The sequence below is a fragment of the Ictidomys tridecemlineatus genome, chromosome 1, assembly GCF_052094955.1.
Source record: "Ictidomys tridecemlineatus isolate mIctTri1 chromosome 1, mIctTri1.hap1, whole genome shotgun sequence".
In the NCBI taxonomy this organism is placed as follows: Eukaryota; Metazoa; Chordata; class Mammalia; order Rodentia; family Sciuridae; genus Ictidomys; species Ictidomys tridecemlineatus.
This window is the reverse complement of record NC_135477.1, coordinates 188540597-188603396: the sequence shown is the minus strand read 5'-3', so window position 1 is coordinate 188603396 and position 62800 is coordinate 188540597. Positions and strand designations below refer to the sequence as shown.

At 43.4% G+C, this 62800-nt stretch overlaps 1 protein-coding gene and 1 pseudogene across 2 annotated transcripts; one reads left to right on the top strand and one right to left on the bottom strand.

Annotated features, from left to right (window-relative positions):
* Positions 1 to 9853: 9853 nt before the first annotated feature.
* Positions 9854 to 12322, bottom strand: LOC144367302 (olfactory receptor 11L1-like). Its single transcript, XM_078023084.1, has 3 exons — positions 12061 to 12322; positions 11209 to 11372; positions 9854 to 10828 (listed from the first exon to the last, which is right to left on the bottom strand). Exons 1-3 carry the CDS (start codon positions 12320 to 12322, stop codon positions 9854 to 9856), a joined length of 1401 nt encoding a protein of 466 aa, XP_077879210.1.
* A 12166-nt stretch (positions 12323 to 24488) lies between these two features.
* On the top strand, positions 24489 to 39441 carry LOC144366683 (E3 ubiquitin-protein ligase TRIM58-like; annotated as a pseudogene). Its single transcript, XR_013425787.1, has 6 exons — positions 24489 to 25061; positions 27276 to 27371; positions 30507 to 30737; positions 32716 to 32738; positions 32832 to 32932; positions 38591 to 39441. The product of XR_013425787.1 is annotated as an E3 ubiquitin-protein ligase TRIM58-like (transcript).
* Positions 39442 to 62800: the final 23359 nt, after the last annotated feature.

The following is a 62800-nucleotide window of genomic DNA, read 5'->3' as shown; positions in this document are numbered from 1 at the left end:
TATGCTTTCATTTTACAGTAGCTATATGTGTATGGCTTTTGTTGAAAGCAACAATGTTTCTGTGGTGACCCAGAGTCTTGCCATCTTACGGACACAGTTGAACATGACATCTCTTCTTGCTCTCAAGTGCATTGCCTAGCCAGTGAACAATCCTGAGGAAAAACACTGTGTATAAAATCAGAGGCCTATTAAATCCTGACTCAAACCAAAGTTAGTAAGCATTACTATCTGTTTTATTCATCTTGAATTTAATAACTGCGTTACTCTTAATTCATTGCAAATTGATCATTCTATGGTTTTAATAAAGTTTCCCAATTACTTACATTGTGCAAAGAAAAAAAGCAGAAATTTTGTATGAGACTGTGGTAGGGGGTAAATAAACCTAGAGTTGGGCTGGGGATATAGCTCAGTTGGTAGAGTGCTTGCCTTGCATGCACAAGGCCCTGAGTTCTAATTCCCAGCACCACACACACACAAACCAACCTAGAGTCAACAAACTCACAGTGGCATTTCTCATTGTGGCATTTCTGTTTGATATAATTATGAGTTAGGTGAAATGAATTTCACAAAGCTCCAAATTAACTGTGAACTCATAGACTTGGTTTAATATAAACTAATAGTAACCCTGACTGAAAGATCACATTTTAAGAGAGCCCATAATTATAGATTCCCATGTTTCATCTTAAATTCAATAGAATTAAATGTTTAGCTAATTCTAAATGAAAAATCCCAAGAGCATGGATTCACCTATTTCTCAGTGATTCACTCTGCTCATTAGTTTTCTGGTTTCACATAAGAAACACAAAATACATCCATTTAATACTTGCATGATAATTTATGTTAAAAAAAAACTTTGCAAAACTATCTGAATTTGACTAATTTTGCACTTTATCCTGCAAAGACTTAATTAGTTCACTCTTCAGTTTTGATTAGACCAGACCCTGAAACTACATGAAAAGTAAACCTTAGATTGGTTACTGATGAGTGTGTGAAAATTGAAACAATTTTGCAAATCAATCTGCTCCTGGAAAACAGACAAGAAGTGGGTAGAGGGAAAGGTGTGTTTATGGGAGGGTGGCACAGGGAGAAGTCAGTTCCCTGAGTGACTTCAGGTTCAAGGATGCTCTCAGTGCTCCCAGAATCTTAATGAGATCACAGCAGAAGGTGCTTCTTGATTTTGACTCATCATTCCCAACACATAAACGAAAATGACTTTTTAGGGGTCTAAATGGGATACCTGCAACTTTAAACAGAATCAATTTGACCAGTTGAGATGAGCTGAATAATCAAGTAAATTTGTTTATTTATTAATTACATTAAGAAAGTTAAAAGCCCATTAAATTTTTTTCTCTCTAGCAGACAAAGAGGACAGATATACATATATTGTGTGTGTGTGTGTGTGTGTGTGTGTGTCTGTAAAATATATGGTCTTAATCAGTTCTTTGTTGTGGGTTCTAATCAAGTAAGAATTTGATATGTCTTAATACTTAGAAGCAAAGAAGAAAGAAGTCTCTGACAGCATTGCACTACAAATTAGAAGTAATCATCTTCTTCCCAAAGAGTAACTATGTTTATTCACAAGAAATCGTGTATCTCTTCCTTCCTTTTATTTTCAATAAAATATTTTTGTTTTTAATAAAATGTTTCAGAATTCATCTTTCCCCAGCTTGAATATCACACTTGACAAGTGAAATTGTAGAAATTTACTGTACACAACTTGATGCTTTTATATATGAACATACTGTGAAATGATTAAACCTGTGTTTAAACCTTGAAAATTCTCTTTTATTTATATATGTGAGAATGTTGAGCCCAAAACTAAGAAATTTCTTCCCTATTATGATCTTATTAAGGTTTCTGGAAAGCTAGATGTGGTAGTGCACACCTGTAATCCCAGCAGCTCAGGAGGGTAAGGAAGGAGGATCACAAGTTCAAAGCCAGCCAGAAGCAATGGCAAGGCACTAAGCAACTCCAGTGAGACACTATCTCTAAAAATAAAATACAAAATAGGGCTGGTATGTGGCTCAGTGGTAGAGTGCCCCTGAGTTCAACACCCGGTATTTAAAAAAAAAAAAGATTTCTGGGAAAACCATGTAATCATTAATTAATGCAGAAAGTTTCCCATATATGGTACTTAAAGAAGCTGGCTTCCCTCCATATCTTCCCACAATTATACTTTTTTGGCCTTGTTTAAATTTGCTGTGGTTCCAGGAACAGAGTTATTTGAAAAATTACTTGCATTTTCCACATCCACATATTGTCCATGGCCAGTCTGACATTCAGTTTTGGTTTTTGTTTTGGAAGAGGTTGTGGGAGGAGAGTGGGTATAAAGAATTGAGCTCAGTGGCACTCGACTACTGAGACCCATCCCAAGCCCTATTTTGAATTTCATTTAGAGACAGTGTCTCACTGAGTTGCTTAGCACCTCACTTTTGCTGAGGCTGGCTTTGAACTTGCAATCCTCCTGCCTCAGCCTTCCAAGGACATTCAGTTTCAGTGTGATTTTATTCAGGCCTCTGGTTCCACACCCAGGTTTCCACACCCTTAAAACTGCCACAGTCATCCCTTGGATGTGGGCTTTCCTTAAGTGGTGACATTAGGTCCTTGGGGTTTCATACTTACCTAGAATGGATAGAACCTCTACATTATTATATGCACAGTGCCTGGTCTAGAAAGAAGAATTTTAATTCCATGGAAGCATCAATTTCAACAATGATACATGCAGCAGTCAGACAAATTGTCCTTTTAGCACCATTTCCTTGGGGCTTCCCTTGGCTGAAGCATGGCCCACAAGAGCAGGACATGATGTCATGATGTCAGTGTGCACTTGCATATGTAACATGGTGTCATTTACGATCAACAAGGTGGTAGCACAGCTCTCAACAGATGTCCAGATGCAGCCACTGCAAAAGGAACCCACTAGATTGGAATTTGGGCCCAGCATTCATGTTCATGTTTCTGCAGCACTGAGATACCTGCTGCAGGAGGCATCATAAAGTAGACATACAACCTGTTTTCTTTGTTCTCTGGCGACATCACATGTGAAAATCCAATGAAGCTCCTAACTGAAGAATAAATCCAGATGTTTGGAGTGATTCAACATTGAATTTCTTTGGAAGAAACCAGAGGTCTTTCACTGGAGAAGCAGCTGGAGGGCCCTGGATCCAGGTAACACTAAGATAGCTGTAGATGTCATATTCCCGGGGCTTCTCGTGTACCTAAAATATGGATGGAACCCCAAATTATTCTCAGTGTACTACCTGGCCTAGAAAGAGGAGTTTCAATTGCCAAGAGTGGTAATAAAAGTCTGAAAAGTTGTCTACTTGGTTAAATTGCATATTTCTCTTCTTTTATGAGCTTACAAAATTCAGCACAGAACACTTCCTTTGCACTTAGTAACAGATGAAAATGATGGTATCGAGTGTGCTCCGGGTCCTCACTCTGCTCTAGCTATCTTGTTTGTGTTTACTCGAGCAGTGTCCTGAAGGCTGCATCACCTGGTCCATCCAGTATGAAAGTGATACAGCGTGTTTTTTTTATGAAAGATGGAAAAACCCAGTTGCTGATTTTGGAATTATCTCTGAAGTCTGCCTCCAATTTCAGCAATGTCAGAATAATTGGCATCTGGCTCCTTGAAACATCAAAATTGCAAATGTTGTAACTAATATATCTTCCTAAAAAGTAAGTATATAAAACTTCTATAAGTATTTAGGCATCTAAACTATTTCACATATGGAGCTAATGAATATGTAATTGAGAAGAGTCTCTTTCAATTTTAAGTTGAATCACATTCTTTTTCCCTCACAGGTAGCATTTTTCTTAAATGGACAATAAAACAAAAATGAGAATGCCTACACATCTTTTAAATTTTTTTATTAATTACTTCAAAAGATATTTTCCTCTAGTAAGATTTAAGGGTATATGTATTTCATAAGTTGGACGACTTTTTTTCTTTTTTACTTTTAACCTTGGTATTCACAGAGGATTGACTTTTGCCTCAAAGACACCAAAATTTACTGATTCTCAAGTCCTTTACCAAAAAAAAAAAAGTATAGCATTTGCATATAACTTACACATATCCTGCAGACACTGCACACGTCAAGTCTAGATTATTTATAATACTTAATACAATGTAAATTCTACCTTAGTTTAGGGAATAATAAGAGAAAAGTCTACATGTATTCATTACAAATGCAATCTCTAAAATATATTAAATGTAAAGTTAGTTGAAGCCATGATCCAGAAACAATCCAGAGTGAAATTGCTGGATCATAGGGTGTATTTTAAATTTTCATTTTTCTCAGCAACCCCTAAACTGTTTTCCATAAGGGCTTCAAAATTTTACATTCTACAAGTAGTACACAGGTTTCTAATTTCTCTCATTTTCAACTAAACTTATTATTTTATGAAATAATAGCCAAAAAAAGATACATAGTAAAAAGGACTGGGGTATAGCTCAGTGGTGAAGCACCCCTGGAATCTATCCCCAGTACAACAACAACATCATCATCATCATCATCATCATCATCATCATCATCATCATACTTTGGACATATAAAAGTGGATATATTTCTGTTTTGTTGCTTTGTCTTTATGCTAGTCCTTTACCAGCTTCTCCATTCCAATGGAAAACAACATGGAGTTTCCTCAAAAATTAAAGAGAAAATAGAACTACAATATTATCCAGATTACCCTCTTCTTAGAATGGAGGAAAAAAATTATAGTATTAAAATGGAATTGTGTACACTAGTGAAAAAGAAATTAGTTTCACTTCTACACATGAGTAACTATCAAAAACAGAACTGTAATTAAAAAAGTAAGAAAATGTAAATTTATTTATAAGACTTTCTAAAGTGGGGAATTCTATATGTATATAATATATTCTGCTTAGGCATACATAGATATGAAATCAGCAAAATTAAGCAAAGGGAAGGTTATTCCAAAATTCAGAATAATAATTATCTCATAGAGGAAAGAAGCCATATTCTTCTTTAATCTAAAGTCTTGACTACAAAACCAATGAGAATGCAAAAGTTTTTAAGCCAGGGTGATTGCTGCACAGTTGGTGTGAACTGAGATCATGGAATGACTGCACTTTGGCTCAGAGCCCAGAACAGAGCTGGGCAGCTGTGGAGGGCACTGGACCCATGGCATTCTGACCAGATGTTTTGGGTTGTGCCAGACCACAGAAACCACTACACCCTGGACCCTCACTTGCTCTTTCTGCATCTGCAGCGGCTGAGCAGTGATGACTAGTGAACTAGTGGGCTGTGAAGTGGCCATTCCCTGAGAACGTGAGTCAGTCCTAGAGTGTCACTGAGTTTGATTCCTGGGAAAGAGAGGAGAGAGAGAGAGAGAGAGAGAGAGAGAGAGAGAGAGAGAGAGAGAGAGAGAGAGAGAGAGAGAGAGATACAGATTTGGAGCTATTCCTTGAGGCTTTTTGGTTAAAACAACAGCAAACATGTGAAGAGGATAAAAGATTACAAACCCAGGAAAGAATGTGGATTCACATGCCATTTAGACTCTAAGATCAGGCAGTCATTTTCCTCTATTTTGATCATAAACTCTTTTTCACTGTTGAACCACTCCACAAAGAAAAGACCACTGATTCCAATTTTATATCAAATTAAGCAAGCTTATATTGTGTACACAAAGAAAGCTGGCCAGGACTGCTTTTCCCAACTCTGGGCTAGAGATCAGCACCCCAGATCTCCAGAAAAGTTTTATAGCACAAAAAGTTGCAAAGAGAAGTGTCTTGAGAACTTATAGCTAACAGGATTTTGACAAGCATAATACAATGATCTGCATGGCTTAACATTTCAAGGTAGGGAATAAATTCAGATTTCAAATCAGAATTTATGAGGTGCTGCTGAGATTTCAGAGAGGGTTGTTATCTGGTCAGGGGGAGCCAGGATTTATGAGGCACCACTAAGGTTTTAGAGAGGGTGGTTCTCTGGTCAGGGAGCCCCAGGCATGGATGAGTTCAAAGCATGGGCAGGCATTCCAAACAAGTTGAGAAATCTCATGAATTTATAGTAAAACAGAAATGAACTTTTCATGAATTTGTGAGGAGATGGCTCCCAATCTTAAAATGGAATCAGGCTGGGTTTATCAGTCACTTGGTGGTTAAGAAGTAAATGGGAAATAGAGGTGATTTTCATGAAAATGGAATAGTTTCTCTATTCATCAGGAAATTGAATGTCATTTTTTCTTTTCTACACCATCATTAAATAGTTGGTCATGTTGACACCTTAACCAAAATAATGGTATTTATATAATAAATGCATTCTTTCCATTCTATGTGCACAATAGGTAATGTACCCACGTGATTCAGTTTGTTACATCACAGAGAACTGAAGCATCCTTTAGGCATTAGTAAGGCTCACAGCCACAGGAATTTTTTTCAGCACGGGGTGAGCTTTATTCTACCTCCTGTTTATGTTGTACCTATGACAAAAACACTTCAGGTATCTGAAATGACCCCTTAAAAAGTTGATACATTTATTTATCAACAACTGAGAATCAAAATAAATAATAATTTTAAAACACATATTATTACTCATATAACACTGTACAATGGTCCAGTGATCTTTGGAAGAGTAACTGAGGAATAAATTGCGCTGAACTTCAGTTCCATTAAACCATCTCCCACCAAAGACCCGACTCTGTGAGCCGGCACTTGCACAAGCCACTGAAGCGGGAGCGAGGTGTGGGGTGGAGTGACAGCTGCTGTGGGCGCTCCAGGCAAGGCCACTGCTGGGCAGAGGGCACGGCTGCATGCCTGACCCCATCGCACCCACCCCGTCCAATAGAAAGCTGAACTCTAGGTCTCCTTCTTTCTCAAGAGTGGCTGAGGAGCCTGAGGAAGTCCTTGCTCTACCCTGCTTAGTCCCGGGTGTCCTCCCACACTCCCTTTTGAAAACCTCTTCCTTGGAGAATCTTGCTCCTAAATACAAGAAGCTGTCTTTCCAGATTAAGATCACCCCTGTGCCCCAGGCTGCTCCCTCTCATTTGCAAATGACTCTAAAGTCCTGCAGGTCTTCTCACAGCCAGGAGCCCTGCAGGGACTGACCCCTCCCCACTTCACTATGCCCAGCTCCTCACTGTTCCAGCGGCCACACCTTTGGCTCTGCTTTCACTCCAAGCCAGACAATGCCTTAAGTTACTTGAAGACACCAGACCCCTAAGTATCACTTCCTGTCAATCCAGGTAGCTCGGGTAACCTGGTTAGACCTGCCTTTAGTTTTTGCTTTGGATTTCTATCCTTGGCTTCCCTTACTAACTGACTCTTCATTTCTCTTCTTGGTCATCACCGACTTGAAGTCCTTCTCTTTCTTGTTCCGTCTCCAACTGTGCCCACAAGCTCAGCCTCAACCCAGGATGAACCCTGACTTTCACCATAATCCTAAGGTGCTGAACCCACAGGCAGTGCCACATGAACAAATGATACCAACCTCACTGGGCAAAGTGGGTCTGGGGCACCTGTAGCCCTCCCTTCAAGCCCAAGGGTGGCTGCTGTCTGTGGCACATAGGTGCCACCGACCTTGTCATAAACATAAGCAGGATAGGGCTGGGGATACAGCTCAGTTGGTAGAGTGCTTGCCTTGAATGCACAAGGCCCTCGGTTCAATCCCCAGCACCACATACACACACACACACACACACACACACACACACACACACACACCACACACACACACACAAATGGCAAATCTTACTGTATGTTAATTGTATGTTAAATCTGTTAATTGTACCTCAATAAAATTGACACAAAAATATAAAAAAAAAACCAAAACAAAACATAAGCAGGCGAGCCCTCAGGTGAAAGTGCCCAATCCCATCTCCATTTCTAAGACCTCATCCAAGGAAGACCTCTGCCTTCTGCCCCTGAGGCTGAACCAAGTTCTCTCCCTCTGAGCACTGCTACTTCACACTTGTCCTGGACCCTGTCCTGCCCAATCCCAGGCTTTCAGGTGCTGCTTATACTAGAGACCTCTCAGGCTTTTGCACACTAATGGCCTTCCCCACCTGCGTTGGAATCCACCCAGGGGCTAACATCTTACAATTTATAAAAACACAACTACACCTCCCTTGAGATATTTGGCTCTCACCCCTTCAACACCACCCTTCAGGAAAACTGTTTGCGAACACAGCTGCTCCCTTCCCTCCGGAGCATTCTCTTGGGCACTGCCCCCTGTGGTATCACCCTCTGCATGACAAAGACACTACCCTCTAGGGACAGCAGTGCTCTGGGTCAGGCAAAGTGCAACCCTCTGGCTCCAGCTTCCCTGTTGTCCCTTCCTCCTGCCAGCTCCGCCCCTGAGCCACCAGCTCCCAGCTAGCTCAGCCTCCGGCTTCTTCTACTACTTGGAGTTCCTCCTCCCACCTTTTTGTATTTTCCATTCCTTTGCTCTGCTCTGTCTTTGCTCTCTTGATTTTTTGGTTGCACTCTCCTGAAGGGACTTGCTTATATGGATTTCATTAACAAATCTAAAATCAAACCAACTTCCTCTACCCCATGAGCTGCTGCATTAACCCAACAGTTCTTTCTCTGTCTTTTCTTTAAATAGTCTTTAAATAGTTGTAAATGCAAACTTCATCTTCAGTTCTATATTTAGTACCCTCCAATAATCAATCATTTCTCTTAGTGTAAATTCAAAACCTCTACAGAGTTACTAATGATCCACAGGAACAAGGCTCTACCCCTCCCCAGGCTGACCTCTGTCCACCTCCCCAGTCACTCTGCCTCCCTCTTCTGTCCTGCATGCCACCATCTCAGCCTGGACTTCTCTGTCCACTTCTGCTCTCCTCCTCCCAGCAGTGAAGGTTGAGCACTAGGTGGGCAGAGCTTCCCTAACCCCCTGCTGATGCAGGTCTTGCTGGTCTGCCTTCATGCCCAGCCTACTCTCTGTTCCACAGTGTTTACAGAAACAGAAGCACATCCTTATTCTCTATAGGGCTCAAGCCCTCTTGCCTTCTGGAATTAGGCTTCATTGAGGCCAATCTTCCTCGCCTTTTCTATATCTTGTATCTCCAGGCACTGCAGACTGCAGCAGGAGACCTCCTACTTCAGGGGATTAAAAGTATTTGTGGAATTAAGGAATGGAATCTGTCAGGGTGTGTGTGGGGGGCGGGGGCGGGAGTGGCAGAGATCTAAATCCTGGGTGAGCAAAGGAACTTGTGAAAGAAATTTGTATTATGCTACAGGGCCTGACTCCAGTCTTCCAATCCCTCTACCCCCTTCCTTCCTTCCCTGGAATTTCATTATACAGAAAATATTAGAAGTGTAGCTTATCCAAGACAAATGCTTAGCACTTTAAAAATCCTTATTTGTTTTCTTATCACTAGTAGATAATGGAGGACAAAACACAATTCCAAAGCCTTGGCTTGCTTTTTCATTCATTCTTGCCACAGCTGTCATACATCAGGATTGAGGTGTGCAAGGCCAGTTTCCCAACAGTGCGTAAGAGGTTAGAACTGCCTGTCCCTGTGCTGTGCAAATGCAAGGGAATCCCTCAGGGACCAGTGGCCTTGTTGCCTTCTCAGGGCTTTTCTAACAGCCTCCTTGAAGTCTTTGTTCCTCGAGCTGAAGACACTGGGTTCAGGCCACGAGTGCCTTCACCAGGTGCTGAGAGTGCAGATTCCCAGCAGAAGAGAAAACATGCCTGAGGACAGAAGGTCCCCACACAGAAGCCCATCTTCTGACATCTCATCTCGTGGGCGGGGGATCTCAAGTCACTGATTCCTTACAGCCACAGGACCCTCTGCACACTAGCGGGGATGCTCAGCCTGGGCTCCGAAGCCAGAGTCCTGGTCCTGCCTGGCCCCAGGAGCTGCTGCCTGCAGACTCTGCCTACCTAATGAAGACCTGTCCTCTCACTCCGACTCCATAGCGGCCACGCTGCCTTCTGATAGCTTTTCTAACAGCCTCCTTGAAGTCTTTGTTCCTCAAGCTGTAGATGACTGGGTTCATCAGTGGTGTGACCACGGTGTAGAAGACAGAGATGATCTTGTTGATTTCGGGTGACAGGTGGGCACTGGGGTGCACATACATGGAGATCATGGTCCCATAGTAGATGGTGACAACAGCCAGGTGGGACCCACAGGTGGAGAAGGTCTTCTTCCGTCCAGAAGCTGAAGGGATCCTCAATATGGAGGACACAATGAAGACATAGGACACAAGGGTCAGGAGAAAACAGACGCACAGCACTGCGACCGACAGGACAAAGATGGCCATCTCGGTGACGTGAGCACTGGAGCAGGAGAGTTGCATGAGCGGCGGGAGGTCACAGAAGAAGTGGTTGATCTGGTTGGGCCCACAGAAGTCCAGCTGGGAAATCATCATGGATGGCAGAAAACCTGTGCCCACCCCTGTCAACCAGCAGAGGGCCACCAGGTGCCTGCAGGTGTCAGGGCTCATGAGGAAGGGGTAGCGCAGAGGACTGCAGATGGCCAGGTACTGGTCGTAGGCCATCATGGCCAGGAGGAAACACTCAGTAGCCCCAAAGAACACGAAGAAGTAGAGCTGCGCCATACAGGCAGAGAAGGAGATGGCCCGGCCCCAGGAGGCCAGGTTGGCCAGGAGAAGGGGCACGATGGTGGACACGTACCAGATCTCCAGAAAAGAGAGGTGCTGGAGGAACGTGTACATGGGGGAGTGCAGGCGCCGGTCCTGGCTCACCACTGTGATGATGACGATGTTCCCAGTGAGGGTCAGGAGGTAGATGAGTAGGAAAATGGTGAAGAGCAGGGTCTGCCACTCCTGAAGGCTCCGGAATCCAAGCAGCTGAAACTCAGTGACTGCAGACACATTTGGGGCTTGCGTCGTCTGGGGGCAGGGACTGCAGAAAACATGTATGATAAGCACAGGGTGTGAGGACAAGAATATTATGACCGTTGGTGTTTGGACCTTCAGGGCTTTTTTGTTTTGTTTTAGGTTTGCATGTGCTGCTCTTGGGAGGTTCAAATGCACAATCCCATGCTCCTTTTATTTGACCACATTTGGATCTGAATATCAATGGCTCCAGGCTTCCTGACCCAGTCACTCCTCCTGACCCAGTCACTCCTCCTTCTCCTCAGTGAGGATTGCAAATGTGTCCTATTTTCAAACCTCAGCATGGCCTTGTCTCTTGACCAGAAGCCTGGGGTCCCCATGGGAGCACGTGCAAGCTTAGGCCACTAACACCCCCACCTACCGTTCATCTGTACCCCGAAAGAGTGGTGTGCATGGGTCTCAGCTAGTCCCTCACTTGGGCTGTGTCCTCCCCCACACTGGAAGGTGCTGCAGGTTTCCAGCTCACCCTCTCCTGGCCAGCAGTGGCCACCTCTCTGCTGGAGTTGTTCTAGTTTGCCAAAAGCCTGGTTTTTACTCTCTGTAAATGAGAGGTGAAGCACACATCAAAGGTCCAGCTGTGCTGCCTCCATGGGCTGCCCACCCCCATGGACTCCTTCCCTGGTGGAGACCATTCCTTTCTTCAGTGGCCCTTAGTCCTCTGCTTCGTTTATGAGTTGGTTTGTGCATTTGCTTGTTGTAGTCGGGGTTGAACCCGGGCCTCACTGGTGCAAGGCAAGTGCTCTACCACTGAGCTCCACCCCAGCCCTTTGGATTTTAGACAGGGTCTCGCCAGTTGCCCAGGCTGGCCTTGCACTTGCCACCCTCCTGCCTCTGCCTCCGAGAAGCTGGGATCACAGGTGTGACCACCACCACCCCCAGCTCCTCTGCTTGCTTTGTCCAGGGCTCTCAGGACCCCTCCCTCTTCCTGATCAGCTCATCACTTAATATCCATGACCTTCCTCTGGATTCCACCGTAGCTGGCTCTTCACGTTTGCAAACTCTCAGGGTTTACAGCAGCTCAACATGCAGCTCTTGACTTTACTCATTCATTCATTCATGGTGCTGGGGTTACACCGGGCCTCCTGCTAGCCTGACTCTAGGTTCAGTCTCTCAGCTCTTAATGCTCAATTTCACGTGTCAGTCTTGAATATTAGGGTGCAAACAGCTGTCCTATCTGATATGCACCACAGATGTCCACTCAGCTCCTGAGACTTATGTGACCTCACCTCCACCCAGCCTCCCAGAGCTGCCCACCAGACCCTTGGTGCAGCTGTCCACCCCCATAAGGGGGTACTCTTCACCACTGCTCAACCAGAAACCTTGACTTTGACCCAATATTAGACTGTTCTGCAAAATCAGCTGGCTCCACCTGCAACTATTTCCAGGTCCAGGGGGATCATTGTTATCTGCCCACTTTGCTTGCTGCCTGGAATAGGTGCCACCATCTCTCACCCTGATGGCTGCAGTGCTTTCCCTGCGGCCCTCCATGACCACTGTGCCCTACTCAGTAACTCAGTCTCTGTGAGGAAGTGAAAGTGCATCTTACACAGGGGCACAGAGGAGCTGCGGATCGTCCCTGGTTGGTGAACAGAACACTGGCCAGTCCACCCACTCCCCTGAGGACCCTCTCTTCTGCTGATTTGCCACTTTGCTCATCATCTCCAAGACTGCAGTTCTGTTTTTTGCTGTGTTCTGTTTTCTCCTCTTGTGCCTGGGCAAAAGCATCAGGAAGGCTATGTCCATTGAACATGGAACCTTTACATGGACTGAAGACGACATTGTAAGCTCTATGAAGCTGCCTTCAGGAGCCCAGCACAGAACAGGAAGCCTCACGCACACACTGGATCTCTTAAATCCAGCTCAAGACGAGGCCATAGTGACCCAGGGCATTCTTGGTTGGCTGGGCCCTGCTGGGTCTCCCTGCCTCTCACACCTGGGTCTGCTCTTCTCCTTGCCTATTTGGTTCCCGACTCTCATCTCCTCTGGGTTCTTCTAGCCACCCAGATCTTGCCTTTCTGTCCCCTTCACAGGTCCCTGGACATATATGCGGGCTCATTTCCCACATCCTTTTGCCCCCTTAGAGACCACTTCCTTCCTGAAGTCTGGAGGAGCTGGTCACCTGTGTGACCAGCAGGTGACACCATCCAAGGCAAGTGCTGCCCCTTGGCCTGAAGAGCATATCCCAGCAGTTCTGCCTCTGACCTTCGCATGAACAACCAGGGGATGCTGGGTGCTGGAATTTAACCTCATAGAAGGATTTGCTTCAAGACTGGGCGATACTTAGAAGCTGTCTGGGCACACAGCCATGATAGAGCTATGCCCCCAGATCTTGTAGTAATTAACTATGCCATCTTGGAACATGGTCTTTTCCTGCCTTGGCTTTCTCACTTTTTGTGTGTGACATTATCATGTAATTAAGTAAATCTATTTACTGTTCCTTTTAAATGTAATATCCTGCTTATCTCGCTCACTTTTTCAGACCCTTATATACACCTAATATCATACTTTTATTACCATTTACTTGATCATGAATAAATTAAAATAAATCATTTAGCCATGGGGAAGTATGATATGCAGGTTTGTGAGAGCCCAATAAAAGCAAACAAGCACAGCATCCCACTAGACTAAGTTTACAGGGTTTTGGGCTAAGTTTCCCAGTTAAAGTTCCTTTTTGGGGGGCAGGGTACTGGGGAATGAACTCAGGGGCACTCAAACACTGAACCACATCCCCAGCCCTATTTTGTATTTTATTTAGAGACAGGATCTCACTGACTTGTTTAACACCTCAACGTTGCTGAGGCTCGCTTTGAACTCCAAATCCTCCTGTCTCAGCCTCCTGAGCCTCTGGGTTTACAGAAGTGCACCACAGCTTCTGGCTAAACTTTCTCTTATAAGTTCAAATGCAACAAGAAACTGAACTTGTTTAATCACCATTCATGGCTTAAATACTTTCAATAATAAACTCACTACAATTACTTAAATATTATTTCCAACTTTTAAAATTAACTTCATGAGCCGGGTGCGGTGGTGCATGCCTGTAATCCCAGTGGCTCTGGAGGCTGAGACAGGAGGATTGCGAGTTTAGATCCAGCCTCAGCAAAAGCAAGGTACTAAGCAACTCAGTGAGACCCTGTCTCTAAATAAAATACAAGGTAAGGCTGGGAATGTGGTTCAGTGGTTGAGTGCCCCTGAGTTCAATGACTGATAAAAAAAAAATTAGCTTCATTACATTAGCTGAAAATAATAAAGATTGCTGCCTCTCAGAATGCTGCCTGCTTCAGTACTGGAGCAACCAGCATAAACTCAGGTCTAATTCTGTGGTTTTTCTTTTCAAATTATATGAGAATAAACATAATCAAGAATATTATCGTTCTTTTTTGATGTTTTTTAGATGTCAATGGACCTTATTTATTTATTTATATGCAGTGCTGAGAATTGAACCCAGTGCCTCACACATGCTAGATAAGTGCTCTACCACTGAGCCACTTACCCCAGCCCCTTTATTGTTCTTACATGCCATGTGCCTACAGTACATTAAATGGCTTTGAGGTCTCAGGAAGCCTTTTTAAGTTTTTGTTGTTGTTGTCATTACATTTTTATATCCCAGCACATTTAGGCAAGACCATCCCTTTCCACATAGGCAGAGCAAGTTGCCCTGACAAGGAGGAATCCACAACCATAGCCAGGAAACTGTGCCCTTGGATATGAAACACATACCATGCTGATTTTCTCCTTAAAAAGCTGCCTCATCTGCACGCGCCTCCCCTGCTGTCCCTCTGGCCATCACACGGAGACCCAACGGCTGCTGCTCTGAAAGCTGCCTTGCCCTCCTCTGACCCAAAGTCCACCTGCATTTTCATTGTGAGAGCTGGAACTTGTCTCTCCTGCTGGTGTCTGGCTCTGGGTGGAGCAGGCTTCTCCTTTCAGAAACCCTGGGTATCTTGGGGACCTGGTCCTACCAAGAATCTTTTTCCCCAATGTGTTCTATAATTTGCCAATCAAGTCTGTAAACAATGAAAGCTAACTTCTGATATTCCTCTGTGTCCACTGAGGCTTGAGTGGAGATAGAACATTGAGATAGAAGCAATTTGCACATTCTTTTTAAAATGGATTTAATTTTTTCTTAACTTAGAATGGGTCCTACCTTTGCTATAATATATGTATATATATGTGTGTGTATATATGTATATGTGTACATATCTATATGTATGTGACAGCAATAGTAGGACCATATACATATACACATATATGTATATACATATGTCTAATATATATCTCCATGTTCAAACTAACTCATTCAATTAAAGAAATATTGCAAAAATCCACAGGCCAGAGGGGCCCTGGGATGAAGCAATGCACAGAGCCACCACCAGAATCTATCAGCTGCAAAGTCAGTCCAGCTGCCCAGTGAGAGCTGGTCATGGCGGGCAGGGGCATCAGGAGGCTACTGTCCAATGTTCCTCTATGTCATGACAGGGTGGGCTTCCCTATCCTGCAGCAAGGAGACACTAGCAGGAGACACATTGTCTCTAGAAGGAAGGGAATATTGACATGGCTTGAAATGTATAAAGTGCAGGGCACAGTGTGCATTTGTATGTTCCCACAGGATTAAAGACATCAACCTGTGTGCACCCACAGGCTACAGGAACTTAGTTTTGGAAGGCCCTGCTCTGTGCTCCTCTCCCACTCAGTCATTGCTATGGTGTGGCTATTACTTGTCCCTCAAGGGTTCATCTGCTGGGAGTGTGGATGAGCCCCAGAGAGATGGTGATACAGCCAACAGGGCCAGCCAGAGCCTGTGCCATGCTGTTTGGACTTTCAGCCACCAAAAGTATCAGCTAAATTGTTCCTTTCCTTATAAAGTCAACCCATCTCACATATTGTGTTAAAGTAATGCAAAATGAACTCATGCATTCATCTTCCCCTCTTCCTCCCAGCCCAAGTCACATGGTCATTCCTTCCAAGAACCTTTTCTTCCTGTGTGCACCATGATTTCTGATAGTGACTTAAGAAAGTAATATGTCCTAAGAAATGCTCATTTGTAGTCATTAACTGCATAGTGGATCAAGCATCCTATTACTGGCTTCTCATTTTGAACGTGGCACACTTATTTTTGAATTGCTTATTAATTAAGAATTATGTTGTGAAATTGGGTTTGGTGTGGTCTATCTGTAATCCCAGCAACTTGGAAAACTGAGGCAGGTTTAACAACTTTGCAAGACCCCATCTCAAAACAAGAATTTAAAAACCGGCTGGGGAAGTAATCCAATGGTAGAACACTCCTGAGTTGAATCCTCAGTAACACACGTACACACACAAGGTTACACTGTTGAACTAAAAATAAGTATCCATTTGTGCATAACACAAAATTAATACATTTACTAATGTGTAAATATTTAAATTTTATCTTGGATTAATATTTTAATTTTTTAATATTTTCCAGTAAATTTTAAAATTTTTTCTTCATAGGTACATAGTTAATTTATTGTTGCACAGAGAAGTTTGAAATTCTGAAATGAGTTAGCACCATGATATTGGTGATATTATGAGTAGCCTGGCTATGTTGTGGTAACTGCTGTAGATATTTTGGTTCAATAAAAGGAAGCATGTTCTAAAACTCAGGCTGAAGTTGTGTGGAAGACTATCCCTTGCTTAGGTATTACAGAAGGAAAGATGATTTGATAGATAGGATAGACAGTCAAGTGTTTTCTAAAATTTAATTCTATAATTTCATAGACAAAATGATCGTGAACTAAGGTGGGGACACAGTTTGTTGACAAACCTAAACTCAACTTTGTCAGTATAGGAATTGCCTCAGCACAGGGTCGCAGGGGAGAGTTTTCCCAGGAGTGCCAATCAAGGCTTTACTGCCCCAAAGCCCCAGCCCCTCATCCTAACACTGCACCATTGCTAACCTGCAGAGAGGGCTTGATGTGCAATGGGTACATTAGATGTCCAAGTCCTGCAACCTAAGTTATTGGAAGAATTATTGTCACATATATTATTTTTATTTCTTTTTTTTAATAAAGGACTGGGATTATCTTAATAGTCTATGTCATTTCTTGCTGCATTGTCTGTGTACCTATTTGATCCCCTGAGCTATTATGAATAATGCTTTGCATTCTTCCCAGCAGGGTGACAGATGACATTGTATTTTATCAATATGTTAATGTCCCAGGAAAAATTGTGCCAAATGACTTCTTTTAAAAATTAGAACCATTCTCTGGAATCAAGTAATTGAGTTAAACTAGTGAATTAGCTGAAGCAACCAGCCACAGAGGATAAATGAACAGGCCCAAAACCACCAGTCACTCTTTCCAGGACAGCCACATCCTGAAACTGGCAGCCCACTTGCTGTTATCCCTGTCACCACCCAACTCATAACTAGAGAGGGAGCCTCACAGAGGAACAGCTCTGTTTGGAACACACCCTGGAGATAAGGAAACTCAGAATAATTAGCCTCTACAGACAACAGTGTCCCCAGAGACCTGCACTTCCTCTTCTTTCTCCCTTGGTGTTCTGTGGCTGGGGAGCATCTGCTGAGTCACATCAGAGCCACATGCTCCACTCTTAGTTTCCACCACGCCTTATTTAGAAGCCATGTCACCACAGGACACAGGCAGAGAAGTCCGTGTGAGCACCAGGGTCACTGCAAGGGCAGGTGGGAACATGGGGTATGCAAGTCGCCTCAGCTTCAAAGTGCTCTTGGGACAGTCACAGGATTGCAGGTGCTACATCAATAGAATGAAGCTCCAAGGGACACCAAGGGACGAGAACTAGTGATGGTTACACAAGCCATTCAAGGTCCCATCCCACCAGGCAGCTCAGGAGCTGGTAAGGGAGGCCCAAGGGGAAGAGACCAAAGCAGGCACAGCAGGGGGTAAACCTGCTGGGTGAAGGGTAGACAGAGAGCATCCACCAGGGCTGGGACAGCTTCCGGCTTCCGGATGTAACTGCCAGGACAGGGCTGTCACCACCACATCCACCTAGGAAGATCAGCTCTTCAGAGTAATTTTACTTGTAAAGTTAAATTTTGGATGAATATTGCTTTTGAAGGGCCTAGTTAGGGTCACCTACCTTTACTTACACACTTTGAAAATATGTCCATTTCCAAAAAAAGTTTATGCCAGAATCTCCAATCTTTGGGATTTTTTTTTTTGTTCTTTGATTTTTGTTTCTTTGTTTAAGTGCTTTGCCTCCTGTTTCCATTTTTGGGAAACCACTTTCAAACACCATGATGAGTTTTTTCCTGATTTCCCTCCCACCTTGCCTCAAATTAATCCAATAACTATGTCCTTTATCTTCCTTTAAATGTCATAGAAGGCAGAAGAAAATTGTTTTGCCTCTGGCTCATGATTTTTCCTTCTTGTCCTGCAGTGGAATTTGTGGGAGACCCATACATTCAGACCCTCTTAGCGTGGACCTGCAGCAGGAGTGCTCAGGGCCAAGGTATGTTCTGTATTAAACTGTCATCCACAACTGCACGGTGTAAAGCCTGGACCTGATCTAGGCGGCCCCTGAAGAAGTGTGCAAGTCCGTGGCCTGGAGAAGTGCCCCCGCCTTTCTCCTGCGTTTCACACAGACTGGAGACTGGATCCACAAGAAGGGCTGGGGCGGCCTCTAAGCTCCCTGAAGAGCTTCCCTGACGCCTACCCAGTGGAGGCCAGGGAGGCCTGGCATATGTGTCTTCCATTTGTCAGATGGATAATGGGCCCTGTGCAGCTGCAGCCCGGGTGGGGCTGCCTCTAATAGCCGGCAGAACACCCCACGACTTTACTGTGCCATTCCACCCCAGCTGCCCTGGGACGTCCCTGAGGATATATAAAGCCTCTAGTCCACACTGACCCAAGGGCTTCCACACTGACTGCCTCATCTGCAGTGTAGACATACTGCGTTCGATGACTTTGGGATCCACTTCTTACCAACAAAAATCACACTTTCTGGAATATCACGCACAACTAGCCCTATCCAGTCTCCCTGGATGGCCAACTAGGAAGGAGACACATCAAATTCCTGAGGACCCAGCACACCAGAAAGACAGTCCTGCATCTTCAGCCGCTCTCTGCACACTGCTTCCTCTGAGTAGAATCCTCTGGAATGACAGGGCAGGCTGTATCTGCCAAGCCTCTGGAGCACCAACTTCAGACACAAGCTCCTTTGTGAGTTTTCAGGTCCATCCCCGGGCTCACATGCTACCTGTGTTCTGCTGCCCCTCCCCCCAGTACTTGGATCTGGCAATGTCACACCTCTGTGTCACTATTTTGTCCATGTGCCAGTTTCCCCTGAAGCAGGACATGCACTCTGGTGCGTGGCAGCTGAAATCATCTATTAAATCAGTAAGTGGTGGCCTGTGGCCAGCCTGAGAAGCACAGGACAGCACCACCGTCCAGTCCAGCCCTGTCCACAGCCAGTACTGCTCCTTACATGTGCTCAAGTGGAGACTCTCTCCCATCTAAAACACAGAGCAGGTGTAAGAGAGATGATGAGACTCTCTTGGGCTATCACATTTATTAAATTCCTGCAGGAGCTTGACTCGACTTTACTCTGTCCTGGCTCAGAGGAAAGGGACTTGGGAATAAAAATGTGAACAGAATGCATTATTGTCCCTGAATCAGGCAAATTGCATAAAATGATAATAAAAACCGCTCTTTAAATGTAGCATTATCACGTAGATACAGTTTGTTGAAATGCAGTTGCGCTGCCTGGAGCTCTGGGCATGGAGAGTGCTGGGGAGGGCATCTGCCTCCTCCGCATCTACCTCTGGTAGGCCCTTGGTCCACTTTCACCACCACTGGACTCTGGGAGTGGTCAGAGCTTGGCCCTTCTCCCTGAATTCCTTCCATGGCAGCACTAAGGTGCATTGGGTGCCAGCATCCCTCTCTGGGCAGGGAAGGTTGGTGCTGTGCCTACAGGGAGTAAGAGACCACCTGGGTGGGCCAGGCTTCAGTGGGGCTTCTGGGGAGAAAACGCAGGGCTAGGAGCTCACACTCATTAGGTCAGTGCAACAGAAAGCAGGAAACAGGGCTGGAGACACGGTCGCAGTGGAGTGTTTGTCCAGAATGTGCAAGGCCCTGGATGTGACCCCAGCATGAGCACTGAAAAAGGAAAACCATGAAAAATAAGAGCAGAAAATGGCAAGAGTGGGGAGCTTGTAAAGAAAGTGGAAACTTTGGCACTGTTGGAGAAGCTAGAACTACCTTATGATGTGGAATCCCACCTCCAGGTACAGACCCACCAGAATAAACCAGGGTCTGGAAAGATTGCATGTGTATTTGTGCTCTTAGAGGCATTCCGCACACGGCTGAAATTCAGAAGCAGCCCATGAGTTCCTGACAGAGGAGTTAATAGTCAACTGTGAGGTGTGTGTGTGTGTGTGTGTGTGTGTAAAATGAAACATTATTACGGTTACACATGAAGAAATCTGCAACATGTTATGATGAGGATGATTGTTGCAGAAGTGACACTGAGTCAAGTAAGTTGACAGTATTAGAGGACGCACCTGGGTAAGTCACCTAGAGTGGGCAGGATGAGAGAGACAGAGAGCAGAAAGGTGTCGCCAGCCATGGGGCAGAGCAAGCGGGAAGTTATTATTTAACAGAGTGACAGCTGTGTACGGTGAAATGTTTAGGAGATTATCATTGTTTTCAACACTATTGATGTATTTAATATCACCGACTCTGTGCTTAAAAATAGGATTGTAAATTTAAAAAAAAATTTTTTAGTTGTAGATGGACAGAATGAATACCTTTATTTATTTATTTTATGGGGTGCAGAGACATGAACCCAGTGCCTCACACATGCTAGGCAAGCACTCTGCCACTGAGCTACAGCCCCAGCCCCCAGGATAGTCAATTTTTTGTTAAGTGTATGTCACTCCATTAAAAAAAAATGTCAGGGGGCTGGATTTATGGCTCAGTGGTAGAGTGCTCGACTAGCATGCATGAGGCACTGGGTTTGATCTTCAGCACCACATAAAAATAAAATAAAGAGAAGTAAATGAAGGTAAAATAAGATGTTTGAAAAAAATGTCAGGGTTACAAATGCAGGGTGCAATTGCTTAAGTGGAAACAAACAGAGACATTTTAACATCCCCAAGCTGGAGGGAAATGCTGAGTCAGACCTGGTGCTCTTGAGGTCTCAGCTCAGGCTGTGGGGCTGGGAGATTGTGGATCCCTCAAGCAGAGAGGAGGGTGGGACCCGGGAAAGATGAGGGCCTTGGCCAATAGGGCTCCTCTTAAACAGGAGGCTGTGCAGAGACCAGGAGCCCAAACTTTGTTTATGTGGTGCTGAAGATAAAACCCAGTGCCTCATGCATGCTAGGTGAGCACTCTACCACTGAGCCATAAATTCAGCCCCCTGCCAATAGGGAGTAAGCTAAGGCTAGCAGCAGAGGAGAACGTGGTTTCTGTATTCCAGCCAGCTGATGGCTTCAGAGGAGGCTGGCCAGGGAGGCCAGAGGAGGTGTGGAGGATGGGCAGGGCTCCCGGGCGGGGGGGGGGGATACTAAACTTTGCACCCTGAGTCTATCAGGGTTAGGGTCAGGAATGGAGAGGCTGAGCATCAGAACCACAACAAGGAGCATTGGCACAAAGATTGTTTACCCTGAAAGAGAGACCATGAGAAACAGGAATTCAAGTTAAATAATCAGATGCCCCCGGGAGGAGCTTCCTGCAGAGCTATTACCATCCACCCCACTACTGGCCCACTCCTAAGGGAAGTTTGTTTTTAAGAACAATGTTATAGACCTCATTAGCCTCCCAGTATCAGAAAACAAGCAATTTTAGGCCTGGCCTTGTGGTGTAAGATGTAATTACAGGTAATTACTGGGGCTTGGGAGGCTGAAATGGGAGGATTGGGAGTTGAAAGTGAGCCTTATCAACTTAGTGAGGCCCTAAGCAACTCAGCAAGACCTTGTCTCCAAATAAAATATTTTTAAAAAGCTGGGGATGTGGCTCAGTGGTTAATCACCCCTGGGCTCAAGCCCTGGTGCCAAAAAAAAAAAAAGAAAAAGAAAAAAAAGAAAACACTTTGAGCTTTGAGCTTAACAGCTCTAAAACAATAAGTGACCTCCCCTATCTCACCCCAACCTCCGAAAAACCACCATGACCCCACCAGTAATGATGATCTTTCCTTAGCCTGCCATGGTATAGGGGTGTCTGGGTTCAAATTACCCTAATTATCAACTTATCCATGCATGGGAGCCAATAGGTTGCTTTATTGTATTTCAAGTTTTGTGAATTAGATATTCCAGCCTCTGCCAGAGCCATGGGGACAGAACAAGATGATAAGAAAGATACAGATGTCATGCTGGATGCATAATGGTCACCTTTGAATTCTCTCCTACCTTCTTTCCCCACCCCCGCTTGCTAGTATTTGCTGAGTGTTATATGTGCCACTCACTCTATGAAGTCCCGAGGACATGGCAGTGAAAACAGGAGCCGGCCCCGACCCAAAGCAGCTCATCTTCTGACTCATTATCCTTGCTCCACTCATTTTGTCATCTCTTTTTCTGTCTTTAGTTAAATATATCCAGCTTATGCCAGGACCTCTCTTTGGCATGTGGGTGCCTCTTAGCTCATGTGACCCTCTGCACAGCCTCGTAAGAGGCCGCAGCACTGACCTGCAGTGTGAGATGAAACGCAGCAGGGAAAGTGACCCAGCTTGTCCCAGCCTCTTAGCAAGTGGCACAGCCTGCAACCTGGAACCAGGTCGGCTTCTCCAATTCCAGGCCCGTTGCCCTTTCCCTTTCTTTTCAAACCTCACATCTTCAGTGTCCTGCTCGAACCTGAAGTGCCGATCCATTTCATCTCTCCACCTTACCTTTGGGCAGGCAACCTCAGGGTCCTTTACACCCCAGTGACTACCAAAGCCCAGGTCAGGATTTGGGCTCATAGGCATGAACCTTGGAGGAAGGCCAGGGCCTGAGTCATCTGGCCCAGCCACTCCCTGCAAACATATCTTGCTGCCACTCCTCAGGCCCAGCATGAGCCTGGCTGGCCGCCTCTGGCCACCTGGTGCCCCAGCTGCCTTCCTCCACAGCCGCTGTGTGCACTGGTGGGGGATCTACCTGCACCTTCACTCGCTCCCACACATCAGCAGACCTGGCAGGGTCTGTCTTGACCCTGCAGGCCACTGTAGAGTCCTCTGCTATATTCCTGCAGGACCAGTGGGTGATATTTCTCCCAGGTAATAACTTGTAATGACACACTGGCCTGACTCTGTGCTCATCTCTCTCAGTTGACCTCAAGGCTGCTTTAGAGATGAGGTCCTGGCTCTGTTCCTCATCCTCATGCCTCAGGCCCAGGGTTCCGTGGCTACCAATAAACATAAACATGCACAGACAGACTGATTTGCCAGAAGCACAACCCACTGTCATCTTAAAACTCCTCCATAGTGAAATTACACTTTGTTCAGATGACAGACATTCCCACCGACCTGCCAGCCTTCTAGATGACATTAAAGACCTCGCTGTACTCCTACAACTCTGCCTCCCCTTGGGGGAAGCAGGTCTTTGGTTAATCCCCTACCTGCTCCTGTCTCAGTCTCCCCCCTCCCATAGATGCACTGATGGTGGTGGGAAATGTGCCTTCCAACTAATACCTTGGATTACCTCTTTCTTACTTCCAGTGTATGCGTTGCCCCAATTATAACACACCAGTCCATACTGGCTGTCAGCAAATGGGTGCCACATTTTTTAAAATATTTATTTTTTATGTGATGCTGAGGGTGGAACCCAGTGCCTCCCACGTGCTAGGCATGCGCTCTACCATTGTACAACCTCAGTCCCAATGCCATATTTGTTAAACCTTCAGAATTGTTGCTGGGCTGTAGACCTATCATCATTATGTGCATCTATTCAGGTATCTCCTCTTCAATGGTTTCATTTCTTTATCATTAGATAATTCACAGAAGATAGAAAAACTAAAGTTGGTGGAGAGAAGATTAAGAAAAATGAGTATACTATATAAAGAAAAATATTTAAATAATGACTTTGCTATAGGAAGACCATGGAGTGGATCAGCAATAAGGAGAGGAAGGAGCTCAGTTATTCTTCAAATCTCCTGACCCTGGAAACATTAGTACCTGCTCCACTGGGAAGGTGCACGGCCTGGAGAGAAAGGTTCAGCTGGGCTCACCCTTAGGCAAATATGTGCCACCGCGTTGAGTTCACCTGGAATATCGTGAAGACCACAGAACCTGGCTACAATCAGCTAATCCCCTTCATCGATGCACTTCAGGTTACTTTGTTGTTGTTGTTGTTGTTGTTTTGGGGGTTTTTTGTTTGTTTTTTTAAAAAATATTTATTTTTTTTAATTATAGGTGGACACAATATATTTTATTTTATGTGGTGCCGAGAATTGAACCCAGTGCCTCCCGCATACTAGGGTAGCTCTATACCTCTGAGCCACAACCCAGCCCTTACTTTGTAAAATTTTGTTAAACTTTGGACTTTTGAACTTTTGAGATAAGTAGTCAAATCTCCATAATGTCTCCCTTTCAGATGACTTAAATGTTGCATTACATCAAAGAACTCAAATAAAAATGTTCCCTGGAAGGAAGAGTGAGGAAGAGAGAAAGAGCTCAGCTTCCTAGGAGGTGAGGATTACTTGAATATCAATTTCACTCCTGAGGTTGACGGTGTCTGAGGGGTAAATCATCAGCAGAAGTGGTTAATTAAGACTCTTGAACCCCAGGCAGCGATAACCCATCCTGGCCATGAGCCCTTCTCTTGGTTCCAGGCGACAGAGGAGATAACCGGCGCCGCGGGGCAGAGGCAGCCACGCGGCCAGGCGAGGCCGGTACCATGGCCTCCGGGACGCCCGGGGAGTGGCTCCGGGAGGAGGCCTGGTGCTCCGTGTGCCTGGATTTCCTGCAGGACCCCATCAGCGTGGACAGTGGCCACAGCTTCTGCCTCCGGTGCATCTCGGAGTTCTGCGAAAAGTCGGACAGCTCGCAGGGCGACGTGTACGCCTGTCCTCAGTGCCGCAGCCCCTTCAGGTCCGAGAACTTTCGGCCCAACCCGCAGCTGGCCAGCCTGGTGGACAGCGTGCGGCAGCTCGGGATGGGCGCGGAGCCCGCGGGGGCGCGCCAGTGCCCGCGGCACGGCGAGGACCTGAGCCGCTTCTGCGAGGAGGATCAGGCACTCTTGTGCTGGGTCTGCGACACCACGCCCGAGCACCAGGGTCACCACAAGGCGCCGCTGCGGGAGGCCGCCAGGAGCTACCAGGTGAGCGCGGGAGCCCGGGTGCCGAGCTGGGCCGCGGGCCGCTCGTGTCAGGCGGAAGGCACCGGGGCACTGAGCGCTCGGCCCTCCGGGTCGTCCTGCCTCGGCTCCCGCTAGCCATCGCGGGACCCACTCGCCGAGCGAGCGCAGGACCCTCCGTCCCTGGCTTTCAAGCTGGTCTTTTTCTTCCCGATCCCGACCCTGCGGGCTGTGCAGTGAGTCTCGGTGACAGCCTTGCACCTCTGTCGTACTCGCTTCCACTGACAGGATTCCTAGGGCGCGACATTTGCCTGGTGTCTCTCTAGGTCCCTTAACATGGGCACCAAGGCCACCCTCTGGCTGAGGAATAGCGTCTGCTCGTGCCTGGACTGTCTGGGTCCCCTGAAGTAGGGAGTCACTCGACTCCACACGAAGGTCTGGGGACTCCACACGAAGGTCTGGGAACGGAGGACTTGAGCATTCCCCTGAGGAGGTGCTTGACCCCAAGAGCTCTCCGAGGAACTCTGCCCAGGTGTCTTCCCACAGGTGCCCTTGGGTCCTGGGACGTACTCTAAACATGTGCCTGTCCCGGCATCTGGAACAGCTGCTAGCACAGAAGAGGTCAAAGCTGTCTTTTTAATCTACTGGCACAGTTAGCCAAAGCACTCCGTGACACTGGAATAAGTTCCAAGTACCAGCTTTCTTAAAGCATTAATTTATTTATTCTATTTGTTTGTTTTAAGTTAAGGACTGGGGTATTCACCAGTCAACATTCATCTGGACAATCTTGGAAATTTTGATTTTTCCTCTTGATTTCTGTAATCCTCTGCAAATTACAGGTACTAGGCGCTCTCTAGCCTACCTGAAAAGTCAAGTATGCTCCTGCCTGTCTAAATCCCCAAGGTACCATACAGAACATGGCTGTTGTGATATCGCTAAAGACATTCTCTGTTTTCAGTAGTCAACTAGATAAAAAAACAAGTACCATCCAAACTCTTTGGCTTGTCAATCACGACTTTCTAGGTTCTGAAGGCCCCTTCCTTCTGCTCTTATCCAAGCCAAACATGGGACCCAGCAAAATTAGTCTAGTCACTCTTGTCCCCAAACATGCTCTTCTTTCACCTCCTTGCTTTTGTTCAGTGTCTTTGGTCCCAGAGAGCTTTCCTCTGTTTACAAGTGAGAATGGCTCTATTCCTTGCAAACACCAAACATATGCCTCTTTTTATTCTGATGCCACCATGAATTCTAACATTACTTTATGTGTACTTTATATAGAGTATTATAATATTTTAAAGTGAATGATATATATGTAAGATTTATTGAATAAGTTTGGAGGTAGAATTTGTATTATTTTCTACTAAAAACATATTTCTATATGTGTCTTTAGGGGTGCTTCCAGTTTAAAAAAAGGCATGCATTTGCTTCTTGGAAGGGTCTTATCATTGAACAGAGATCTAATTTCTGGGTTTTTGTTTGTTTAATTATTTGGCAGGCTTTTTTATATATTTCTTTTACTCCTTTTAAGAAGTACAGAATATTGTGTTTTTCACCTAAAGTATTTTATTTTATTTGTTAATTTATTTATTGACACCAAGGATTGAACCCTGGGGCTTTACCACTGAGCCACATCCTCAGACTTTTTTTTTTTTTTTTTTTTTTTTGAGATAGGGTCTTCACAAGTTGCTGAGGCTGACCTTGAACTTGAGATCCTCCTGCCTCACCCTCCAACTTGCTGAGATTATGGACATGCACCACTGCATCTGACTTCATTTAACATATTTTAACCAACAAGATTTATTTTTGGTGAAATATCATTACTTATAGTACTAATATCAAATACTTTTCTCATCATAATTAATAAGAAATTGTATCACTCTTCAACCTAGTATCAATAGATGACATTTTACCTAATGATGTCTTCATTTCCCTCCATCTATTTTTTTTACATATTCATTATAAGCATTTTTTTTCAAAATTGGCACTGTTATAAAATGTACTTATTTGACATTGTAATTCTATTTCTTGTCATTAAGTTTCCTATCTTGTTGATGTAAAATGTTTTGCTACTCATTTTTACATTTTAGTCATTGTAGTTTTACTATTGTAATGGTGCAAGGAGCACGATTTTAGATGAATCTTTGCATCTGGTATTAACTGAGTTACCAGTAAAGGTGTCCACCTGCGTTCTAGGGAGTTTTCCAGTTGATCCTGCAGGTGCTCACATTCTTCTTCACACAGGTGAAGCTGCAGATGGCACTAGAGCTGGTGAGGAAGGAGATGGAGGAAGCCCTGATGCAGGAAGCCAACATGGGGAGAAAGACGGTGCAGTGGAAGGTAGGGGGCTTGGGCCTTGGGAGCTGTAGGCACCACCCTCTTCCTGAGTCTCCATTCTCCAGCGAGCTTGCCATTTACTTAGGCGCTCCAGAGAAACATCTCATAGCCATCCTGAATTGTCCCAGACCCCAAATGACATTGTTTATTTTTGTTTTAACCTTGTCGGCAAGACCCTATCCAGATTATAAATAGCTTTACTCTCTTGATCTTACTGTGAAACTCACTGCTGGGGTGGGTGCCACCACCTGCTACTGTAGTGTCAAACTGTATTTGTCGGACAGTTAAACAGTGAATGCCACAGGCTTGGTGACAGATGTGGTGCAGTTCCCAGGGTCCATCTATACAGGGAGGGAATTGGAGCCTTCAGCCTCCTTGGGTCATTCATCCAGGGTCCCCTCTTTCTGCAGTCCCTCCCCGCTTGTTTTTCTCCTACATTTTATTTACACACAGTGGCTGTGAACCTTATCTTCTCCTATTGCTATGTCTATTATAGGTAAAGTTAAGCCCTCTTCTCCTTTCCACAGCTAGAGAGGCTTTGGGTCACCACGCTTGCTGCTGCCATTCATGGCAGAGGCTGGAAAGTTGCTCGGCTCCCTACAGTGCCCAGAGCAGCAACTGCACCCCCCCAACAGTGAATTGTAGGTCAAACCTGCCAAAGTGTCAAGGCTGTGAACCACATATAGTGCATGGGTGGATGGGTATATTATGTACAGAGCACAGTATACAACATGATCAGATATATTTTATAGAATATTCCTCTTCCTGCTAGAATCATTCTTTATATTATTTTTTTCCTCAAAAATATAGTTTGGGTTGGGAATGTGGCTCAAGCGGTAGCGTGCTCACCTGGCATGCTCGGGGCACTGGGTTTGATCCTGAGCACTACATAAAAATAAAATAAAGATATTGTGTCCACCAAAAACTAAAATATATATATATATATATATATATATAAAATTCTCTCTCTTTAAAAAAATTTAGTTTGATATACTATCTTCATATAGATATTTTCATAAGGACATTTATTTATTTATTTATTATTTATTGTGCTGGGCATTTAACTCAAGGTGCTCTGCCATTGAGCTACATCCAAAGTCCTTTTTACTTTTTACTTTGAGATAGGTCCCACTAAGTTGTAGAGGGTGGCATTAAACTTGTGATCCTCCAGCCTCAGTGAGTCACTGGAATTACAGTGCAATACTGTACCTGATTCGTAAGGACCATTTTTGCTAACATTTTTCTTATGAAATAAGTCTTATCTTCTCCTATTGCTATGTCTACTACAGGTAAAGTTAAGCACTGATCCACAATCTTTATTATTTAAAGCTAATAATATTTAATTTTTTAAAATATTGGCCTGACCACAGATTTATGAAATCAGGAGCCCAAGTGCAAGATCTGAATTCCCACATTTTAAAACCTCCAACGCATGTCATAACATAGAAGTGATGCTAAGATATCTCGTTCAGAGGCAAGTAGCCATGCCTGAACTTCTTGGTCATTCATGTTCACACGAGACAGAACCATCAGGAACAGGCTTGATGGAAAGGAGCTCTAAGTTCTGCAGCAGCACTTCTTTTTTCTTCACATCCAGAAGGAGCCAAGCAACATTCCAGCCTCTGCCATGAATGGCAGCATCAAGTGTGGTGACCCAAAGCATCCCCAGCTGTGGAACTGGAGAGGAGGGCATTTTGGCCCAGGTTCACAGCCACTGTGTGTAAATGAAATGTAGGAGAAAAACAAGAAATTATCAGGTTTAAAAACAAAATGGACAACCCAAGGTGGCACTCAAGAGGGTGACATGAAGGAAGCTGGGCTGCCGCTGCCCCTCCACCCCGTCATCCCTTGTGCACCCCTGGACTCCTCTCCCTGTGGCAGTGCTCAGCCCTCTCTCCAGCAGCCTACCCTGGGAGACAGTATGCATTTCTATGAGCCATGCCTCTCAGGAAGCAGAATGTGGAATGCAGAGTCAGTGTCCCTGAGGAGGAGGCCAAGAGTGTATGAATTAGTGATTTAGAAAACAGTAAAGGAGGTAGGAATGGAAAATGGGAAGAAGGAAGTGGGAGACCTTGGCGCTGTGGCCAGTGGGGCCCTCAGTTCCTTGTGTGTGTGTGTGTGGGGGGGGGCAGGCATTGCCCCCTCAGGCTGTCGCTCAACAGCACTCAGCCTCTGTGGTGGATGGCGGCAGCAGGTGGTACCTCCCCTAGAGGGGCGATCCAAAGTACCTCCAGACATTTGGGGAGAACTATTATTTGGATTACAAATATATATATATGTCTTTTATAATAATTTTGATGATAATTTATGCCTTTCAATTAAATCAAGAAACTATCAGGTTTAAAAACAAAACGGACAACCCAAGGTGCAGATGCTTTGGGAGGGTGACTTGCCGCTCATGCTCAGTTTAAAGCTGGGTTTCTAGCTACTAATTTCAAGAGAATAACATTTAGATGCGATCCCCTGCACACAGTGTGATCCTTAGGTTCAGTCAGACACCAATGTGTGAGGGCCAGGTGTGCCTCAGGGGCAGAGCTTGCCCAGCCTGAGTGAAGCCAGGGGTTCTGTCCTCAGCACCAGGGAGATTTGGGTAGGGGCTGGTGTATTAGCCAGGAGTGAGTGGACTGCGTGGCAGTTAGTTCTTCTGGATTCTGCAGAGGACACAGCCTTGTGCTGGTTTCTTGCTTCTCCTGGGACAAGAGAACATCTGTGTGTTCTCCTGTCACGTTGTCCCTCACAGCCCAGGCCTTCTGCTCTTCCTGGCCACCCACCCAGCAGCAGAGCCAGCCCTCTGCTGTGGGGCCACACAGGCTCTCAGAGGTGCCCAGATGATCCCCCACGCATCTCTTTCTGCTGCATTTGACTCGTGATATTGAAACCCATGTCGAAGGCCTTGCCTCTGGCCCTGCAGCAGAAGGGGGCCCACAGCCACAGTCTTCCCAGACTCTGAGCTTGAAAACCCCACCGGCCACCTCTCCTGTTCCTGGCCTCTGGTTTCTGAGGTCCTCCCCAGAGGTGCAGAGTGAGGGGAGTGGGTTTGGGATGATGCGGGAAGTCCCTTCTCTGGCTGCCTGTCCCACACTTGAGGCAGGCCCCGCACACCTTGCCCCAGCCTGATGGGGTCTCCTGTTGCTCCAGGAGAAGGTGGAGATGCAGCGGCAGCGCTTCGGGTTGGAGTTTGAGAAGCACCAAGGCTTTCTGGCCCTTGAAGAGCAGCTGCAGCTGCGGAGGCTGGAGGAGGAGGAGAGAGCCACCCTGCAGAGACTTTGGGACAGTAAGGAACAGCTGGCCCAGCACAGCAAGGCCCTCAAGGAGCTGGCAGAGGAGCTGGAGGAGAGGTGCCAGCGCCCAGCTCTGGGGCTGCTGGAGGTGAGGTGGCCTCAGGAGGGCAGGCCTACAGAGGCTGAGGGGATGGGGACAAGCCTTGGCATGGGACACGAAGGCACCCAGCTCTCTAGGACAGAGCTCAGCAGTACTTCCTTAGAAGGCATCTTACTACTGAATACTGGGCCCTGAGTCAGGAGGCACCCAGAGGACCATTTAGCTCATGCAAAAGACAAAAACTTCAATAGGTGATGAGTTAAAATTAATTATTTATGGAATCGTGAACAGCTGGAGCAAGGATAAGCTACGCCATTCTGGCTGAGAAACCGTCTTTTGTCAAAGATGATATTGCTGATTTTCATGAATGTTCAACCCCCAAAGCCTCTGGCAGCCCATTTCATGGAAAATAGCCAGAAGTATGAGCAGTGCTTCACCTAGTCCAGCTTGAAATTCCCATGTTAAGTCTTAAGGGGAGTGTATGGTGGGAGTGTACGGACGCCAGGCATGGTGGGAGTGTATGGACTCCCATGCAGATTTCTCAATCTTTTGGGACTTCGGAGCAGCCTTTTTAAAGTTTTAATAGGAGACAGGGTCTCACTCAGAGGCTCAGGCTGGCCTTGAACCACTCCCTCCTGCCCCAGCCTCCCCAGGGTCTGGGGTCACAGACATGGCCATTCCACCCCACAGGTATTGTTCACAGGGCCGCCTGCAAGAGAAATTCATTCACCTGCTACTTTTCTCTGTACCTTGCCCCAGTGACAGATGAGGATTCTAACCTAAAAGAGAGTGCAGATCCCCACTGAGCAGCTGGCCCACAGTGTCCCAACTGACTTGCCTCTGGACACTGCAAGTTCCAGACACATAAATCCAGTCACTGTCCTGGGACATTTGCAAACACAGTTGTCAATATTGTGGCCTCTGATGGGGAATCACTAAGTAACTGCATGAAATGCTTTTATCTACCAAGCACTTTATTTAATATGCCCATACTATCTTTATTCCCATTACCAATGTCATGGCTGTGCTCATTTCCTAATGAGTAAACAGAGAGCCAGAAAGAAATTAATTTTTCAAGTATAGGTGGCAAGTAAGCACAGGAACGTTGGCATTTTCAAAAATAATATTCACTGCATTATCTCAGATAAATCTCATTTAAAATGAGTATTTCTTTGCACCATATAAATGTTAAAATGATTTATAGTACAAATCATAGTAAGAATATACTCTTACATAATTTTTGTCTGTGTCCTCTCTCTTTCTTCTCTGATACCAATGATCTTCATTTTACCCCACTGGCCAAGACCCAGGCCGATCATGTCCATAAAGGACAAGGCAAATGGTTTCCCTGCATTCATGCCTTGTTGAAATTTGTCCGACTGTTGACCACTTTTAGGGAAGAAGACAAGTGTGTTGGAGGTGACCTTTTTGTTACCCGCTTTGAGATACACTGTTGCTGGATAGTAGTGACTTCCTTTCTTATCTCCTTAGACAGTTAGTAGCTTTGTCTGTTGGTTCAGAAAATTCGAATTTGAGGATGACCTTTTCTGGAGTACTGGGACAGAACACAGGGCCCTGTAAGTCAGGCAAGCCCTCGACCATGAGCGATATGCCCAGTCCCAGGATCTATGCCATACTTATATCTGTTCCTCAAGTAAATTCTGAAAACATGTAGGATTTTTACCCTAATTGCATCTGTATAAAGTACAGAATGTAACTGTTAAAATAGCCCAACAACCAGAACTATCAGTTGACAATCCATAGTTCATGGATAGGTTTCATGGGAATTAATATAAACTTTGTGTAGTCTGACTCTTTTCTAATTATATGCCTGATTTTTAAATTTGAGAGTCATGTGAGAATTCAATTATAGCCTTTTTTTTGCCTTTAGTTAACAGAGATTCACTGTCATCTACAGTCTTATGTTGCTTGTTAATTATTTCCAGTACATTCTAAAGACATTTTTGTGGTGTGTCCCCAGTCAACTGTGGGAGCACTTACACCTGCTTGTGTCTCTTACTTCCAGGGTGTGCAAGGAGCCCTGAGCCGGTAAATGTACTTTCCCCTCCAGTGAGGGAGAGGAGGAGGTGGAGAGGGCTGGTGTGGCCATGCTGACATTTCTGGGTTCTCTGCTCTTCTCAGAAGTAAGGCTGTCATGCCGCTGGAACCAGAGACCATCCCCATGGAGCTGAAGACCCCATGTCGCATCCCTGGCATGCAGGAAATGTTGAGGAGATTCCAAGGTGGGTGGAGCCCTGGAGCCTGGGAACTGATGCTGGGAGTGTGGGGCTTACTGCTGCCCTTACTGCCCTGGCCTGTGGCCACAGCAGAGTAGCCACAGCAGAGTCTCAGGTCTCTGAGACTCACTGTGCGAGTGTGCTCTCAGGGTGTCGCGGCCTCTCACCTGGGGTCCAGCCTGGCAGACCTCCAGCTCCTTCCTGGGGCACAGTGCATCAGTCCTGCCCAGCAGAACATGTGGGTGTCTCCCTCGAGGAGTCCGTCAGTTCTCCGGGGTTGCCTTGCTGGCTCCCACTCACTCTATTCTGACACTGTCCACCTGCAGACATCATTGAATCCCACAGGTTGAGCACCTGGTCCCACAAGGCTGTGCCCTGCTTCAGGAGCAAGGAACAAGCAGGCTGTGGCTTGTGCCTCTGACCAGCCAACTGCAAAGCAGCTTTCCTGGGACCCGCTCTATGAGCGCAGTTTGTTTGCTAGAACAGCCCCCAGAACTCAGTCCCTACTCACACTTGGTCAGTTATTATACAGGGTGTTGCAGAGGATGGGGACCAGCAGCCGGGTGGAGGAAACCAACAGGGTTGGTGTGGGGAGGGGCAACACGCCCTCTCTGGGTGCTCCCTGCAGGATCTCCTTGTGTGCAGCCACTGGCAAGCTCCGTCTTTGGGTTTATGAAGGCTTCATTCAGCAGGCATGACCAATGACACCACTGGCCACTGCTGGCCCCTGGAGCTTCAGCCCCCACTCTCCTCCCAGAGATAGGGGGATGTTGGACTGAAGGTTCTATCCCTTTAATCTCAAGGGGATTCTCTGGAAACTAGTCCCCATCCTGAGGTCATCTAGGCCACCAAGCACCAGCCATCTCACTAGCATGCAAAAGAGTCCCTTGTCTCAGGACTTTTGGGAACTGGTGTGTCAGGACCTGGGACACAGACCAAAAATACACTGCACTCTCTCACCATGACTCATGCACTGCCCTTGGCCTTCCTGAGGATTTCAGTGTCAGGCTGTGAAGGGGTGGAGCAGTGCACCTGCCTGCAGGAAGGGGGAGGGGACATTTGTGCACAATCCGTGCGGATGCCAGTCAGGGACACCCAGAGGGTCTGCACGAAATGGCTTTGTTCACCCAATCATGTTGTTCTTTAAAATGGTGACAATTCAATATTTTTACTATTTCCTTTTAAAATCTACTTTGTGCCACATAATACAAACTGTGGCTTCCCAGGGACAGTCTTGTCCTGTAATGAGAAAACCTACCTCAGTTGTAGCGCCCAGTGACCCCCCTGTTTGGTGGATAAGTGAACATACACTAGCCATTTGACTTGATGAGGGCCTTCGTAGCACACCCCCAGACTCTGTCACCTCCTATGCTTTTCCTTTTTACGGAATTAAATAGTTAGTGAATGAATCCAGCCTTTGCTGCCTAGTTTATGCTGCCCTTTCTACCAGGTGAGTGAATCATTGAGGAACAAAAGCAAATCAAATGTGCTATGACCCGTGATTCATGGTGCAAATACTGACTTCAGTTACCCAGGCACACGGCTGTGAGGAGAGGACACGGACTTCTGGAGAGTGTGATTTTTTTTTTTTTATTGTTGGTCGTTCAAAACCTTACACAATTCTTAATACATCATATTTCACAGTTTGATTCAAGCGGGTTATGAACTCCCAACTTTACCCCGTATACAGATTGCTGTATCACATCAGTTACCCTTCCATTGATTGACATATTGCCATTCTAGTGTCTGATGTATTCTGCTGTCAGTCCTATTCTCTACTATCCCCCCTCCCCTCCCCTCCCCTCCCCTTTTCTCTCTCTACCCCTTCTACTGTAAATCATTTCTTCCATTTGTATTATCTTGTCTTACCCCTCCATTACATAGTTCTTGATATATCATATTTCACATTTTGATTCAAGTGGGTTATGAACTCCCATTTTACCCCGTATACAGCTTGCAGAATCACATCAGTTACACTTCCATTGATTTACATATTGCCATCCTAGTGTCTGTTGTATTCTGCTGCCTTTCCTATCCTCTACTATCCCCCCTCCCCTCCCCTCCCCTCTTCTCTCTCTACCCCCACTACTGTAATTCATTCCTCCCCCTTGTATTATTTTTCCCTTTCCCCTCACTTCCTCTTATATGTAATATTGTATAACCCTGAGGGTCTCATTCCATTTCCATGCAATTTCCCTTCTCTCTCCCTTTCCCTCCCACCTCTCAACCCTGTTTAATGATGGTCTTCTTCTCGTGCTCTTCTTCCCTAGTCTGTTCTTAATTACTCTCCTTATATCAAAGAAGACATTTGGCATTTGTTTTTTAGGGCTTGGCTAGCTTCGCTTAGCATAATCTGCTCTAATGCCATCCATTTCCCTCCAAATTCTATGATTTTGTCATTTCTTAATGCAGAGTAATACTCCATTGTGTATAAATGCCATATTTTTTTTATCCATTCGTCTATTGAAGGGCATCTAGGTTGGTTCCACAGTCTTGCTATTGTGAATTGTGCTGCTATGAACATCGATGTAGCAGTGTCCCTGTAGCATGCTCTTTTTAGGTCTTTAGGGAATAGATCGAGAAGGGGGATAGCTGGGTCAAATGGTGGTTCCATTCCCAGCTTTCCAAGACATCTCCATCTCCATACTGCTTTCCAAATTGGCTGCACCAATTTGCAGTCCCACCAACAATGTACAAGTGTACCCTTTTCCCCACATCCTCGCCAGCACTTATTGTTGTTTGACTTCGTAATGGCTGCCAATCTTACTGGAGTGAGATGGTATCTTAGGGTGGTTTTGATTTGCATTTCTCTGACTGCTAGAGATGGTGAGCATTTTTTCATGTACTTGTTGATTGATTGTATGTCCTCCTCTGAGAAGTGTCTGTTCAAGTCCTTGGCCCATTTGTTGATGGGATTATTTGTTATCTTATTGTCTAATTTTCTGAGTTCTTTATATACTCTGGATATTAGGGCTCTATCTGAAGTGTGAGGAGTAAAGATTTGTTCCCATGATGTAGGCTCCCTATTTACCTCTCTTATTGTTTCTTTTGCTGAGAAAAAACTTTTTAGTTTGAGTAAGTCCCATTTGTTGATTCTAGATGTTAACTCTTGTGCTTTGGGTGTCCTATCTGGAGAGTGTGATTTGATGCATGTTAATAATTATAATAATAGAAAGAAAAATCTGCGTGACGGGGAGAGGAGCAGAGTGTCGGGCAGCAGGAAGTGCGGCAGGTGTGCTGGGACTGTGAGGACAGGATGGTGAGGGCAGCCCAGGGGGAGGGCAAGGAGGACAAGGCAGCAGGGCTAGGGAGGTGGGCTTGCTTCTGTGAGCAGCACTCAGTGGGAGAGCACAGGGTGTCCCTGGGCAGGACTGGCCTTGTGTGCACATCATCCGGGTGCTTTATTGTGATGAATTAAAGATGCCAAGACAGCAGCTGGTGTCACTGTTCATTGACAGTTGATTGTAGGTGACCCCCAGTGTTGGTATGAAAGGTGCCAGATGGCCACATCCTTGGCCAACCATGGAGGCGGAGCTGCCAGATCTGCTCCTGGATGAGGTGTGTTTTGTGGTGAGAGGAGAGTGAGGAGGACACATGGTCTTGGACCCCAAGAACTGCCACACAAAATGGCTGGTTGTGCTGATGGCCATGCTGCAGGCAAGGCCCAAGAAGGGCGACTGGTTTGGGGGCACTTTGGCAGATACTTAGCATCCAAAACTGGCCAGGGAGGCAGATGAGTTCACAATAAGGACCTTCAGGGGAGAGGCCAGGCTGGCAACATGCACTGCAGTCAGTAGCAGAGGACTGGAGTTGACTGGAGAGTTGAGTGAGCCAACCTACAACCACAGGGCATGGGCTGAGAAAGAAGTCCCCAACTTGGCACTGCGGCTTTGACCTGGGGCAGTGACGGAGGAGATGGGAGACCAAGATGGAGGGAAGCATGGGTGCTGGTGAGTCTGGAAAAGAGCAGGAGTCTCTCCGGGACAGTCAGGTCCTCATGGTGCCAACTGTCACAGATGTCCCTTCACCACCTTGGTGGCCACTGGGAAGGTATTACCCTTGACAGCTGGGTTTAGGAGAAAGGAACAGAGAGAACTAACCAAAGCTCTTTCACAGATTTCTTTGGCTAACAATGGAGCTGAGCATTGTGCATGTTAAATGAGCCCCGCAGTCCCCCCCACCCCCAGCCACATTCCAGGCTGGTATTTGCTTTCTGTGGAGTTGGGAAATCAGGTACAGTCTTTGAATCTCCTCATCAATATTGTGAGGTGGTAGTAACCACATTAAGGATGGCTTCCTAGCCGGGTTTGGTGGCACATGCCTGTAATCCCAGCAGCTGGGGAGGCTGAGGCAGGAGGATCATGAGTTCAAAGCCAGCTTCAGCAAAGGCAAGGTGCTAAGCAACTCAGTGAGACCCTGTCTCTAAATAAAATACAAAATAGGACTGGGGATGTGACTGAGCGGTTGAGTGCCCTGAGTTCAAGCCCTGATACAAAAAAAAAAAAATTAAGAAGAAGGTGGCTTCCTGATTTAACATAGGTAATGAACACACAGAGCCTAGTGATGTGGCCAGTCAGGTTTAGATATCCATAGAAGTTCATGACGTGTGGCTTGAAGATGAATTGGACTAGTACGAGTAGTAACTGTTTTTGCCATGGCCTTAAGGTCTATTAATGAATTTACTACCTTTGAGTGCTTTTAAGGAAATACTCTGGTTTGATGTAGATGCGTTTGCCTACTATGTATGTGAATCAATCCTGCATCAGTCTTGCTGGGACTCCACAGCACATGTTAGATGGTCCTCCTGTTGTGGAATCAATCACTACAAATAGCCACTTTAGACCACATCCACTAGTAAGCTCACAGGTCCAAAGATCAGACTTGCAGGTGGGAGTAGCTGGCTCCCTTGCTTGGGTTAGGGTCTCTGAAGGCCAAAACCAAGGGACTGAGCCTCTCTGAGGAGTCTGGAGAAGGACTTTCCAGCTGGAGTTCCCTGCAGCTGCAAGGCCACGGTCCTTGTTTTTCCTTCAAGCCATCATTTGGGGCCAGTCTGCTTCAGAGTGCTCTCACCTTCCCCTCGTGACCCTTCCCACCTTCCACCCTGGAAAGGCTGTATCAGAGCCAAGTCTAAGACTCTCTTCTGCCACCATCTTGATAGCTAGAGGACTTTCTAGTTTTAAAGAGCTTGTGGGATTAGATCAGACCCTCCCAGATAGCCTTTGTTGTCCTAGAATGTCATATAATCATGATGGTAATAACACCAGGGTGTGGAGTCAGGGCATCTAGTGTACAATTCCCCCACCACAGTCACACCATTTTGAAAGTAGTAGATTTCATATTAATGAAATTATCCTATAGGTTTTGAGAAAAACAGTTTATAAATTTCATGCCAAGCACAGATGATCCTAAGTGCACCCAAGAGCTCTGGGTGCAAATGCAAAGTTGCCTTCGACTGGGTGTTTGGCTTCCCAGCAAGCTGACAGCGCTGCTGTCCTAATGGCCTGGTTAAGGCTGCCCTGGGCGCCCCAGCAGATCAAAGATGTGCTCAGACCCTGGAGAAAGGCCTATTTCTTGGGGCAGTCTGAGAGAGGGCGTTGCGGACGCTCACCCCCAGGGCATCTAGTCTTTCCCGTGCATTCACGTGTCCCATCACTCTCTCTGCAGTGGACGTGAAGCTGGACCCCTCTACGGCGCACCCCAGTCTCCTGCTGATGGCCGACCTGCACAGCGTGCAAGACGGGGAGCTGTGGAGGGACGTGCCCCGCAACCCCGAGCGATTCGACACCTGGCCCTGCATCCTGGGCTTGCAGAGCTTCTCATCAGGGAGACACTACTGGGAGGTGGTGGTGGGAGTGCGGGCAGAGTGGGGCCTGGGCGTCTGCCAGGACTCGGTTTAGAGGAAGGGGGAAGCCACGCCGCCCCCGGAGAACGGCATCTGGGCCCTGTGGCTGCTGCTCGGCTGCGAGTACATGGTGCTGGCCTCCCTGTCCGCGCCCCTGCTGCAGCTAGACAGGCCGCGCCGCATCGGGGTCTTCCTGGACTAGGAGGCCGGCGAGGTGTCCTTCTACAACGTCACGGACGGGTCCTACATCTACAGCTTCAGCCAGGTGTCATCGGGTGTCCTCCGGCCCTACTTCTTCGTCTGCGACGAGGCGCTGCTTATCTTGCCACCGATGGCAGAAGTGAAGACAGGGACCTTGGCGTCCGGGGGCCACCCTGACCCTCCTCTCGTGGGCGACCTTCAGTCCTGAAGTGCTGTGCTCAGGGTCCTCCTGCAACCTATCCAAGGGCCCTGGAGAGCGGCGGAGGACGGACATACAGCTTCACCAAGTGCCCAGCTCAGGGCAGCCTCTTACTCGGGCCTGGGGAGGTTCCTTGAAATCCATGCTGTGTATGCGGGAACGTTGGACCTGGAGGGTCTCCTCAAACTTTTCCCGAATGGCCCCCCACTTACTCGATGGCTTTTCTTTCAAATCAATAGTCTCGTATTAAAGAGTTCTGTATAGTCCTTATAATTTCCGTTCTCTTCAGTATCTTCCCATCCTGATGCTGAATCTTGAGACTGAGAGATGGAAACCCTGAAGGGGGCCCCAGCAGGCTGAGGCTGCTCCCTCCTGGACCCTCCCTCACCTTCCTCCTCCTCTGCCTCATTCCTTGCCCTTCCCCCCCTTTTTTCCCTGGATACCTCTGGTTATTTAAAGTTTCATTTCCTTTTACATCGACATAGTCAAAACCATCCTTCACACGTGTGTGTTTCCAGTCACAGTCTTCACTTGCTTTCTGTCTTTATTCTGGGAACAGTTTTTGAGGATCGTGAAATTCATTGCTCCGACCATAACATGGATTTTGATCTTCTCTCTTTATCTCTATGTTTGTAAAAGTAGGAATGCCCTAGAAATTTGATTTAGTGGGTTTTCTTCAGGGTCAGGAGGGACTAAGGAAGGTTTGCATCAGCTTGCCAAAGGGCTGCGCCCATTCATGGGACCAGGGGACAGCTGCAGCCTCCTGCCTGCTCAAGGGACTGGCCCCAGGACCGCAGCAGGGGTCCTTCCCTCCGGGTCTCCTGTGCCTGGAACAATTTACTGCCCTCACAGTATTAAGGCAGGTATTTAAGGTCATGATTGATGTGACTAGTTTAAATTAACTGTGTTTTTTAAATAAAATGGTGATGTTGAAAATGAAATGATAAAAATAACTTATTTTTGAAGTATATTCTGTACCTTTCCAACAAAATCCTTTAAAAGTCATGGAAGACCCCCTATTCTGCCACCTTTGTCTTCATTTTTATCTAGTATGTAATTGCTAAACAAATATTATAATATTCTAATGCTAAATGCTTAAATGCTGAACAAATATAAATTATGAGCAAATTTAATTAATGTTATCTTGATAATCTGTCCAAAGTGTATTCTTCCTTTTTAACTCCATCTCAAAGTTCAAGATGCTTTTTTCTTCCCGGATATTTCTGCGACTGTCCTTCCCTGGCCTTGCAATCATGTGAATGACAACTTTCTTTTCAGATTCTTAATTGTCTGGTTACAAGTAAATGTTTGCCCTCTCTGCCTCTCATTTGCAAACAGAAGAGGTAGAAAGATGTTGTAGAAACCAAGCTGTCTCTGATGTGCAAGCAGTGCAGGGGACAGCTCTGCAGTACAGCCTTCCACACCGGGATGACAAAGGCTCTCTGGGGTGAAACCTCCAGGGACCCCGCCATTCTCTGGGATAGGAAGCCTTCTCGTGGGAAGTGGCAAGTCTACAAGCCTCTGCTCTCTCTGCAGGGTAAAGGGGAGCCTCCTGCTTGCCCTGGAACCTGACAGCCTTGTCTCAACAGTGGCCTTGAGACTTGTCACCTCCTGGATTTTATTTTGATTTCTCTGGGCCACTAAATGTCAGTCCTTCTCAGCTCCAGTGTGCTAAGCTTCAGGGATCTCCACAGTTCCTATTGCAAACTCTTCTTCATTCCTTCTAATTCCTAAAAGGTTCCCACCATTCCCCTGGGATTCTGGCTTATTACCTGCCAGATCCTCTAAATCCGTATCTAATTCCTGACCTTCTTCATTCTTTCTCCTGAGCCTTAGCTTTTCACAGTCAAGTGCCATCTGTCATCAAAATAGATATTCTAGGGGCTCGGGACATAGCTTGGTTGGTAGAATGCTTGCTTTGCATGCACAAGGCCCTGGGTTCAATCCCCAACACCAAAATAAAAAAAGATATTCTAAGCTCTATATGCCTAAATCTTAACCACAAATATCTCCAGGTCTCCCTAAATGATAAAAAGATATTTTAAAGCCTCCCCTTCTGAAGGGAGGCCTGCTCATTTCTTTGTCAGGTAGCCCAAACACCTTAGTGACTTCTTTCTGCATTTCACTCCAGCTCCCTCCCCTCAGCGGTAACACCCTTTTGCTCCCATGGACCAGAGTCCAGTCAGCCCTTCCCCACCCCCATCCTGGTAGTCTGAGCTTCCCCTCCCTTGAGATCACTGGGTTCATCTCACAGTGGTCCCTTCACCTCTGAATGTAGCCCTCATTGCTCTAAGGTTTATTTAAAAAAAATTTTTTTCCTCTCTTCTCCCTTCTCCCCCTCCCTAACAAGATTTGGAAGACAGTGTCATCTTTTCTTCCCCTAGTTAACTGCCCTGGAACACCTGCTACAGGAAGAGGGTGCCTGCTGAGGATGTGGGAAGTGAGGATCTCCAAAATGTGAATACTAATAGGCCATCAGGGCAACTTGAAGGCCCCCTCCTGGAATGTAACCCTTGAAAAAAAATTTTATCTCCTTTGCTAGCAAAGCAATGAAGCTTCTCTTTCCTTTTCCTCAAAACCTTGGCTTCATTATCAAATTGGCATTGGAGAAAGGGACCGAGCTTTTGGTTACAAATCTTGTCACCCCAGATGGGACCCGAGAAGAAGCCCTGGCTTTGGGTTTCTTAGACAGTCCTGGCACCCCATGAACTGCATTTCTATGCTGAAGATGTAAGATGAACTTTTGGAGAACTCCTGGAAAGTTAGGGGTGAGTGGGCCTCGGGTGGAACTGAACCAGAGGAGCTATTCCTGAAAGTAAAGGGACGGACGGAGGGACTCCCAGCAGCTGCTGAAGCCCCTGAGCTCTGGGGGCCTCTGTTTTCCTTCCCTGCACTGTAAGGATCTCTCCATCTTGGTCTACTGGGAGAAAAAGGAAACTGAATGCAGTAAAGTTTCGGCACCTTGGCCACCTGGTAAGCTGCCCGGTGCACACTGAGACCTTTGATTCTATACTTCTGGTCCCCTTTGTGGGAGCATCTGGTTCCCCACCCCTATGGGAACATCTGAGGTGCCACTGATGTAGGAGTCACAGTTAAGAGGGAGTTGGGAACTTGGGGAGATTTTCCCACTATCTGGTCTGTTTTAAAGGTCCCCTTCTGTCTGCCATGGTTTGGGGATCCTCTCTGTTTCTCTGTCATTATGTTTCTTTATCTGTTTCTGCCCTTTAAGACATGGACAATAAGGTGTTGATCCTATAGATTGTTTCTTGGGAAAGATCTTGACTAAATGGGCCACCTATAGATGTAAACGTGACTAAGAAAAAATGTGACAATCTGGTCTTTGAATGGTTTTCTAAATTATTGTACAGTTGGGAGTTGGTCTGTCAGAGATAAAATAAGTATTCTGTATATACAGACATGTAGGCCATTACATAATAAGGAGTCTTAACAGTCAAAACTAAGTTGGATGCAAAAGGTGCTGCCCTAATGCGTGAGCAGCAGGACACCAAAGGAGGATTGAAAAAAAAAAAGAAGGTTTTTCCTTTCAACCCAGTGCTGACAGTGTGAGCACTTTCTCAGCCTGGCCCCAGGCAACTGCAAATCATCCTGCTGTGGGTCAGGATCACCAGTTCTGGGATCAAAGAATAAATAAATAAATGAATACAACTCAAGAAAGCTGCCTGGTCTGTAGAGAAATGGGCGAACAGGATCTGCCCTCTACTCTGCTTTTTAGCCACTCTTTGCCCAGGGATAAAAGTTTGAGAACAGGGCTCAGTTTGCTGCCTCTGAAGACAAATGAAATGTATGCCGGCTGTAGGTCTCACCAATTTTCTTTCTGTGTTTTTGTCTCATGGGTTCAAAGAATGAAATCCATGGATGATGGCAGAGGATGAAAAATTTTTAAATTATTTTTCAGTGAGGAAAAAGAAATGAAATTCCCCGTTATGTGAGGAAGAAAGTGGCCGAAAGCTTTTCCACTTGAGTACACTAGTCTGGAAACTTAGGCTGCTGGATAAAGGCTCTGATCAGAGTCCACGCTGAACAGACATTAAAAGCGTTTGAACTAATTGTTGGAATCTATGCTGTAGGATGTTGGGAAGGGATGAAAGTTATTGGCTTGGCCGTGACTTTCTATTTGGCTGAATGCCTTTAGCCCTGAAGTCTGAATTTTTTTTGCAACCTCCATTTGGGTCCACCCCCATTTCCATTTTCCTGCCACCCTGGGGACAAAGGAGTGGATTGGAATGCTGGCCTCACTGGGTTTACTTTACATTTGGAAAAATTAAACAAATAAATAAATAGCCTTATCTGGAACCCATTACACTCATTGTCTTATGATTAACTAGCCTATCTTAATGGGGGGGGGGTAAAAAAAAAGCTGCCAGTCACTAGGAAAGGGGCAATGGTCTCCAGTACTCTTCAATAAAACAATAACCTGGGGAGAAGATAGTCTCCCCTTTCTAAGCTCTGAAAGCATGTCCTATTTGGCCAGAGGACACTTCTGGGTGCAGCCCTACCTGTTGTCCAAAAAGCTAAAATATAAGGGCCTAAGCACCTATGTCTTGGCACTGCTGATTTCTGCAGAGAAAGGTCCTAACAGTCTTTGTATGGTCAATGTGAACTTACAGAATTCCCTAGATACATACATACATACATATGTAGAGAGAATCTCTGGGTACAATTGACAGTGGGGAACTCACTTAAAGTTGATGGCATTATGATGATGATAAGGGAGACTGGTCAAACAACAACAACCTGTGCCCCAGCCTCTTGAGCACAAACTGGAAGGGAAAAAGATTAAGGCATAGTTTTTTGTTTTTAACTATTCCAGCCTGATCCCTCTCCTGGAATAAAATTTGTTATAAAAATTAAATGTACAGAGTAACGCAAAGAGTAACAACTTCATTTGCAAGTGTCTTCCTGCTCTGCTGGAGGTCTCCTAGAAGAGAAGGAGGCTTTTCAGACCAGAAGGACCCCAAGAAAGTGATCAATGTTTTCTCAACCACAATTTTATTTTAGGAGGAAATAACTTGCCCTTGAGTAGGAGGGGATAACCCCTTAAGAGAGAGACATTAATGGGGATTCATCTTATTAAGGATGGTTGTTGGAAATGTGACTTGAGTCAGCTTTGCCAGATCTCCTACTCTGCCTATGCTGCCTGTTAAAAAACTCCACACTAATGAGTAACAGTTTGTGCAAGGCTTGAGCTCTAAAATATTAAAGTGCGATGCCCATTACTTTTAGGATTTTTCTTTGTTAGAGAAACAGATAACTTATAATTTTGGTCAGGCTTGATTTTTTTTTCATGAATAACCTGAATATATGTCCCTAGATATATGTATACATCTGAAACTAAATATGTTTGTCTGAGCCTTATTTAAATGTTCTGTAAAAGTTTATAAAATGAAAGTTCATATAGGTTTAACCAACAAGCGCTATCTTTTATATATTACATCTGACATAAAAGAGCCACACTGCCAATTGAAAAACTGATATAAATCTGTCTGCTTTAACTAAGTCTAGTTCTGACCATTAACACTGTTCTCTAAATGCATAAGAGATTTAAGGCTATCCTTTGATTTTTGGTAGTGCTGCTAAACTCTGCAAACCTGTAAGGATCTATGAATTCTGAATTTTACTGTAAAAAATTAAACCTGATTAATATAAGGACATCTGTGTAATCATAATGCTAACTACTAGTTCTTTGCATATTAAGTATACACATGTTCTTCTAATATACAAGTTTTAAAATATAAAGCTTGGAAAAGCACTTTACCAAGCTAATGTTCTCCAAACTAAATTTGTCTGAAATGGTGATTTTAAACTTAAAGAAATAGAAATTTAATTAGAGATTTCTTTATGTCATTTAATGTTCTGTAACAGGACCTGTTATCAATAATATATATATATATATATATAATTTTGTTACTTTTTAAAAATATTTATTTATTTATTTTTAGTTTTTTTTTTCCAGGTGAACACAATATCTTTATTTTTATTTTTATGTGGTGCTGAAGGTCAAACTCCATGCCTCAGGCATGCCAGGTGAGCACTCTATGGCTGAGCTACAACCACAACCCTTGTGTTACTTTTTATACTGGGATAAATGTATTTTTTTTTAGCTGTGAAATAATGTTTTATTTTGAAAGTTGCTTTAATAATCTCATTGCAACAAAAAATTGGAAAAATATTATCTGTGTAATTATTTTCTATTCAGTCCTCCAAATATCTGAGCATGTGATATGTTTTAATATTTTGTCTATATGTATTTACACCCTACTAGATAATACTGTTGTCGTATTTTCTCCCTGAGATTAATTCTCTTTTTTTTTAATTTATTTTTTTTATTGGTTGTTCAAAACCTTACAAAGCTCTTGACATATCATATTTCGAACATTAGTTTCAAGTGAGTTATGAACTCCCATTTTTACCCCAAATACATATTGCAGAATCACATAGGTTACACATTCACATTTTTACATAATGCCATACTAGTGACTGATGTAATCTGCTACTTTTCCTATCCTCTACTATCCCCCTCCCCCCATCTTCTCTTTCTATCCCATCTACTGTAATTCATTTCTCTCCTTATTTTTTCTTCCAATTCCCCTCACATCCTCTTTTATGTAGTTTTAATAACAATGAGGGTCTCTTCTCATTTCCATGCAATTCCCCTTTTCTCTCTCTTTCCCTCCCATCTCATGCCTCTGTTTAATGTCAATCTTTTCTTCCTGCTCTTCCTCCCTGCTCTATTCTTAGTTGCTCTCATTATATCAAAGAAGACATTTGGTATTTGTTTTTTAGGGATTGGCTAGCTTCACTAAGCATAATCTGCTCTAGTGCCATCCATTTCCATGCAAATTCCATGATTTTGTCATTTTTTAGTGCTGCGTAATACTCCATAGTGTATAAATGCCACATTTTTTTAATCCATTCATCCATTGAAGGGCATCTGGGTTGGTTCCACAGTCTAGCTATTGTGAATTGTGCTGCTGTGAACATCGATGTGGCAGTATCCCTGTAGTACGCTCTTTTAAGGTCTTCAGGGAATAGACTAAGAAGGGCAATAACTGGGTCAAATGGTGGTTCCATTCCTAGCTTTCCCAGGAATCTCCATACTGCTTTCCAAATTGGCCGAACCAATTTGCAGTCCCACCAGCAATGTACAAGAGTACCCTTTCCCCACATCCTCTCCAGCACTTGTTATTGTTTGACTTCATAATGGCTGCCAATCTTACTGGAGTGAGATGGTATCTTAGGGTAGTTTTGATTTGCATTTTTCTGACTGCTAGAGATGGTGAGCATTTTTTCATGTATTTGTTGATTGATTGTATGTCCTCCTCTGAGAAGTGTCTGTTCAGGTCCTTGGCCCATTTGTTGATTGGGTTATTTGTTGTCTTATTGTCTAATTTTTTGAGTTCTTTGTAAACTCTGGATATTAAGGCTCTATCTGAAGTGTGGGGGGTAAAAATTTGTTCCCATGATGTAGGCTCCTGATTTACTTCTCTTATTGTTTCTCTTGCTGTGAAAAAACTTTTTAGTTTAAGTAAGTCCCATTTGTTGATTCTTGCTATTAACTCTTATACTATGGGTGTCCTGTTAAGGAATTTGGAGCCTGATCCCACAATATGTAGATCGTAGCCAACTTTTTCTTCTATCATACGCAGAGTCTCTGATTTGATATCAAGGTCCTTGATCCATTTTGAGCTAATTTTTGTGCATGGTGAGAGGAGGGGATTCAGTTTCATTTTGTTGCATATGGATTTCCAGTTTTCCCAACACCATTTGTTGAAAATGCTATCCTTTCTCCATTGAATGCTTTTAGCCCCTTTATCGAATATAAGATAGTTGTAACTTTGTGGATTAGTCTCTGTATCCTCTATTCTGTACCATTGGTCCACCCACCTGTTTTGGTACCAGTACCACGCTGTTTTTGTTACTATTGCTCTGTAGTATAGTTTGAAATCTGGTATTGCTATACCACCTGATTCACACTTCCTGCTTAGAATTGCTTTTGCTATTCTGGGTCTTTTATTTTTCCATATGAATTTCATGATTGCTTTATCTATTTCTACAAGCAATGCCATTGGAATTTTGATTGGCATTGCATTAAACCTATAGAGGACTTTTGGTAATATCGCCATTTTGATGATGTTAGTTCTGCCTATCCATGAACAGGGTATATCTTTCCATCTTCTAAGATCTTCTTCTACTTCTCTTTTTAGGGTTCTGTAGTTTTCATTGTATAAATCTTTCACCTCTTTTGTTAGGTTGATTCCCAAGTATTTTATTTTTTTGGAGGATATTGTGAATGGAGTGGTTTTCCTTATTTCCATTTCAGAGGTTTTGTTGCTGATATACAGAAATGCCTTTGATTTGTGCGTGTTGATTTTATATCCTGCCACTTTGCTGAATTCATTTATTAGTTCTAGTAGTTTTTTTGTAGACCCTTTTGGGTCTTCTAGGTATAGAATCATGTCATCTGCAAATAGTGATAATTTAAGTTCTTCCTTTCCAATTTTTATGCCTTTGATTTCTTTCGTTTGTCTAATTGCTCTGGCCAGTGTTTCGAGAACTATATTGAATAGAAGTGGTGATAGAGGGCATCCCTGTCTTGTTCCTGATTTTAAGGGGAATGCCTTCAATTTTTCTCCATTCAGGATGATGCTAGCCTTGGGCTTAGCATAAATAGCTTTTACAATATCAAGGTAAGTTCCTGTTACCCCTAGTTTTTCTAATGTTTTGAACATAAAGGAATGCTGTACTTTGTTGAATGCTTTTTCTGTGTCTATCGAGATGATCATATGGTTCTTATTTTTAAGTCTATTGATATGGTGAATAACATTTATTGATTTCCGTATATTGAACCATCCCTGCATCCTAGGGATGAATCCTACTTGATCATGGTGCACAATTTTTTTGATGTGTCTTTGTATCCGATTCGCCAGAATTTTATTGAGGATTTTTGCATCTAGGTTCATCAGAGATATTGGTCTGTAGTTTTCTTTCTTTGATGTGTCTTTGTCTGGTTTCGGAATCAATGTGATGTTGGCCTCGTAGAATGAATTTGGAAGGACTCCCTCTTTTTCTATTTCCTGGAATAACTTGAAAAGTATTGGTATTAATTCTTCTTTAAAGGTTTTGTAAAACTCAGCTGTATACCTATCTGGTCCTGGGCTTTTCTTGGTTGGTAGTCTTTTGATTACTTCTTCAATTTCATCCATTGATATTGGTCTGTTCAAATCGTGTGTGTCCTCCTGACTCAGTCTGGGCAAATCATATGTCTTAAGAAATTTATCGATGTCTTCACTATCTTCTATTTTATTGGAATATAGGTTTTCAAAATAATTTCTAATTGTCTTCTGTATTTCTGTGGCGTCTGTTGTGATATTGCCTTTTTCATCCCTTATGTTAGTAATTTGAGTTCTCTCTCTTCTTCTCTTTGTTAGCATGGCTAAAGGTTTGTCAATCTTGTTTATTTTTTCAAAGAACCAACTTTTAGTTTTGTTAATTTTTTCAATAGTTTCTTTTGTTTCAATTTCATTGATTTCCGCTCTGATTTTAATTATTTCTTGCTTTCTGCTGCATTTGCTATTGTTTTCCTCTTCCTTTTCTAGGGCTTTGAGATGAAGTGTGAGCTCATTTATTTGTTGGCTTTTCCTATTTTTGAGGAATGACTTCCAGGCGATGAACTTCCCTCTTAAAACTGCTTTCATTGTGTCCCATAGATTCCGATAGGTTGTGTCTGCATTTTCATTTATCTCTAAGAATTTTTTGATTTCCTCCTTTATGTCTTCTGTAACCCTTTGATCATTCAGTAACATATTGTTCATTTTCCATGTGATATTGTATTTTCCCTTCCTTCTTTTATCATTAATTTCCAGTTTCAATCCATTATGATCAGATAAAATGCATGGTATAATCTCTACCCCTTTATATTTATTGAGGGTTGCCCTATGGCATAATATATGGTCTATTTTTGAGAAGGATCCATGTGCTGCTGAGAAAAAAGTATATCCATTTGATGATGGTTGGTATATACTATATGTAAGTTAAGTCTAGGTTATTGATTGTGGTATTGAGGTCTATAGTTTCTTTATTCAACTTTTGCTTGGAGGATCTGTCCAATGGTGAGAGAGGTGTGTTGAAGTCACCCATAATTATTGTGTTGTGGTCTATTTGATTCTTGAACTTGAGGAGAATTTGTTTTATAAACTTCGAAGTGCCATTATTTGGTGCATAAATATTGATAATTGTTATGTCTTGTTGTTTAATGGTTCCTTTTAACAGTATATAATGTCCTTCCTTATCCCTTTGGATTAACTTAGTCTTGAAGTCGATTTTATTCGACATGAGGATGGCCACCCCTGCTTGCTTGCGAGGACCGTGTGCGTGGTATATTTTTTCCCAACCTTTCACCTTCAGCCTGTGTATGTCTTTTCCAGTCAGGTGAGTCTCCTGGAGGCAGCATATTGTTGGATTTGTTTTTTTGATCCATGTTACCAGCCTATGTTGCTTTATTGGAGTGTTTAAACCATTAATGTTTAAAGTTACTATTGATATATGGTTTGTACTTCCAGCCATGTTTGAGTATTTATATCGTTTTTTTTTTTTAATTGCGTTTGTTTCACCATGATTAGTTTTCCCCCCTCCATCTGTATTTACTGAGGTACTTCCCACTGTTGGCTTTGGTTATTGTTTTCCATTTCTTCCTCGTGAAGTGTTTTGCTCAAGATGCTTTGCAACGCTGGTTTTCTGGCTGCAAATTCTTTTAGTTTTTGTTTATCGTGAAAGATTTTTATTTCGTTGTCATATCTGAAGCTTAATTTTGCTGGGTACAGAATTCTTAGTTGGCATCCATTGTCTTTCAGTGTTTGAAATACGTTGTTCCAGGATCTTCTCGCTTTCAGCGTCTGAGTTGAGAAGTCCGTTGTTAACCTTATTGGTTTACCCCTGAATGTAATCTTTCTCTTTTCTCTTGTAGCTTTTAATATTTTCTCTTTGTTCTGTATATTGGATATCTTCATAACAATGTGTCTTGGCATTGGTCTACTGTGATTTTGTATGCTCGGTGTCCTGTATGCATCTACAATTTGTATATCTGTTTCCTTTTTTATTTCTGGAAAGTTTTCTGTAATTATTTCATCTAGTAGATTACTCATTCCCTTTGTTTGAATCTCTATCCCTTCCTCTATCCCAATGACTCTTAAATTTGGTTTTTTTATATTATCACATATCTCTTGTATGTTTCTCTCATGCTTTTTAACCAGCCTATCTGAGTTGGCTAGACTCTTTTCCAGATGATATATTTTGTCTTCATTTTCTGACGTCTGGCTTCTACTTGCTCCACTCTACTAATGATACTCTCATTTGAGTTTTTAATTTGGTTTATAGTTTCCTTCATTTCTAAGATTATGGTTTGATTCTTTTTTATAATCTCTATCTCCTGATAAAGATGCTTAACTTCTTCCTTTATCTGTTTGTGTAATACATTCTCAATGTGTTCTTTCGCTGCTTGAATTTGCTGTCTTGTATCCTCTTTAAGGTTCCGTTCCATCTGTCTCAGGTGTTCCATGAGTTCTTTATATGACCATTTTTCTGGTGACTCTATATCCTCCTGAATATTTAGGCTGCCCTGCATTGTTTGCACTCCTTTTCTTCCTTGCTTTTTCATGCTGTTCATATTGTTTCTTGTTCTGTTTGACTGCTGAGTTACTGTTTACTCCTATAAACATATTTGAAGCTTGGGAGGAAAGGTATTAGAAAGGATGGGAAGAAGTCACTAAAGAGAATAAGAGTAAGCAGGTAGAATTCAAGGAAGGGGGAATAAGAAAGTTGAAAAGAAATGTAAAGACAGGAGAAAAGTAGGATAGAAAAAATAGAAGATTAAAAGGAATTTAAAGAAAAATAATAATAGTAGAAATGGAAAATGAAATTAAAAAATAGAATAAAATAAAATAAGATGGATTAAAAAACATTTAAAAAGACAGCAAAAAAAAAATTATAAATGCAGTCCTAGAATTCGATTAACTGCTCTTCCAGTGCATAGAGCTATGCCCACCGGGCCAAGTTTCTCCTCTCAGTAGGCGGGAGTCAATCACTGTGGGCGGGTCTCCATTCCTGCTGTTTGCCGTGTGGGCGGGGCCTTTTGCAGAGCTGGTCAGGGGTCGTTTGCAGCACTGCGTTGGCAGGTGGAGGGTGGTCGTCTGCAGCTCCAAACCGCCAGAGGAGGTTCACAGAGTCGGGCCAGCGGGGCCGTGCAGGCAGCGCCTGCTCTCCCACTCACTGCAAGGGTGTAGGCAGCGGCCGCTTGGCGGTAGCCAGCGGCGGTTCACAGAGCCGGGCTGCGGGGGCCCAAGCAGGCAGCGCCGGCTCCCAAGTTCACTGCACTGTGTGAGCGGCGGCCGGCTGCGGTTCACAGAGCCAGCGGGGGGGGGGGGGGAGGGGGCCCAGGCAGGCAGCAATAGCTCCCAAGTTCGCTGCTACGTGTGGGCAGTAGCCAGCGGCGGTTCACAAAGCCGAGCTGCGGGGGTCAGGCAGGCAGCAGCCGTTCCCAAGAACGCTGCAGCGTGTGGCCTGTGGCCGGCTGCAATTCACACAGCCAGCTCACGGGGGTCCAGTCAGGCAGCAACCGTTCCCAAGAACGCTGTAGCACGTGGGTGGCTGTCGGCTGCGGTTCACAGAGCCCGCCCGCGGGGGTCCAGGCGGTCAGTGTCCACTCCTATGTTCACTGCAACGTGTAGGCAGCGGCCATTTGGCGGCCCCGGCGGGACTGTGCCCCTGCTCTGGGTTGCTGAGATTCAGTATTCTGTGACAATCTGACACCTCCACTTAAACTTACTAGTTCCAGGAAGGTCTCCTTTCAGGGGAATTTTGCTTGAAGTTTCTCAGCAGGACGCATGTGGGTGTATTAATGAGTCTCTCTGATCCCCTTACCACGGAGGCATTGTATGTGCTGCCTCTTCGCTGGCAGCCATGTTGGCTTTCCAGTAAATGTATTTTTAAAAGATAATAAGTGCCTGATCTTTTTTGTTAGAGCAGGACGCAAGAAAAGACCACTGACTCCAATTAAAATCAAATTAAAGCAAGCTTATTATTTCCACCGGCCGGGCTGCCTCTCCCTCCCAAAACAGCAGGAACAAGACAGCCCCGAGGCTTCTTTGTGGCCCAGTTTTATAGCCCAAAAAGTTACACAAAGGGGGGTTACAGATAACAACACTCTGAGGAGCATAACACAAGTTTACATTTTTGCTGGCCCCGGCATCAGAATTTATGAGGACCATTAGAGCCTCAGAGAGGATTGTTGTCTGGCCAGGGAAGGCCAATATTTATGAGGTGTCACTAAAGTTTCAGAGAGGGCTGCTATCTGGTCAGAGAGGCAGGCATGGGTGAGTTCAAGACATGGGCAGGCATTCCAAGCAGGTTCAGAATTTGCAGTAATTTATAGTAAAGCCGAAATTATCTTTTCATGGTTTTATGGTGAGATGCCCAATTTTAAGAAAAGATCAGGTTGGGTCTATCATTTTAAAAGTGGATATTGTAAAACATGAAAACATTTTACCACTTTCCACAAAAGGGTTAAAAGCTCTCTAAGCTTTTCTTTCATTCATATTTCCTTTCATTCATATTTCAGATATATGAAGAACCCCACCCTACCTTAGATCAGGCTCTGGCTCTCACTTCAGCCCTTGGCCAGCATAGGCTTCATAGGTGAAGGTTCAATACCTGGGAATCCAAAGGGAGTTTGAATTAAAGAGACAGATTCTAATTACCTTTAAACCAGCTCCAGGATGGCTTTGGCACCTGAAGCCTTGAGCTACTGAGCTACCTATTAGAGTAGTGAGCTTTACTGAAGAGGAGAGAGAGAGAGAGAGAGAGAGAGAGAGAGAGAGAGAGAGAGAGAGAGAGAACACGCTAGGGAGTGGACTTTTATTGGGGAACAAAAATTCTGGGGAAAATCCTATCCAATGAAGATTAAGGGGGGCAGTGTCCCAAGGTCAGGTGAGACCTTGGGTCTTTAGGGGCTGTGGTCAGGCACGCCTCCACAGGGACAAGCCCTCAACCTGAGAAGGGTGGGGAAAGCTCTGAACACAAAAATGTGTCTAAGTGCCTCTCACCCAGCCAGGAGGTAACTCGAATCACTTTCAACGATGGCCTCCCACATCCCACCTTATTCCATGTTAGAATGGCTCCAAAAGAAGCTAGACTTCTGTGTTCAAAAGATTGATTTTTGTTGTAAAGATTACTATGATCTCAAACAGGGGATATAATGTATAACTATGTAAAGGTTCAAGATTATAAGTCATTTTTCTTGATTCATAGCTACTACACAAACTGAATATGTTTTTGCTCTGTTAATTTCATTTTTTTAAGAGAGAGAGAAAGAGAGAATTTTTAATATTTATTTTTTAGTTTTCAGTGGACACAACATCTTTATTTTATTTTTATGTGGTGCTGAGGATCGAACCTAGCTCTCTGCACATGCCAGGCGAGTGCACTACTGCTTGAGCCACATCCCCAGCCCTCCATTTTTTAATTTTCCTTGTAAACTTTATAAGTGTTGCCTGTTTGTCTTTTGCAGAGGGACTGCTTCTAAAAGAAAAAGGAAAAAACACCCCTTGGGTTAATTTGGGAGAATATGCCATCACCTACAGGACAAATAGTATAAAATGCTGATTTGCAGTACTAATACTAACCCAATTAAGTGAAAGGGTTAACTGTAAACTTACAGATATTAATGCTATAACCTGTTACTCTCTCTTTAAGACTGGTGCAATTGGCTTGAAGGGTGTTTAAAACCAAAAATTTGGAGACCAAAGTCAAAGAAGTAAAAGGGCAAAGGAAAAAGCAGCCAATATTTGGCCCTTGCCCTCTAAGGTCAGCCAGCACACAGAGAATCATGGGACCCTCTAAGGGCTCTGAAACCCTGGTGAGTCACCTGATCTGCCATAAGGGAGATGGAGAGGACCCTAGAGAACAGAAAGCCAACTGGTGGTGCATATTCTGCAAAGAGGAGGGTCACTGCAGAGTGAAATGCATAAAGCTTCCAAGAGAAGCCACATGTGTGGTCATCAAGACCCTGACCTGACCCAGCCTGGCCTATGGCACCACTGATAGAGAAAATCTAAAGGAGCCAGGAGGCTTCAGCCATGTCCCCAAGAGTGATTGCTGATGAATCTCAGCTGACTCTTAAGAATAGATGGGAACAAGGTCAGTTTTGACCAAGTTGGTCTTGAACATCTGGCAGAGCACAGTCCTACAGGGACATTTACAAAAATACTATATATATATATATATATATATATATATATATATATACAACTTAAGATGTACACTTGTGTCAGTCCTAACCAAAATTAAGGAAAGCTGGAGGCTGTAAAGGAAGGGTAGATAGGAATGTGCCTAATATTTAACCGTCACAGAGGACTCCAGAGACACAGGCTGTCCTGCATTCCAGAGACTGGCTGAAATACCGATTGTTTTCATTGTACTTGTTTGCCAAAAAAGTAAAGCTTTCTGTCATGTTTATTGTTGTCCTGGCATAAACCTTGCCTATGGATACCTTGTCCAGTCACCTGCCAGCTGCCACCATAGACCTCTGGACTGCTGTGGTGTTGAACACTCTTAACACTATGCCCCACCTCACAGAAAACAAGGACTTTGGTCACTTTCCCTCAACTTGGCCCTCCCTCAGCTCAAATTAGCTTGGTCATGTGGAAGTAGCCCCTTTTCCATAGAAATGGAAGGTAGAAATTGACAATGGGGAAATGTAACAGTGGTCCCTTCACCTTCTGGATGTACCCCACATTGCTTTCTCTCTTCTCCCCTCCCGCTCCCTAATAAGACTGGGGAGACAGTGTCATCTTTTCTTCCCCAGTTAACTGCCCTGAACACACTCACTACAGGAAGAGGAGGCCTCCTGAGGATCTGGGAAGTGAGGATCTCCCAAATTAACAAGTGAATCCTAACCCTTTCAGTCCTGGCTGTCCCTGTCCCTCCCATTCATTCTCAGCTCCAGTGGATGAACTGACCTTGACCCTTCCCAGACCCTGTGTGTGTGTGTGTGTGTGTGTGTGTGTGTGTGTATCAGGGGGAGGGGGCTTCTCCTTCTATTTAGAGACAAAGATCCCTGGTAGCCTCACTTCCTGCTCAGGGCCTTGCCCAACTCTTTCTGCTTCACAGTCCCCTTCCTTAGGCCTCTGGGACTCCCTTTCTTCCCTCCTTTGGGCTACTGTAATCCTGCTTCCTGGGAAGCAGGAAGGAGCAGCTGCAGGAGGGAACAGCTGCAGGAGGGAGCAGCTGTGCTCACCCACAGCCCCTGGGCTCCCCTTCTGGAAGGCCCCAGGGCACTGGGGCTCTTTCCTTTCCAACAAGCTGCACAAGTCAGCTTCTATTGTTCCCTATATATTGTTTTAGAATTAATTTATTAGTTTATTCATTTGGCAGATGCAAGGACCAAGAGGGAGAGGTGTTCAATCTAGGGATAACATAAGTCTTGGACACATTCCCAGCTCCTCAAACACGTTTGAGTGGTCAGCACTGAATGCTCTTACTTGTTGAATGAATGAATAAATGTTTGACTTTGTGGAGAGCAGAATTAAATTATGGATTTGAAAATGTTTCGTGAAATGTAATAAGTTCTTATGATATCATTAGTAATAATAGTAACCATTGTCCAATAAAGGGTTTAAGTTATTTATTTATTTATTTATTTATTTGTTTAATTTTTTGTCAGTACTGGGGATTGAACCCAGTAGCTTTGTGGCACTGAACTACATGTCCATCCTTTTTTTTAATTCTTATTTTTCAAGATAGTACCTTGCTAACATGCTGAGGCTGGCTTTGACCTTGAGAACCTCCTGTCCAGCCTCCCAAGTTGCTGGGATCATAGGCCTGCCTCACCATGCCTGGTTTCCAGTAAAGCTCAGTACCAGGGGCTCAATGGCAATGTCAGTGTTTAGGTACAGAGACAGTGTGACAGAGCCCTCTGGAAAGTGCCTGAGTCCACTACACAGGAGCTCCGAATCCTAGGCAAGGCATGGAGCCTCCTGCAGTTCCAGCTCCCTGTGATTTCACAGAGACACCCTTGCATTAGGCACCCCTCATGCTCCATAGCCATCCCTCAAGAAGCTACTCTGGCTAGGAAGCTGGAGACCCGCTCTAAATGCCTATGGATTAAACCTTCATTGGAGAGTGGGTTCCTAGGTCTTCTGTGGGACTCTTTCTGAATGTCAGGGCAGAGTGCTTGCTCCCGAAACAAAACTCCTGTGTCTGCCCTGCTCCCCACGGGCTCCCTCCACTGCCCTTCCCTTTCCTTGCTGTATGTTGAGCTTCTTCCTAGCTCACATCACTTTGGCTTTCTTCTCTCTGACAAATCCTTAAATGCAGCCCTAATAAATATCAAATTCCCTAAAAGACTTGGGTCCAATTCCCAGCTATAAAATACAATAAGATGAAATAAGGTGAAAAAGATAAAATAAGATAAAATACGATAAAATACAAAACAATAAAATGAATAAAATACAATACAATACAATAAACTAAAATACAATACACTAAAATGCAATAAAAGGCAATACAAGGCAATGGAAGACAATGGAAGGCAAAGCAAGACAATACAAGACAACACAAGGCAATACAATGCAGTAAAATAAAATAAATAAAATACAGTAAAATTCAATACAATACATAAAATGCAATACAATAAATGAAATAAAATAAAATACAAAAATACAATGAAATAAAATAAAATATGATACAATTCAATATAATAAATTAATATAAAATAAGATAAAGTAAAATACAATACAATAAAATGCAATACAAAGCAGTACAATGCAAAAAAAAATAAAATTAAATAAATAAAATAAGTAAAATAAAATACAATAAAAAAGTAAAATACAATAAAATGCAATAAAAGGCAATACAAGGCAATGGAAGGCGATGCAAAGCAATAAAATAAAAGGAAATAAAGTAAGATACAATAGAATACAATACAATAAAATAAAACACAATACCATAAAATAAAATAAATACAATACAACAAAGTAAAATAAAGTAAAGTACAATACAGAACAATACAATACAAGGCAATACAATGCAATAAAATAAAGTAAAATAAATAAAATAAAATAAAATAAGATACAATACAATAAAGTAAAATACCATGAAATAATATAAAATAAATACAATACAATAAATAAAAGACAATAAAATAAAATATAATGCAATAAAATAAAATAAAACACAATAAAGTAAAATAAAATAAAATAAGGTAAAATGCAATACAATAAAATAAAAAATTAAAAAACAAATAAACAAATTAAAAAATAAAAAATTAATATATAAAAATTTAAAAATTAAAAACTTTAAAAAATTTAAAAAATAAAAAGGAAAATAAAATAAAAAATAAATAAAATAAATGTTAAAAACTAAAATAAGATAAATTAAAAAATTAGAAAATGAAATGAAATGAAATACAAAATAAAATATAAAACCAAATAAGAAAATAAAACAAAACAAAATAAAATAAAATAAATAAAAACTAGAATAAAATAAAAAATAGTAAAGTAAAAAATAATACAAATAAAATAAAATAATAAAATTTAAAAATTTAAAAAATTTAAAAATACAAATAAAATAAAATAAAATAATTAAAAAATAAAAATAAATGAAATGAAATGTAAAATATAAAACAAAACAAAATAAAATAAACAATAAAATAAATAAAATAATACGAATAAAATAAAATAAAAAAATACAAAATATAAAATAAAATAATAAAATTTTAAAAATTAAAAATGAAATGAAATAAAATGAAATATAAAATAAAATATAAAACAATACAAAATAAAACAAAATAAAATAAAATAAAATAAAAATAATAAAAATATAATAAAATAAAAAATAAAAAAATTCAAAACTTTAAAAATGAAATGAAATGAAATAAAATAAATAAATAAAAAATAAAATAAATAAAATAATACAATTTTTAAAATACAAATAAAATAATAAAAAAATTTAAAATAAAAATAAATGAAATTCAATGAAATGAAATATAAAATAAAATATAAAACAAAACAAAACAAAATAAATAAATAATAAAATTAAAAACAAAATAAAATAATTAAATAAAACAATACAATACAATAAAAATAATACAAATAAACTAAAATAATAAAATAAAAACATAAAAAATAAAATAATGAAATGAAATGAAATATAAAATACAATATAAAACAAAACAAAATAAACTAAAATAAAGTAAAAAATAATACGAATAAAATAAAATAGAATGAAATCCTCCATGTTAGATCCCTGCGCTCACTTTCCCTGTAGCGCTCCACAGCTGGGCCACAGTCTGTGTTCCCAGAAGCCTGGGTTCATCACTCATGTCACTAATTTGACAGGTGAGCTCTCTTCTCAGGTCCCTCTCTAGTGAACAGGTGGCAGGTCCGTGGAGAGAACTAGCCAAGCGGCCATTTCGAGGCAGTGGGGACGGCCTGAGAGAAGGCAGCTGGGCGGTGGTCCCCTGGGGCTGATGGGACAAGAGGTGAACAGCCCCTCAGTCGCGGAGGAGGGACTGATTTAAACTCCCAGCTCCCGGAGGGCAGAGGAGCGGCGCCGCGGCACTGGTTACACCGCCCGCTCTCGGCACCAGCCTCCCACTGAAGGATTTCCATGGGAGACTTGGGCTTGCTGCTGGACCCCGCTGGGTCTGTCCTGTTGCCCAGGGGCGGCGGAGGGAGGCTGCTCGGTGCAGAGCCCAGCTCCAACGACGCAAGCTGCTTGTGCCCTCACGGTTTGGTCTCTTCGCCCCTCTCCACCACCTCTACAAAGTACCTGAGCAGCATTTTGATTGACCCCTTGGTCACCCAGGACATCAATTAGCTGGCTCTGTCTCTGACACTGCCTTGCTGATTGCAGGGTCTCAGTTTCTCTTCATTTGATTACTTTTAGCCTGTGGCATCGTTTTTGCCTCTACAAGAGCATCATCAACATGGGCACATTTGCGCAGTCTAAGGAATCAGTCACAAGATGTTCGATGTCCTTCTGGTTAGTTTGAAATTAAAATATAAACCTGCATAGGCTGACACCTCCTTTCATATCCAAAAGTAAGAAGAAGTAAACGTAAGTGAAACAAGCTTTTTGTTCATCCGGGCACCTCTGGAGTTCTTTCAGTAGGTGGACAATGGGTGTTTTTCTTTTTCATAGATAAAATTGTTAGCCAGAAGATGTCAAAATACATTTGCCCTGTTTTTAATAGATCCAAAACTTTGGTTGCTTCTTGGCATGCAATACTTCTGGGGAGCGGGGGGAGGGAAGTAAATGGCCCTGGGATTTATGTCCTCTGAGCAACCCTGGATGGAGAACTCCAGTTTTACATGTGTGAGGTATTAATTCCTTCTGATCTTGAAGGACAAATTCTCATGGTCCTCATTTTCTGCCTGAACCCTACGGGAGGCTGGAACATTTGAGGTGATGCTTGCTGAGCCTGGTGGTTTCAGAAGTTTCCCAGAGCTTGGGGAGGCTGATGCACCTGGATCACCCTCAGGTCCCTCTGAGATATTTCCTCAGGGGAGCTGCATCGACTCGCAATTGCCATAAACCCTTCTGCACACACGTGTAGCCCATTGGTTAGAGGAACGAGCTGAGCCTGAGGGCGCCCCCAGTTCCTCCCATGCCTGGCACTGTGCATCGGGGGAGCAAATGGCCAGATGGCGACCGACCTTCTGCGTCCTGATTGGCTGTGACCCCTAGAAGTGCCCAGTGTGCAAGGAGAAATGGTGAGTGGGTTCCTGAGAGGCTCATCTCGGAGATGTGCTCTTCCAGGTTGGTTTGCGGAAGAAAGAAGCTGAGCTGGGGTTTGCCCTGGGTTCCATCCCGGGTAATGGGAAAAAAATCCCAAGGCTGCCTCAAAGGTGTGGAAGGAAAGAGAATGAAGAGCTTCCTCTTGAAGAGTTTATGGACTATGACAGACACACCAAAGACAGGTGCACATAGGAACATGCATATCCAACCCAAGTTACTTAAGTAGAAGAAGCAGTAAATTTTTCAACGCGAAATTATGTTAAAGGATTAGGAATAAAATTGCTTAGAAGGTAACTTGTGAAAAAACATTTTTTTTTTAACTGTTGGAACTGGAGTTTGTTGGGGAAAAAAGAACTGAGATTTGACAGGCAGAACTAAGAAAATGGAATCTCTGACATGAATGTTATTGAAAACAAAACAAAACAATGGAAAGGGCGTGGTCCTCAGGCTCCAGTGGGATTGAGGAGCCTGCAGCCTGTGCCCCGGTGAGGGGACCTGTGCCCTTCTCTGAAAACAAGATCTCACTCTCCATCATCTGTCATTGCATTCATAATTTCTGTCAATTTTGAGTTCTTTAATCTTCAATGCTACAAAGTAAAATTATTTTTAAAATTCAAACAAAAATAATTTAGTTTTAATTTCATTTTTTTTTTAAATTTTAAGATTAACTAGAAATACTCAACCATATAACTACCTCCTTGCTCCAGGAACTGAAATGGGCACTTCTTGGACTTGTGGTTTGCGAATGGCCCTTTCTGAGACAGACAGTGAGTACTTCTGGGAAGTTTTCCCTCTGCGTGACCAGCCTGCAGTCCCCGGGCCTCAGGACCAGCGAGTGGCCCGCAGGACCTGCGAGTGGCCTGGCCCCCAACCCTCGCCCACAGCGGAGCAAGTGAGTTCCTAACGCCAGGCCTCCTGCCTCAGGGGGCGCCCCACTCTCTGCGGGCTCAGCGGGGCTCTCTGTCTGGCAAACCCGTGTTTGCAGCGGGTTCTTGGCCTCTCCACTATCACTGTGGTGGGCACCTGGCGGGGAGCGCTCACCAGTTTTCTGATATTCTACTTTATTTGGGTAGCCCTACACATTTCAAAATGTGAAAAAATAAGACTCTTTAACTTACAACCCATACATTCAAGACCATATTCATGTATGTGTAATATTTATTCATCCTATTCAATGTCAAATATTTCTAGAAGCTGTTCACAGTTCTTGGACATGTCCACAAGTACCTCTAGAATATGCTGCATTGAAAGAACACAGCATTGCATGTATGATATTCCTTCTCTAATGGCATAATCTGATTCCACTCATGGGGGAATATCATGTGATTCTGAACTAAAGGAAAATCTACAGAGGTACTGAAGTACACCATTAAAAAACTTATTTGCCATAAAGAGCCCAGAAAGACTAAAGAAATATCCCAGATTAGAGGAGGTGAAAGAAACAGGACGAATAAAGGATTCTGAAATTTTCCAAGACTGAATTTTATTTTGGTTATAAATAACATTGCTGAAATAATTGGCAAATTCTGAATCATATTTGTACATTAGATATTTATAATGAACCATTTTTAAAATTTTGGTCTTTACACTGTATGTAAGGTAACTCCTTGCTTTTAGGAATACAAATATTCAGTAATGAAAAACAACATGCCTGCAACTTACAAATGGTTCAGAAAAAAGAAACTTTGTTATATACCTATAATTATATTTACTAGAAAGAGAGAAAGAAAAGAGATAAAGAAGAGAAAGAGAAGAGATAAAGAGAAAGAGAAGATCAACATTTTATTAAAGTTGATAAAATGTTAACATTTGGGTTAACATTTCTCTGTACTTCAATATATTAAACTTTTATTAATCTAAAATTGTCAAAACACAATATTTCTGAAAGAAATATTTTTATAATAATATTAACAAACAACAGTATACTCAATTAAATAAATCATGGATCTGTATAGGTACAAGTAAATGAATAAATTGAAAGTTGGATGAATAATATTTATATAGTCTCCAAGTACTTCCCCACAAAACTAAATAATTAAAGGGAAAATATGATATAACATAAGATATATCTAGGAGATAAGACCTTTAGTAATTAATGTTATTATCAGCAATGATGGAGAAATTAAAATATAGGTCTTCATCTTGGGATTTAAAGAGAATAATCACAGAATAACTTTTGTGATAATCTTGCCCAAAATATGTAACCTTGTCTCAATCATAAAGAAAAATCCATCTGAGGCACATTCTACAAGTATTATTCTTGAAAAGATTCAAGGCCATGAAAGTCAAGGAAAGATTAAGGGATGTTTAAATCTAAAGGTGTCTACAAAATACAATATTAAGTTCATTTCATGGATCTGAATGAAATTATTTTGTTATAAAGGACAACGTGAGCCAAGTTGCAAAGCATGAAAAAAAATAGATTTCAGTTGTAGAAGGCATTTGATAGAATGTATTAGTATTTCCTTACAAACAAGAAAAAAAACTTATTTAAATTTTTATGATTTTAGTATAAAGCACTAACTTATAATTTTTTCATGATGAGAAATACATTTGCTTAAGACATTTTGCCTTTTTTCTTTGTTTATTCTTTCTTGAAAAATAATAGTCTAGCTACAACTTCTAGCATAAAGTACATTTTTCCCACGGAATAATGAAAGCATTATGAAGGCTGCATTGCAGTTATGCAGCATGTTCTGACTTTTAGGTAATATTAAAGAAGTCATGAATGATGGCATATGACAGCCATTTACTCTAAAACTATTCCGTGGGAAAAATGTACTTTATGCTAGAAGTTGTTGCTAGACTATTATTTTTCAAG

Bases quoted from the DNA above. Each gene is read 5' to 3' on its own strand.
- LOC144367302 (XM_078023084.1), bottom strand. From the start codon at position 12,322: ATGGAGGGCCGCAGGGAAAGCACTGCAGCCATCAGGGTGAGAGATGGT. The intron at 11,373-12,060 runs GTGAGGTCACAT...TCTCATTTACAG, and splicing joins CTCTGGGAGGCTGGGTGGAG to AGAGTAAAAACCAGGCTTTT. The intron at 10,829-11,208 runs GTACAGATGAAC...CCCTGCCCCCAG, and splicing joins ATGCACACCACTCTTTCGGG to ACGACGCAAGCCCCAAATGT.